Here is a 72089-nt window from a genome sequence, read left to right on the forward strand (position 1 = left end):
AGTACTTTTTCTTTAATAAATTCAGTAACTTTTGCTGTTACTTTTGTACCTTTAGGCGAAGTGAAATCTTGAATGTATTGTATTTTTGCACAGCTGTAATGCTACTTTTATATTAATAAAAGACATTTCCTCCACCGCTGTGTTATTTAAACTGATCATGTGTTTTGTATGTAAAATCCTATAATGCAAAGTAACAAATAACTGTATATGCGGATAAATGTAGTGGAGTAAAAATACAATATTTGCCTTTTAAATGTATGAAAACTGGTAATATTGAACAATCTATCTGTTAAACATGAAGACATTTGCCTCAGTGTACAAATAAAGGGTTTAGGCTATTCAGGCAGAATGCATCTGGCAGTCACAAAATACATCTTGCAAATTGAAATTAGGTCATATGTTGTTTGTTTTATGACTGCCAATTCTGTGAATGGAGATATTCATTCACCTGAATTTGCTCTGAGAGAGAGAGAGAGAGAGAGAGAGAGAGAGAGGGAGAGAGAGGGGAGAGAGAGAGAGAGAGAGAGAGAGAGAGAGAGAGAGAGAGAGAGAGAGAGAGAGAGAGCAGCTCTTTACTCCTGCAAGTTTGCTACTGGCAGAGAGAATATGGTGATTCATCTATTTTAAGGTTGACAGAGTAGCCTACATTGTCATACCGAGGCTATAACAAAGAAGTCAGTCTTTAGGAGGCACCAGAGGAACAAGTCACCCGGATTTACGCTCATATCATCATCATCATCATCATCATCATCATCATCATCCGATGAGGGATATGAAGAAGACAGATAATAAAATGGAAGTGTATTTTAAGGCGCTGCCGGGACGACAGGAGACCTTCATGCTCCTCATCTTTTATCTCCATCTGTGGTACAGGCCTATAGTGAGTGTTAATTCTTTTATCATTTATACATTTTTCCTATCTGGGACACAATCTCATTCAAGAAGTAATGAAAAGTGCAGCAGAAGTTGTCACTTTCTTCTGCATTTTAACCTACTAATTAGGAAAGCTACTTAATTAGAGCCTAATGACATTTATTGCAACACTATTCCTTTATTATCCTCGGTCCTTTTCCGGCTCTTTGGAGCACACTGACACTAAATGTCCTCATTAAGCCTCTGGCGCTAATTAGTGGTTATCGAGGCTCGCGACCTGCATCCATCATCACCTGTCTGGTATCAATCAGCGACAAAAAAAAATCAACAGGGAAAACACGGATAAGGCATCAAAGAGATGGCGTGCAGAAGCTGTCTTTTGTAAGCTTTAAACAACAAACTGCATGTTGATAACAAATTGCTTTGATTATTATCAATTATGTCATGTTTTGGGGGCAAATTTACAACTTTAAGAGCTTTAATTAGCAGGGAAATTAATAAAATGTTTATATTTATTTTTGACTTTGACAAATTTGGGCATCTTCTTAGAGGGTTTATGACAAAAGGTGGAATATAAAACTTGTTTATCGAAACCTGCGTCAGTAACAAAAAATACGTTTTAAAGAGATATGTCTGTTGATAATGTTTGTTTAATCGCTGAACCCACTCACTCGCAGCTAGCAAAGAGCATCGACTTGAGGTGCACGTGTTTGCTTTAAGCCACTCTAGATAACTTAAGTTGTGTCGTATTTTCAGGCTGAAGCAATTCATCCGGACTGCGCCATTATCTCTCAGCACCTGAGGGCTCGGGAGGTTTGCCGCCAGACGAGGAGGAGCGAAGCGCAAAACCAGACCGACCACAGCGGTGAGTTAATGTGTGATGCTGCCGCCGCCGCCGCCGCTGCTGCTGCTTTGTGTGTGTTTTTTGTGAGATAACTGGGAAGACCTTGGTGCACTGCATGCGGGAGCTTTTCACATTATAAACATACAGGAAGGGGATTTATGTGGGTTAAACTTTCTGTAGGATGTTTTATTGTCTGCCAGTTTGTTGCTGTTGAATTAGCATTGAGAGAAACGTTTACAGCTGAATTAATGTGATGCAGTAACAATGTAGTGAGTCTTTAACAAAAAGCCCATGTTGTCTTTGACTTTCTATAGATAGCACTTATATTACAACGTTGTTTATGTGTCTTTGTCTGCAATTTACCTGGATTTTTGTTAAAAGGCAGTAGGGCTGCAGCTAATGATGTAATGTCAAGTTTAGAAAAAAAGTGAAAAATGTCCATCAAAATCTCTCAGAGCCCAGTAATGTCTTCAAACTGTTCCAAACCCTCAAATATGAAGATTACCATCATTTATGTCAATCAAAGAAAATAATAATATAATTACATTTGGCCAGCTGAGACCAGTGAATTTTAAACATTTGTGCTTAAAAAATGTCTAAAAAGATCAATTGATGCTGATCAAAACCGATTTAACAACAATTTGCTTCAGGACTTATGGCCACAATCAGTTTATAAATGACAATTACCAAAACAGTCTAACTCTATTGTTTGTCTATTGCCTACATATACTGTAGATGTTGATGTATTTGCATGGCAGGAGCAAAGTTTTACATGCAGCGCTGGTGTATGTGAGGTGGATCGGTGGGCGGTGAAAGGTTAACTGCCTTTAACTGCAATAGAAATAGCAGAAAAGACACAGCAAGACTGCGATTTTTTTATAAAACAGGTACAACACAACACAACACAACACACATTTGTTAATATATGGCCATATATTGTGTGTTTTAAAGGCACGGCGAATGCAGAAACTGACTGTAGTCTGAGATGTGCATGGACACGTGTTATTAAACCATGTACTCTTCATCCTACTGATCTAATAACCACACTGACACCTGTTGTTCCTCCTGGTGAGGCCTCACCCGTTTGTCCTCCCAATCTGACTCGTTGACTTCATTGTATACTAATGAACCTGGAGTCTCCCAGAGGGCTGCACTGCGTGTGTCCGTGTTAAACTGTGTCACTGAAAGCCACGCTCTTCTCCACTTCGTCAGAAACGGCCCCAGACCATCAACACCCTGGCAACTCCCCTCTGCGAGAGTAATGAACTTTAACATTTCCGTGCTACTTTGATCTTAATTACTACTGATGACTGTGAACCCTTTGGTGCAAAGTTGTCCTCGGCTGCTCATTATGCAGATAAATGTCTGCTGATGAATTTCACTGTCGAAGTGTGTGTGTGTGTGTGTGTGTGTGTTTGTGCGTCCATCAGTGTGATGCCGGCCACGCAGGTGACATGTAGTCATGCAGAGCTGGAGAGTCATGCAGAGTTTAAATTTCACCTTTGTGAAATAATGACAGACATTACTGACTGACTAATGGTAATGGACCCAATTAGACGTCATATGCTGCATGCTGCTGTGAAACGTGTTGCTATTGACCAAAACTCACTTACTGTCATCTTCCTTGGACACATTTGGTTTGATGTAGGTCTCCACCACTTTGGTCCAGACTGACATAACTTGACTGCTGGATAGAGTGTCATGAAATTTGCTGCCAAGTGGATGAATTCTTGTTTACTTTAGTGATACCCTGACGTCCTCTAGCACCACCATGAGGTTCACATTTGGGGTTTTAAGTGAAGTATAACATGATTTGAGCAAATTTGATGTTAATTCATTCAATAGCTGTCTCAGCATTTGACCGGCCGACTTGTCTGATCAACAGACCCACAGGCCCACATTGCTAAAAAGCAGAATCATCACTATCTTCTTCATTTCTGGCAGAGTAGATGGTAAATCAGCATTTTTACTCCCATCCAACACCAAATTACAATAAAACCTTCCTCATAACAATATTGCTCATAACAATATTGCTCATGTCAAGTGACAAATTGGGAGCAAAACACCCAAAACTAACCGGCATAGGCTGCACCCACATGCATTATTTATTTTCTATGTGAACCCACACACTGTCATTGTGTCAGGATAAGCTGTCCTATTTGTCATCCTGGCCACTTCACCTTCTACTACGGATGCTGTCTGTGTGCTCTGTGTGTGATTCAGGCATCAATTGATGGCAAATAATGGTTGCCCTTTGTCCACCTTCTTCCACCACCTTAACATCAGATCTTCTCGATGAAGCTTCAACTTTCTTGAATGAATAAATCTGCTGCTTTGTTGCAGTCTACTGCCAGATATGTTTTGTAAAGCAACAACTGAAATTCAGTACGTAAATCAGGTCTACCTTCACCTCGTAAGTGTCTTTACCTCTGCAGCTGGGTCTGTACTGCTGCTGGGTTTTGTGTGTTCCACACGACATGCCGTAAATGTGCCGTCTCTGCCGTGAAATCTGTAATACTATTTGGAAGCAGTTTCCTCTCTTCAATAGATGTTTGTGTTTTTCTATCAGGATTACACACAAACCTGAAGACAATCTGCCCACCTACGATATGCTTGAGAATCTTCCCTTCTCACCAATTCTAAAATTCAGAGGCAAACATCCAATTCTGGCATTAGGAAACTACAATATTTTGAAAATGAAATCTCTTAATCCTTGATTCCAATTACTTTAGCACAGTTATGTAGTCACTGTATGAAGACGATGTACCACATCTAAACTCCAACAGATTGTGAACTGCGAGCTTGTAACCACATCCTTTATTTACAAGCCTGTACTTCACTGCCAATCTTAATCGTTTTACCCACAATGGATTTCAACAAGATGCACTTGACAGGGGGGCTGTTTGAAAAGCTGCTTTTTATGTGATTAATTATGGCTTAGTGTGGATGAGAAAAAAAAATGCATCTTTATATTTAGCAAGGCTTAGTGTGGTCACACCACCGTTTCAAGTTAGCCCACTCAATATGACAAGCAACCTTTTCCAGCAGATATTTTGCCTTTAATATTTGACCAGATGATAACTCTATACTTAAGACCCAGAATAAACTGGAGCAAGAGACTGCTATAGATTGTATTGACAATGCACAAAAGAAGGCCAAAACAAACAATGTGGGGCTATAATGCACTATCAGGGAGATTAATGTAGAGTTATGTATAGAAACAGAAAATTATCACAAAATATTTAGGAAAATTATGAATTAACCACTGGACACGAATGAATTTAAACCAAATGAAAACTATTCTACAACACTCACACTTACCTGCTCACAGCAAGTTAAGGTGACTCATAATAAAGTACACATGCAAGATGGCTACTCTACCACCCATTCAATGGATTTGTTAAATGCACAATAAAATTGAATAAACAACGGACAAAACCTTATTGGCTCCATAGTATCATTAACAACTAAAAGAAACAGGAGCACAAAGAAACTTCAGAAGAAACATATTACGAAACATATGCAACGTAAAAGTAATTAATTGACTGAAAAACGGTCTCCTTCCCCAGTTGAGACAGGCAGGTGACTGGAATCTGTATTTGTTAAGAACTACATTTATGTTAATATTGCATTAAAGGAACTAGAAACTATTTAAAACATCTCTGTTCTGCTTGTGTATACCTTGTTTCTTGGCTGATGTGCCTAAGCGATCACTCCAAGTGTTAGTCCCTCACCAAACATAAGAAATAACACAATTATTTAACAACTGTTTAATTTAATACTATGAGCTCTAAGAAATATCTCATAGTTTCATTGTTAAAACAAAGGCTGGCCTCTCTCTCAGGTGTGTCTCAGTGCAGGAAGAAGGGCCCAGGTGAGCTTCCCGTCCCTTTTTGTAGAATCTGCCCCTTGCCTGGGTCCTAGTGCTAGACTGCTTGTTACCTAGCAGGTGTATTTCAGTTCAAGTTTCCCAGTAAGTCGGTGAAAATGGTCCAGGGACTGATAGATTATGCATGTGCTTTTTCTGTCATAACCCTTCTGAATGGCTTCTGTAAATATTGTCTTTGAGGTCACAAGCTCCCCAGAGCCTCAGGTGGTCCCCGAATATACAGTTGTAAATATTTTATACTTTCATTTCACGCCGCTCTGGCTCCATCAGACAAATAATACATTTTCTAATATGACATTGCATATATCTGTGATGTTTTCTGAGACAAAGTGGAACAAGAAGAAATAAAAAAAAAAAAAAGTCTCTTGTGCATACTGAAGCTGTTCAGTTGTTAGAAGTTGTGAATGACTTTTCTCATCATATAAACACTAAAACACCTGAATATGTTGACTGAGTTTTGGATGCAGTGGGAATGATTGGGGCTTTAAGTACAGTTAATCAAAATATGATACAGAGTATTTTGAAATATCATTTGAGTTTTTACTGTATACAGGTGCTCAGTTATAAATACAATGCATCTCCATAGATTCTAATGTGATATAAAACTAACAATATCTCTTAAACTGTAAATGTCATCATAATGAGCTTAAGTTCACTTTATCAGCACCATACTGGAGTTACAGCTGCTTTGGTATTAATACAATGAGACTGAATGGGCCTCCATTGATACATATTACTTATGTTAATTAATTAATTGTATAATGAGAATATTGCAGCATGAACCGATGCAACCCTCCTCCAGTCTCCATCATATCCAGTGCCCAGTCCTGCCACTCATCCCGTCACTGGATCTTCAGCAACTCCCTTCACCACCACCACCACCACCAGTGTCTAGACTCCAGGGGGAATATTCTCGATCTAATCACAGCATCACTACACTCTTTTAATATGCTATGTCACGATGGAGTCCAATCACCAAAGACTCTTCACTATTCATTTTACCATGCATGTGTAATTCATTATTGTTTCACTCTAATGAAGTCTCATAATATCAATAAGAAAATCAAATGCACTCATCTAGAGTGCATAGAAACATTTAACATATAGTACAGAGGATGATATGCGTATACAAAAAATCAGCTTTTGCAGGAATAACATACATTTTATAAAAACAAATGCAGATAAATGTATAACCACTACTTCACCCGGTTATATCTTAAATAAGGTGATGGAGGTATTAAAAAAAGCTCAAACTGGTAGAATAGATAGCCGCACACTTAAATCTATGCAGAAAACACTTTCGGTCTAAAGGACCTTCATCAGAGCATACACGGTTCATAAAAACTAATGCAAAAAATTCTTAATTTATTACAGGTAAGCAAAAGGCAAAGCACACAGAATAACGGTATCAAGTAAATTAATAAATAACACAAAATCCTGAAAAGAAAGCAGTGTAAAGTAAAATACAAGGTTGTGGCGTGTTTGGTGGTGTGCTAGAGCCACCTGCTGTGTTAAAGCCCCACATTTTATAGCACCACTCCAGAAGCTTACAATGAATGAAAAGACAGATCTGAGATCTGAAAGTGGATTTTGACACAGTCCCTCTGCCCCTCCTGGGTCCTCGGCTTCAGGAATATCAGTCTGACTCAGCCTGACAACACAGGTCCTCCGTGAATAACTGCATCCTATCGCTTCCCTGAGTGACGTTGGCGATGACATTGTTTTCATGAGACTACCTGATTGGATGCAGGTTGTTTTTGTGAGATAAGGACACACAGCAGATAGAGTGACTAATGGATTAGATATGCTGGCTTTGTACAAATGAAATAAGGTACAGAGAGAAAATGTATATTTCAGCCAGACATATTGCTGCCAGTAGTTCACTACTTCGTCTCAGATTAATGTCAACACCCACAGTGGATTGCTGAAATTACCTGGACTCTTAAAAGTTTTTTAATTTTGATTTGTTTTTGATAACATAATTAAAAAACAAGAGGCTCAAGGTCTTATGATCCAAATCGTGTTGTTACATCTTCTCAGTTTAGCTCTGTGAATGCAATCTCTTTAGTTCATGACCGGCTAGCGTCGCTGCAAATTTTTGTCTTGTTAAAATAAAAATCTTGAAGGTTAAATTACCTTCCAGTAGATGAGTGACGGAATTTCAATTAAATTTACATCAAAAGGGGTTTAATTATTGGAGTACGTGACATTTTTATTAACTGTGCTTTGATTCCATTAAACCTTTCTTTTGCCATTAATCAAAATGTATGGATAAATGCACATGGTGAAATAAATGACAGCACAAAGAGGTGGTTCACCGACGTCTTGCTGTGAGAAGAATAAGAATCAAAGTTTTACATGCAGTAGACTTTAAGTTTCAGTCAGAAATCTGAAACACACTTTAAAACTTATAGTGCTGGAGAAGTTCAATTTAATTTAAAATTTTATAAATTATTTTAATGCCAAAAGCAGTAAATTGTTACTTATTTTGGTTACATTTCAGCCTTGGGGATTAATGAAAAAAAAAAAACTCCTTGTATTGTTGCCTTAGAAAAAAAAAGGATGTCATCACAGCCTTTGACATTTACCCATGCGGATGGAGATGGCTGCAGATATTTGAAGCGCCATGTTTATCACAATGACTAATATGTATCAGTGTTTACTCCTTCTCAATCATTTGTTCACTCCTGTCAAACCTGTCATCTCACCTGATGAGACCATCTCCTCATGTGAATTAGTCCATTATATACCGGTGAGTAATCCCAAGTTTACTGAGAATCTGGGAAATGTAGGATAGTAGATGGAAAAACCGGGGTGCGAGTAACATTGAGCAAATGCTTTTACCGCATGTCCATTACATTACATTACAGTCATTTAGCAGACGCTTTTATTCAAAGCGACTTACAATAAGTGTATTCAACATAGGTATTCAAGAGAACTACTAGTCACCAGAAGTCATAAGTACATCTCTTTCCAAACAAGCATCTAAGAGCATAACTCCATAAAGCCAAAGTACAGTGCAGAAACAAACAAAACAGTAAGTGCAAAAAAAAGTAATAAGAATACAATATGTCCATTTACAGAAACAAAGCAAGGCAAGGACTGTGGATAAAACTTGTCAGCTGTATAGATTTATTAATTCATTAGTAGAAATATCCTCCTTTGGTTGCATGAGAAGAAATATGTGACTTGGTGATCAGATCCCCTGTACTGTAATCACGGTAGTTGGTTTGGGTGGATTAGCGCCAATAAGGGGGTCTGTGATGCTGTGAGAAACTCATCATGCATAGAGCATGTAAGGCAGGAACGATGTAAGAAGCTGGAGAATTTGACTAATGCACAAATAGCACTGAATCTTCTTATGTCCAAGTGATATTTGGTTACTTTTACATGCACGCAATATTGTTTGTAAAAAAAGTAATTGTCGTTTTAAGCGGCTTATGTGAATGCATAAACTGGCTCCTCATTATGAGCAGAAACTATTCTTTTGATCATCCAGGGGTTGTCCTAGTGTGCAAAACACAAAATTTAAAAGAACATTTCAAACAGTGCAGCCATGCCACAGCAACTTTGTGAGGCTGTACTTGCTAAATGGTAACATCAGCATGCTAACATGCAACATGTTGATGTTTAGCAGTAGGCCTATATTGTTTACCATGTTAACCTTCTTAGTTTAGCTTGTTAGCCTGATAGAATTTTTTAAGTAGCACTTCGTCTCACATAGCCAGACCTATTTCCTCAGCACTGTGTCAGGAAAGGTCTGACTCCACACATCATTCTGGTATCAAAGAAATAAACGCTGCTGACTTATACTGCCAGACTACATCCTGTGAGTCAGACTAAATAGCACAAAACACAAAGTACAGCTGAGGCTGATGGGAATCTCCTGAGGGAGATGTGAATGTCTGACTCTGAAACAAATTTCATGGCAATCCATCAAATAGTTCTCAAGAGATTTCACTCAAATCCACAACCACAAAAATGTCAACTGTACCAAAGTCTTTCGGATTCATCCTCTGGGAACCTTGACTGTACAAAATTTCATGGCAATCCATAAAATTGTTGTCGAAATATTTATGTCAGAAACCAAAGTGGTGGAACAAATGACAGACCAACATTGCAATCCACAGACAACACAACATTTCAGAAAACAGAAAAGTGTTTCAGGGCTCACAACAGAATAAACTTCCCAGAGGCTTCACAGCCTGGGCCCTGAAGAACTGAGATAATTATGTAGATTTTTGTGTTGCCATGTTCACTTCTGAAGAAAGGTGAGTGATAATTTTAGTTCAGCAGACAGAACCACTCAATTGAAATTAATGTGATGACATAGGACTGACAGGAAGCATGCACTCTGCAGGAATTAGATATGAAAGAAGGAAAACTAAAAATTATGCAAATGCAAAAAAGGCCGCACATACATATGACAATTATCATTGTTAATTGATATTTTTTTTCACCACCACTGGCTGCTATGAACAAGCAGAGCTGCTGGGAGGAAAACACACAAATAGAAAGTTCCTCGGAATAACAATTGATATATAATCATTCTTTGTATACAGTGAAATTGAGTTTCTTGACAGGTATCTATGCAGCCCGGGCAAGTAATGTTACCCTAAACAAAGCCTGAAGGCATGAGGCTTTGCTGTGTAAATGCAGTTTATCACTATTATTATTATTATTATGAATCATTTTGACTGACTGACCCTGCTCCTCCCTCTGTCTGTGTTCGTAGGATGTAACACAGAGTGGGATGAGATCGGCTGCTGGCTGACAGCTGAAGTCGGGCAGGTAGTCAACAAATCCTGTTCTGAGATCTTCCAGCATTTCTCCAGCAATCAAGGTCGGTTTCTATGTTAATCACAATCTCAACAAACAGAAAAGAATAACTCAATTTCAGTCATGTAATCAGTAGGGTAGTTGAAATAAAAAAGTTAACGTAGAAGTCCCATTGCTCCACAGCTAAGTATAATTATCCGTTCTGTATAATCTGCTGCACAAATGCAGGCTGGAGTCGCACTGATGAAGGAGCACAATGAATTATTCATGTATGTTTGTTGGCAAGAATATACAGTATATGCTCTGGGATGTTTCTGGAAGGAGAAATGACTTGGAATCTTGTCTGCAGGGTTCACATTTCACAGTCAGACTTCCTCTTGGGCTGTTGAAGGATTTGTGTTTCCAGAAAGTTGGTGCCAATGACACCAAGAGAGACATAATCTGAATAATATAGTCATGAGAATAAAAGTGTTGTCGAGTTTAAGAGGTTTTATATTTAGAGTGATTATCCTTTTTGAAATAGTAATAAGTACAATCACTTATTAACTATTTGGATCTGTAAATTAGTGTGTATAGGACAGCTAGTCAATTTGTTTTAAATATGGGAAATTTTGTCTTAAAGACAAAGATGTCGGAAACAACTGACATTAAGATACATCATTAAAGGAGGAAAGGTCGGGAACATTAAGGAATAATGTTATTTCCCTTCTTACCTTGATGGAAATCATGGCTCATGATGATCTGAATTGCAGATCACTCAGACAGACCAGAGTCTTGGCTTTCAGCAGTGTAGTTGCCAGCTTTATTTCCTGTTTGCTGAGGGAATAGAGAAAAAAAAAAACTACTGCCATGCATGTTTGTGTACCTTTGTCCAAACAGTCCAGCTAAAGCCTGCATGTCTGGCACACACATACAATCCTACAACACAGCAGTGCAGGGAGCGATCCAGCTCACAATCTTCTCCCGACACCTGCTGTTTCCAAATGGACGTTTCTGACTGAAAGCACGAATGGAGCAAAATGGTGCAAGAGAGGAAAGTGTAGCAGTCTAAATGTGCACAGGAATTACAACTTGTAACAATGTAGCTTACAATAGATCATTTAGAATATAAGATACTATTTCACAATATGATTTCTTATTCTCAAGAATGTACACTGGAAAATAAATTTAAAGCAGTTTGAAGCAGTAAAATCTTTGTTTTGGTTTGTGTTTAAAATGATGTTTCCCAGTGATTTTGCACAATGTCAGTTGCTTCAGGATTTCAGGACATATACAGTTTTGATTGGTGTTCAAATTACTTGCGGAAATGTATTTTGTTACTTTTGGCCACTGGTCACTTGCATTTGAAACCATTTTCAGCAGAATTTCACAGCACAATTAACTTAAAGTACATTCCAAGAAGTTCAGACAAAATTAAGCCATAGAGAAGATTAAGAAGTTTGAATCCCTTCATGCCCCCTTCTGTCTGCTCCCACATCAGGGTATGTTTACAGGAACTGTACGGTCCATGGCTGGTCAGAAATGTATCCACCCTACGACGAGGCCTGTGCTTTCAGCGATGACAGCGAGCCTGAATCTGAGGTAACACACGATGCTGTAATCATGCCAATCAGTTAATTATTCATTTTGTTTCTGCTTCCTCTTTGCTCTTCCTCCCTCGCGTTTTCCTTTTCAGTTCAGATCTCTTTCTAGGTTGAGTGCAAAGACAACACGCACTTGTGATACTTTTGTTCCAAGAATACATGTAAACAGCTAAGACAACAGTCAAATGTGTTTATTATAATTCTCTAAGACAAACGACAGCAAAGTTAGAGGTTTAAAACTTTGATTTCTCTTTATATCTGCAGTAGAGGAAGCAGTACTCAGATGTTTTATTTAAGTAAAAGCAGCAATACAACAGTGTAGAAATACTGTGTTACAAGTAAACGTACAAAAGTATGAGCATCCGATTATACTTAAAGTATCAAAAATAATAATATTAACATTATGCAGAATTACCCATTTCAGAATAATGTTTACAAAATTATTGGTTTATATTTACTGTCATTTTAATGCTGCAGCTGTTAAACGTGGGGCTAATTTGTATCTAGTTTATTCACTGTTATCTTGTAAATCCCCCCTTTATTTTCCTTTATGATAATATATGTTATTTTATTTGTTGATTATATTTTGTATTATAAAACTGCAAAGTAACAAAATGTATCAAATAAATGTACTGTACCACTGCACTTCTGTCAGATCCACTGTTTCAGACATTTTGTGTGACATTTCACTGAAGTTATTTCCCATTCGTACATTTGACAGCATCACAATTTTGTCTCTCTGCAGACGAGTTACCTCTACACGTTCAGACAGGTTTACACTGTGGGCTATGCAACCTCGCTCATCTCCCTCATCACAGCCATAGTGGTGTTCACTGCCTTCAGGTAAGACCAGAGCAGCACACAATGTCCCTGAACACATGCAATAAAAGGGACAACAGCTAGGATGCTCACTCACCAGCCATTTATGTAGTTCAGATTCTTAACTGGAGTGTTAAGAAGGGCGGAAGAATCAAATAGCTATTTTACTGACGAGTATATAGCTGTAACATGCTCCAACAGACACAAATATCCAGATATTCACATGATCGACTGTCAGATCAATAAAGGCCCCAGTAAAGCCTTTGTTAGAGGATTGGGAATCCATTAGTAGGACTGTTGGTGTACATGTGTATTTGTGCCTCTTTCAGGAAGTTCCGCTGCACTAGAAACTACATCCACATCAACCTGTTCTCCTCCTTCGTCCTGAGAGCCAGCGCTGTTTTCATTAAGGACACCGTGCTGTTTGCTGACGAGACTCTGGACCACTGCTCTGTGTCCACAGTGAGCGTGCTTATTAGCCTATAATTATCCCATCATGAAGCAGATTCCCACATCTGCTGTCTATTTGAATTAACAATGAAAAGAGAACTGACAGAGGGGAAGACGTGATGAATGGTAGCTGTCGTTTTGCGGCACAATTCCTTCATTAGTCGGCAAGATTAGTGAATTTTATTAGCAAAACAGTTTATATAGCAGGTATGTTTAATTTGTTTGATGCCCTGGATGAAATATTAACAAAGTGAAATGAGGAAATTGTACACAACTAAAATTGTTGTATTATTATTATTATTATTATTATTATTATTATTATTATTATTATTATTACTACAGCATGTAGTGGTTTATTGTTGTGGTAGAAGAAGGGCCAACCATGAAGCCTGTAGCCTAGTTGTGGTGAAAGGCCCTCATTTTCAACTTTTACATGACCCTGTCTACTGTACCTTATCCTGAGTGGCTGTTAACGGACCTGTTGGCAATGACATAAAAACACAAGTATTTGGAATCCATAATGTAAACAAATAATTTTGCATTGTAGTGAAAATTGATGTTCACACAGAAAAACCTATTATATAATCAAACTATAACCAACAGAACAATTCCATCAGGACATTATGTTATTAATGCCTTTGCTGCTGTACACACAGCATTTAAACTACTTGAATATTTTATATTTTACTGCCTCATGCTAGATAATGACCCATCCGGTTGTAGTAACTTTGTTTCACCATGTCCTCTCTAGACAGCCTGCAAGTCAGCCGTTGCTTTCTTCCAGTTCAGCATCCTGGCCAATTACTTCTGGTTGCTGGTGGAGGGAATGTATCTGCAGACCCTGCTGGCCCTGACCTTCGTCTCTCAGAGGAAGTACTTCTGGTGGTACATCCTAATTGGATGGGGTGAGTAGAGATGACCGACGACGAGATCGTCTGAGGACGTTCAAGCCCATAACAGACGAACAAGTGATGATTGAATGCACACACATAATCTTCACATAACTTGATGAAGTCGTCCCACAATTCATTTTCAATCGCTCAATTTAAGGGGAAGTTGTTAAACACCCAGTAGCAAGATATTTTTTGGAGGCCAAGCACTCAGTGAGGGATTTCTTTTGTACTGCTATTGATAATCTTATGAAGATGCGTAGGGGAAAACCTTCTTAAAGTGTGTTTGGACAGAAGACATATTTTTTCCTTCCGTCATCACCATCACGGTGATGCAGCGACTTTTGACTTTATGATGGTATTTTGATATTGAATGTGTCCTCTCTTTGGGTGACTGACAAAGATAATGTTGTCTTGCAGAATAAATATGGCAGTGTTTTGAAATACACTGGCTTTCGAGGTGTTCCATGGTCAGATCAGTACTCTAGTTTTGCTAGAGTACTTTGTCATAAAAGAAACATGAACAGCTCCAGGAAAGAGAAAGAGAGATAAACAGAAAGAGACTGTAGCCTTCACTTCCTTTAATAAAATCACAAAGATAATAAATCAAACTCAACCACTTGATGAGAAATGTGAGCCTGTTTTTATAATTTGTCTTGCTTTTGTGGCTTCCTGACACTAATATATAGGCTGCGTTATACACACAATGATGAAAGCTTTTTTTTTCCAAACACATTGGTGGAATAAAGAAGATTGTTCCAGATAGTCAGCTGGCATAGGAGAGATGTTTTTATGCCTCCCATGCCAGTTGCAGATGTGGCCAGAGGCTTTATGGTTCTGTGTTGTCTGTGCGTCTCTTGCACTGATTAGATGTTGATGGTCATATGTCACTGTCAACAGCCTTGTTGAACTATTAAATAACAAAAACACACTACAGTCTTTGTGAAACTTATAGACACTTGAGTCTGTGTAAGAGAGGTAGTGATTCAGCTGGTTATTCCTGAGCCTGTTTTTGTGGTGTTGTTGTATTGCATTGAATGATACTAGAAGGTTGTTGGTCTGTCTTGTGATTTCACTATTCAGTCACATTTGAGTGGTTGGAAATCTATTTCCAGACAATATTTATTTACACAATAGCTGTTCCTGAGCAGCGATTGCGGCTGCTCTTGTTTCCTCAACGCTCCCTTTGTTTCCCCTCCTTTATCTTTTCCTTCACTGAGCTGGATATTTTGAGTGCTTTCCCTTTGTGTTATCCTGTTTTCCTCAGTCAACTGATTTCTATGGTCTCACCATCCCTATCTGTTAGCTGTATATTTTCCCTGTTCAAGCCTGTACTCTCAGGTGCTTCTAGTGATATTCCACAGACTGTATCACTTCAGTCCTGTTACCAAAATGTAACAGTACAATACTACAGCCTGACCAGTTGTGTTTAGTGCAACAGTGAAGGTGAGAAACAGCAGCAAACCTGTTTGATGTTGTGAGGACAGAAGCTGAATCTCTTAGTGAGGAGCAAGAGTGCCCGACATTTTTAGCCAACAGAAGCAACAATTGGCAAAACAAAATTTTTAAAGGTCATGCTGGGCTTTTTGTACTAAAGTCTGCTTATTGTAAGAGGAAGTGGTTATAGTTATAATAATGCATGGCATATGAACCTACAAAACACATTAAACCTGATTCAAACATAAAACTATGCACTCGTTGCTAAGGAAAATCTGGACCTAAATATCTCTGTCCTGAGTGTCTGTGTTTTTACAACCTGACAAGCAAACCGGGGCGTGTTTTCGATTTGGCGCTCACTCAGTGGCTCTAATGTGTCTTATCAGCATCTTTCCGGTTTGCACTCTCTTCTGCTTTTATCCTGTGTGTTTTTTCTTCTGGCATGGAGATGTAATTGGGAGACAGATACATTTAATACATAATGTGTTATATGCCTAACAACATTTTCATTAAAAATGCAGTACAAATGAGGGTTGGGGATTGAGCATTTGATTAATTTTACTTGACACATATCCAGCGTATCAATAATTAATTTCTGCTCTTATGTTGCAGGGCTCCCATCAACAGTTCTTATACTTTGGGTGTTGACCAGATTCTTCTATGATGACAAAGGGTACGATTTATCACACAATATGCACCAAAGCAACCTATATATTCTCATAATTTCACTGCTATGGTAACATTGTACCACGTCAGTAGCTTCAATGTACTTATGATTTTGATTGAAATTGGCTTTAATTGCAGTTGCTGGGACGACACAGACAATGTTGCTATTTGGTGGATTATTAAAGGACCAATAACAACCTCGCTGCTGGTGAGTAGTAAATTGAAATTCAGAGGATTTTTTGTAAAGACAAAGAGCCCTTAATTTCACACCATCTTTTTAATGTTTCTCACTGATCTGTGGCTACATACTTGATATCATACTAAAAAAAGAGCCTATTTTGATGCAAGTCTAATCATACATTTTTCCTTATGTCACTCTAACATAGCTTACATAATTGGACAAGCAGAAGTTAGGGTACGTTAAACTTTTAGAATCCAATAAAGAGCAGGACGGTAGCATCCAAGACCAGCTTCCACTCAGTGAAGAAATACTGAACCATGCAGGTGATGTGCTACAGTTTCTAATGAATTGGAAACGCTACAAAATGCAATATTGATTAGCTAGCAAGCTAATGAAATGCTCCTTGGCCAATTTTTATCCCTTGGATGACAAAGTCATGATTCATTCTCCTCTGCCTGTGACTGACTTGTATTTTTCGTCTTTGTTGGTCGGGTTGACTACCTTTATGTATGAGGAGTGAGATTGGTTTTAGGTTATATGAATATCAGGCTAAGCCAAACAGAGGCAGAGCAGGGTGGATCATGCATTCACTATCCTAGGAAAAAGAAATATTGTGTTACGGCCGGTTATCCTGGACCCAGAAGCAGACATGGAGACAGCAATATAGATGAAGAAAAAGAGTTTTAATGAGAACTCGTAGGACAGGTGGGGATTGCTGGTAGGGAGATGAGGCGGTGTGAGTGGTGGCTGGGCTGCGACGTAGTCACCGGAATCTTGAGGCACAAGGAAAACACAAGTTAGTCATAAACTTCCGTATAAATAAGGGTAAATAATCTCTAGTTGAGAAAAAGACTCAGAGGGGCCAAGATTCAAGCTACCACTGAGCTGACGAAACAATCTGGCGATGAGATGGAAGGAAGCCGGGGTATTTGAGCTGCATGTGCTTGATGGTCTGATTGGAGGCAGGTGCGGAGATGAGCCCAGGTGCCGGAAGCCACGCCCATGCCACACACAGTCACAGCTGGTAGTAAACCAGTTAGCCAGGCATGCTAAAGGTAGTTTATGCTAGACCAGACTTAATTCATTTCTTGCTTTTTTTGTTTTGAAAAGGCTGAATGAAAAGACTAGCTAGCCTCCAAACACTGATTTCTCTTCCTACATCCACACACTGCGTAAACACTATACACAATTACTGTTGCGAAGCTATAATTGAACAATATCTGTTTGGATGTACGAACGATCAATTGCTAATATCTCAGCAATTTTATATGCAATTTAAAAAAGGTTTGTTTTTTCTCTCAGTCTGTGCATGTTTGGATTCTGTAATTGTGCATGTATCACTTCCAGATCAACATTGTCATCTTCATCAACGTGATCCGTATCCTGGTTCAAAAGCTTAAATCTTCAACCATGGCCGGGAACAATGACACCGGACACTTTATGTGAGTCACGACTTACTGACACAACTGCACCATAAGCTTAACGTGTACCCCTCCAGTAAAGGCTGCCTTTGATAATGACATTGGCTCTGCTGGGAGGTAACTTCTTGGACCACTGATTGTGAGAGAAGAGAGAAGCAGCTGATGCCAAGCAGTTAACGCAGGGCAACGTCAGAGCTGTCTGAACTTAACTTAACACCTGACCTGTTAAGAAATAAATAATCAATAAGAGAATGATAGATAACAATCTCTATATTTAAATTATTACATGGGGAGTTTACAGTAGTAGTGATTTGTATTGCATGATGCTACTTAGTAATGTATCACACATGACAGTAGGTTATCTTGTTTTTCATATATTTTTTATGTGATAAATATTAATTATGGCAGTAGCAGATTCAAAAGTCAGTAATGCTCCTTTAAAAGAACAAACATTTTTAATAATCTGTTGAATTTATGTTTTTTTAAGTGTGAAAAAAACAAAAAGTGAAAATTGACATATAGTTCAATTGTATAGTTAAAATATGTTCTGGTAAAACAAAGATTAAAAAAAAATAAGATTAAAGCAGCACATTCATTACTGCAGTGCAATCTTTTATTTTGGGTCTTTTCTTGGACGTCTGCCTGTGAGCCAGTACCTCGAACAAATAGGTGTAAAGATTGAAACCAAGTTCACACACACAAAATATTCAGAAATTCTGTTTGTGTTTAGGAATTAATTTGAACCTCTGAGGACACCACCTGACTACGGATGCAGATATTGTAGCATTGTACAACAATGGAGACCTACAACAATAGAAACTCTTCAACATCAAATCTACTGTGTCTATTAATGGTCCACCACTTTGGTCCTGACTGAAATATCTCAACTGTTAGATTGTCATAACATTTTGTACAGACATTTATAGTCATCATAGGATGATTCCAAATTAATTTAGTAAGCCACTGAATTTTCCTCTAGTGCTACCATGAAGTTGATATTTGTGAATTTAAATGTCTTGACAATGATTAGGCTTTTTTTGATGGAAGACATTTTAACAAGTCACAAGCTGTATTTCCATTCATGTAGTTCATGCACATTTTAGAGTATCTCATTAGAAAGTGATAACACTTCCTGAATTGAGCAAAAAGGTTTTTCTGCTCACCTGAGGTTGTTTTTGCCTTTGATCAAAAAAAGATGATGGGCTAATTACGGTATATGGTCTTTGCCAAATAAATTTGGAGGTAGTGAACATTTAACTTACATGACTGATCAGCTGCTGGCCTGTACTCGAATAGTCCCATAAAGCAAAATATTGTCTGCGGACAACATGAAACATGGCCACTACTAGTTTACATGAAAGAACAATTAAAATTTGCCAAATTGGAACTAATTCCTGAAGAATTTTTTTTATACTTTAGATTAGATGCCAAGGCGACTCATTTTGTTTCAGGTTCGCAACCCTTACTTCTTCTACTCTGTTTAATGGTGGATTACAGCCATGTAGCGCCAACTTCTGACAAAACTATGCTGTAACCAAGTTTATTCACTCCAAATTAGTTGATGGAAATGTGCCTAATTCACATTTCTTTGGCGAAATTTCAAAAGTTCGCCTAAAATTCACTTAACAATTAAATGGAAAACAGGGCTTCAGTTGGAAAAGCACAGGTGTAAATATCACAATCAATTTAAAAACATAAATCAAAATTGATACGAAACGATGGCGGAATTCCATTTGGCTGTTTCAGTTTCTGGGTCATGTTTTTTTAACAGCTGGCTCACTGTCACGGCTTACAACGCTATCCCTGATGACAAAATGTGTGCAGGTAATATGTCTATGCGGTGGATATTCATAACATTTGGTAGACAACCACAGTTTCAGTTTGTTGCAAATCTGTTGAAGTACAAGCCTGTGAAAATACGTAATTAGAAAGACTACACTCCCAAAAGTCGCGTTAGTGACGCATCTCTCACTGAAGCTATACGATGCCTGTGAGTTTCATAACGGGATGCAACCTACACTCACAAGAACACCGGAGCTTCCTCGTTGTTTTGCTTCCAGCCTTGATAAAGAGTCGCTGGATAAAACACATTGGGTAAAACATCAGGTACATAGCTAGTGTTGGTGACATACATTGTGCAAGACGAGAGATTTAGTTCACCGAGCAGTTTTACACAAAATAAACAAACCTACGGCAAACTGCGACTTTGTTGACTTGCAAGATTATCTTTTAAATTGAAAAAGCAATATGTGTCATGTCAAACAGGAGCATAAGATTATTTGTCTCTCGCCGTGAATATTTTTTCTGAAACAGGGTCCCATGGGGGACACCGGAAGGGGAGGGATTTCACTTCTCTATTTGCTTGCAGACCGTCCTTTTCTTTATACAATACTTTGAGACAAATTTTAGTTGTGTTAGTGCTTCTTGAACTATGGAACAATTGTTCAGTGTTGAGGTAAAACTGCTTAGTAAGAAACTGATATGTCAGAAACGGTTGACAGTTTCTATGAAGCGTGTACTATGAAGAGGGAAAGAAGAGGGGATTGATGAAATCCCTTAATAAAGTACTGAAGTCTTCCTCATAGTTGAAGAGTAAAAATGCTTCACCTGTGAATCTACTCTTGGAGCCCAGAAATCATTCTTTACCTGAGTGAATCCTTCCTTCCTTTTGACATTTGGTCGGTTCAGATTCCAGCTCAGCTGAATTAGCAATGAACGCAGCACATAAAAATAGCCCCGGATGCCAGAAATAGATGTCTCCTCTATCGCCGTGCGACAGGATTGTTCCACCAGTTCAATCAATGTTTCACGCTTTCAAAAGCTTCATCTCTGTCTTACAAACTTCAATCTGATTCAGACACATGAACACAAAGGCATAAGTCTCCGGTGTGACAAAAGACATACACAATCCTATTATAGGCCTGAAAAAAAAAAAAACTTTAATCTTCCAGCAGCCAAAAAGTTACATCTGATAAGAGTGACTATTTTTGTTATTAAGAATATCCAGACGACTATTGTCACGCCCTTGTTCAAGCTTTGAATTGGATGTGCACAATGTGTAGACACCTCTATTGGGGTTAGATTGACAAATAATTGATCTGCGATAGATTATGTTTTTGAATCGGCTGAGAGTTTAGATCACTAGACAATGTTAATTCACCATATTGGTAACATGAAAGAATAAACTTAATAAAATTTAAGAGAATAAGACGGGGGTACTTATTAGTTGTCATTTTTTGAGAGGTGGAGTTTTTATTTCAACCCACATGACTTGTAGCAAATTGGTGCAATAATGTAATGTCACCACAATTAAATAACATTCGCACATTATCATTAATCTGATTTTAACTCAACTTTGATGCACAATGCATCAGGGTTTTGTATTGTGACATTTAAATCTATTCCACTGATGACGTGTTGTTTTAAAGGTCAGTTTGATTTTATATCTGCCACATCTGCTCTACCTTTGATGCAACTTGGTGGAATAATGCATTCTGGCATTTAAAACTAACACTGATAATGGTGATTATTTATGTGAAAAGCTATTATTACTACATGTTCAGATTTTTGTTGTTGAGATGATGCATCTTAATTTAAAGCTCCTGGAAACTTTCTAATCTTCATGATTTGTCTTTGACATGAAACATTTATAAGTAACCATCAAAGTCAAAGTGTAAAACTCTAGCTAATTTGCTTCTTTGGGACATCATATTTGATTAACATTGGCCAGGCCACATAAGCAAACAAATCTACAACTGTCGTTACATTTTGATTCAAAGTTGCTAAATCCTGATTGGTGCAGGAGAGTATTTGACGTCCCCCATTTCAAAAATGAGCCCCACCAACCCAAAACGTAAAGATAAATAAACTAAAAAAGAGCAAAGATACTGAAAAGAGCAAAAATAAACAAAAAAAATACAGAAATCTCTTATGTGAAACAGCCAGAAGATTATGTTTCATGAAAGTCTTATCTCCGATTGAGAAAATGTGTTTCCATGGTGGATTAGCCTGAGGTTGTGCCTTAAAATTACCTGGACTGCTGTCAAGGCTTTCTTCTTTCTTTCATTCCTTTGTTATTTGTTTCCTTCAGGAGGCTGGCTAAATCCACCCTGTTCCTCATCCCTTTGTTTGGGATGCACTACACAGTATTCGCCTTCCTGCCCGAGAACACTGGAGTGGCAGCCAGACTCTACATCGAGCTGGGCCTGGGATCCTTTCAGGTATAAAGCAATAGATAGGGATCAGAATAGAAAGTCCAGACTAAAAAACTATAGAAAGACAAATCACAAAACAAGTTACCCAAGGTGCATTGCTCACAGAAGGATGCTCCCAAGATACAAATTTTTCACTGCAGACAGTTTGACTTATAGGATAGCGCAGGTGTTACTAATAACACTAACAATGGTTCTGCTTTTTTCTAGTCATGAAATAAGCATGAGTCATTTCCTAATGTGACATGTCAAAATGTATTCCATAAAAAGGCCTATTGAAATTCAAATAATTTTGTAAAAATAGTCTGAACACCTTACCTTTAATTTGGGGCGGGGGGTTATGTCTTAACTAGGAAGATGACTACAGGTCTGATTTACAGCAGCCATTTTGGCATGTCATTGCAGGGTAAACACAGGTGTAATTAATAACGCTAATTATGGCCCTGTGCCAGGTGGGCCAGGGTCCTGGTATTGCGCATGCTGATTTGAATAGCTGTGACACTAAATAAAATGGGACAATGATTAACTTCAATCAATTACACCTGTGTTTACCCTGCTGTGACATGTCAAAATGGCTGCTGTGAAAAGGGCCAATAGAGAGAGAGAGTGATGGAGAATGATCAAACTTTAACTGGGGATGTTGGTCTACACCGTTAAACTAAAGTCTACTTTAAAAATAATTTGGAGCAACTTTTCAAGCTGGCAATATTGAAGTATTTATGAATTTGTTTAACAAATTTGTCTAAGAAAAAAGGCCATCTGTTTGTCACTGCATATTGACTAGTGAAAATATGAATGCTTTCAAATGTCTTCTTATTTGTCGCTTGAGGTGTGTAAAATTGGGGAACATCTTAGGATCTGAACGATTGAGTTCAAGCTTATAATCAGACCAAAAATGAGTTTTTCCATAATCGCAATGTCTGAGAAATTTACATCCAAGAGATACCGCGAACCGTTTATCTTTAAGGCTGACTAGACATACATCATATGTGTACGTGTCACGTCTCTTGTGTTGCAGGGTTTTGTGGTGGCACTGCTTTACTGTTTCATGAATGGAGAGGTAAGTGACTATAGGGGACAGTTAAATGATACAAATATTCAAGTATGTATCATACACAGACAGACAGAGAGAAAACAAACTACATAAAGCTGAAACGTCTTTGCTGTACATTTCCACTAGTTTGTATTGCTATATTATCTGCCACAGTGTATTTTCTGGTACTGTCACTTGGGGAACATTGTTCACATAGTGGCTTTAACAGAATCAGTTCCTGTCTCTGGTACTAGGCTGCATACATGTGTTTGTCTGCAGGTCCAAACAGAGCTGCGGAGATGGCTGTGGAAGTGTCACAATCAAAATCATCTCACGCCGGCCAAGCGAAGCATCACTCAGATAACAGTTCAAGCCCGCGGGGGGCTCAGGCAACCTCCTTCTAGTGGAAACGTCTCTTCGGTTTGATTTTTAAGATCCCAGCCATGATAGACGAGTTGTCGTGAGAATGTCAAACAAACTACTCAAGGCAGTCCTCAACTTGCTAATGACAATAACTCAACAACCCCTCTGTGGGAGGAGCGTAATGAACACTGGTGAGTGATTGAGGAAATGTTGCATTATTAAATGCATCATATCAGTGTCAGCAGCAGCTGCAGCCATGACATCACACATTTCTGAGTATAATCACAGTTTCTTCTAAAATGGTTTCAACCAAAAGTTACAAAAAAGTAAAGGAACACTGGTGCTTTCATTTGTAATGACGTCGTGGTGACACGTTGTCCAGTCCACAGTAGAGACAGAGCTGGCCCGAGAACTTGCTGTAAGATGATTTAACATGGTTTTGTTTACAGCAGTCCTGTCTCCTAAAAGTTACGTTCCAATACAATGAAACAGCATTACGAAGTACGTTTCGAGTTGGGCGTGGATTACGTTTGCTTTTGACATATCACAAATCACTTTCAAACAAGCCCATGGTGAACCATGTATTTTTGTTCACAAATACTAACGCTTTGTCAGGGGCCCTAAGCTTCAAACTATGAAGCTTAGGGCCCCTCTTGTTACCCCTTGTTACCGTCACTGACGCTGTGTCAGTTTACACTCATTACATGCAGTAAGTCTGTGTAGTAAGTGAGTCTTTTTAAAACAAACTTCTGGCTTCACAGGAAATTAGGTTTAGGCAACAGAACCCTTTACTTAGGTTTAGGAAGAGTGTGATTGACGTTGACTTGCATGACAGACGAGGCATGTGACAAAATGTTAATGTTTAATTTTATTTTCTCAAGGGACATGAAAAGAAGTCTCCTGTTCAAAAGTCCTGTGTTTGTTTGACCCTTCCACCCATTTATCCTGCCCTGTGTGGACTATCTCGCTTTATACTACGTCAGTTGTTCTGAGCGTCTATTAATGACGCGGCTGGGTTTAGGTTGGTGCAGCGGTATGAGACGCTGAGGGCATTTACCAACTGTCTGTATTTGACGAGTTTACAGTGAGATTGATTTTTTTTCTACTAAACTTATTTTTTTTTTCAATTTACAACGCTAACCACGTGGTTTCGAACTGTTTCAAACTGTGACCGTAATCTCTCAAAATGTAATTGAGAGTGCAGTTCGTATGGGAATGTAATTTTGTAGGAGACAGGGTTGGTTTACAAAAATCAACAAATGTTGAGGAATTATAAGGACACCGCTGTGGAAACAATGGATGTTTGAACTTGGCTAAATTATAGGATTGAGCTTGACTCGTTTAATTGTTTTGTGCTGCACGTAATAGAGGCAGTTACTCTATTTCGGTGCAGGTTGAACATATGTGCAGGACTGATATGGACTGAGTGTTAACTGATGCTAATTGATTTTTGTGCAGAAATTCACCTGGTGGTTTAGAGAGAAGTTTTAAGATCTTGGACCTGAGTAAAGTGTAAAGTGTATTCAAAGGTGTGTGTGTGTGTGTGTGTGTGTGTGTGTGTGTGTGTGTGTGTGTGTGTGTGTGTGTGTGTGTGTGTGTGTGTGTGTGTGTGTGTGTGTGTGTGTGTGTGTGTGTGTGTGTGTGTGAAGCTGACATATATTGGGTATGTCATGTCTTACAAGACTTCTTATTTTGAGGAGTTGTCTGCTTTGATGAACCATCTGAAACCATTTGAAACACAGTATTTGTGAATATTCATAAGCTTGATTTTTTTTTTTTTCTTCATCGCATCGTCATTTTTTATGCCGTTGCCAGATGTGATAATCCTAATTCTTGCACTACAGGAGATACCAAATTTATACAAAACATTGTGCCAAGCATTTACATGGTAATGTGGCTTTAAAAAGGTACTGTAACAAGATGAAGCATTTTAACTGACATAGTGAGCGTGTCTTAAGATACATATCTGTGTTGGAACTTTCCAGTTCTGTTGAGTTTATGGTGAAGGACTGTAAAATGTTCAAACCAACCATTTACAGTAGATTGTCAAGAACTGGGAAATGTGATGCGGCCTTGAAAATGTCTGTTAAACCTGCACTCATTAATGAAAAAAAAAAATACCTCTGTGTTGGGTTTTGGGTTCAATATTGGTTGAATCGATGCATCTCTAGTTCACAAACCATGAATAATGCACTGGACTGTTCCATTAAGCACTTTGATGGTCATTGTCAGTACACAATATGATTTAATGTTGCACTTCATTTTACACTGAATATACAGTACTACTTGTTCTTGTGGATTTAATGAGGGTCAGCCTTTCTAGGGCACAGTAATAAATTAAACACGTGGTTTGAGAAGTAGCCTATTAACTGCATTACAATTATTATTAGAGTAACAGTATATTAATTATTGATGAATTTCATCTACACATTGTAGACTTGGATTTTGAGGTATTAAATGCTTGGGGAAAGATGTTCATAAATGTTGATGTGACCCTTGATTTGGATAACATTGGGAAAGAGAATCAGCAAGTTGCTCTGTCGTACGGTTCATAATCCTTACATTAAAAATAATTGTTTTTACAGATCTAATTCACCCATAAATGTTTGTACAAGATAATTTCCTCTTATTATAACAAAGTAATGGTGAACCCATAAACTGCCAAATCTGTACACTGTCCATTCTAACGGATGGGACAGCTGAGTGAAACAAAGAACAATCTCGAAATGCAACAATGTACCACAGATAGATTTATTTTGCAGTCAAATTTACACAACCTGGGACATAAATGTTTGACACCAGAACACATGTAACACATGACACACTGTCACAGGTAGAACATCATATGGATGAGGCTTTATAGATATTCTTTTGACATTTAAGTTACATATATCCTCATTAATAATGCTTGTCATTACGTACACATGTGTACAGAATACACTTGCTCCAACTTCCACGCACACTCACACACACACGCACACGCACACACACACACGCACACACACACACACACACACACACACACACACACACACACACACACACACACACACACACACACACTCTGAAAACAGTTACTTAAACATACAAAAACACGGTCACAAACATTACAGGTTTTCGTCAAGAGGTCCACCTGTGTGCTGAAAATATACATATACAGTGCATTGTATATGATCAAGAAAAGACATCATTTGTACACCATGGCAAATTGATAGCAGGCGACATTTAAGAGCAGCTGAGTAACATCGGTACATTCAAAAATTCATTGGCAATCAATTGAACTCACACACTTCATAAAACTGGCTCAACACGCACAACCGCCAAGGGAAAGGCATCTAAACACAGAGATATGCCACACTGAGAAGAGTTACATTTAAAGGAATAGCCTGACATTTTTGGGAAATACACCAAATATTTGCTAGCTGTTTTGTAATTATCTAGTCAAGGTAAGGTAGCTATTAGTTAGCCAATAACTTCTAGCTGGGAGCTTATCTATGTCCCCAGGGTACGATGTTCCCCAGCTCAATATCACCTTATTACAACAAAGGAGACCTTTCAAAGTCCCATCAGTAATGCTTTTTTTTCTAGCTGATGTTATACTCTAATTAACTAACTCATTTTGTTGTGTTTATATTTGGTTCAATTTACAATGTTAACCATGTAAATTGAACCAATCTACAGTAACCTGGGAGAAAATACAGGGTAATAAAATGAAGAGCCTGGGAACATTGGGGTGCTAGCTGCTTCCTCCTGCTTCCAGTCTTCGTGCTAAGCTAAGCTAACCGGCTGTAGCTTCATTATTAGTGTACCAACATTAAAGTAGTATTAATCTTCTCAGCAAACCCTCAGCTAGAAAGTGAATGAACACATTTACGAAAATGTCAGACTATTGCTTTCAGAAAATGTGTCAAGAGCTTTTCTTTCACACAAAAAGATTAGTGTGCTTCCGTAATACTAAACTAACTGTAAGAAGTGGTTTGTGGAGAGAGGAACGGTCACTAAAAGGTGCCCCCAATTCTCAATATTTCCTCATATCTCAGTAACTTTTGAAATTCAAATAGTTCAGTTTGTTTTGAAACTAGAGTGAAATTTTGGGATTGAGAGGGGGCACATTTTACCTCATTAAGAAAAATATAACTTGTAGGCTTGTTGATTTAGTTCTGTATAAAAAAAATTGACGCTGTGAAAAGTGAACAATGTTAAGCACTACCTATTTCATCAAAAATTCAAAGTACAAGGCTCAAAAAGCAAATCAATGCCAGTCTAACTTCCCCCCAACTAAAATGATTTGCTGCCACCTTGTGGTAAACAAATATACAGCACAGACATGGTCATGAAAGGAGTTTTCTACTCTTTTCACAGACAGTAACAGCTTTGAGACATGGTCGTTTCCATCTGAGCTGATTCAGACTCAGAATGACGGCTGGTGATAGAACACGTAAGCAGCAGCAGAGTGTTTTCTTTTATCACACCCTCATACAAACTTTGTGTTTTATCTGTCGCAGTTGTTCCACCTTCTAATACCTTCCTAATTAAAAAAAACCCAAACATTTCTACCTCTGGCTCTAGTTCCCTTGATAGTATCTTGTCACACACTGTTTCATCAAAAAGCAGCCAAGCAGATGCAGAAATCTGATGCATCTCTTCTTCAGTAGTGTTTATTTTGTATCTCGCTTTTTAGAGTTTATATCTTTGCTCTCTCACAATATCCTCTGTAGCTTTGGGCAGCAATTTCCTATGAGTGTTTTTTTGTTTTCTTTAAAATTAGAAATGAGACATTGTGCCACACATCTCACCAGTTATAGCAACACGAGAGTCGATATCAATAATGAAATAATACATCAGGCATACAACTAAATTACACATAAGAAAGCACGTATACTGTACATTGAGTCATTTCACATGGCACTGGTTCATGGAAAATAAATTTACATCCTTTTCTGTTCGATAATTGTCAATTCATCTTTTTAAGATACTACAATCGTATAATCCATTCAGATGAAAGTACAAAAAAATAAATATCTTGAGTAAATGTTGTGGATAAATCCTCCTGTACACATCGTTTCACATTTCATCTTAAATCATTTCTACGTCTGGACAGTTATTGTTTGTTAGCTTACAAACAAAAGAGAGAGAAAGAAAAAAAATGGGCAACACACTGCGATTGTCAAGAGCTGTCACATTAAAGCATTTTTGTGTTGACTGTTAGAACATGTATTGTTTTGAAGCTGTTTATGTGTCTGACGTTGGTGCTGAATTGTAACGGACTTATAGATGATAGTTGTAACCAGCAGGTCAAATAAAACAGAAGTTATGTAGAGCTAATACTTAAGTCTTGTCAAACTCATGATTAAAAAGAAGAAGAAAAAAACAGCAGGACTCTTTTCTCTTAAATAATTTCACCAATAAATAAGCAAAAAAAAAATTTCGTAGCATACAATAAAAAAAACAGCATAACTTTGCTTCACAATAAAAACACAACACTCTGTACATTCTTTGCAGAAAATGACTCTTACAACACATTTAAGATATCTGTTCATTGTACTGGAAATAAAAGTGAGAGCTATGTGTGACTGACTAGGCACTTTGGAATATGAGTGTAGGAGGTGATTCATTAAAAAAAATTATAATGAAGAGCAATTTGATATGGCACGATGGGCTGACGCTCAGAGAAAAGAGGACAAAGACAAAGAGTCCTGTTATCTTTAAGAGCATGTTAAGGGTTTGATTCTCGCCGCCTATGATAAAAGGCTGTACATATGAATTAATGGCACTACGAGAAGCTTTGGATGAAATCATCCACTAAATGGCACATTTAAGTTCACAGTCTGCAAGAATGGTAATGACAAGTCGGTGAAAGGAAAATCAACTGGAGGAAACTACTGACACTAGCTGTGAGGATAAATCAGTTCAGAGAGGGCATTTTAAGTATTCTTTTTTAAATAAAATGTTGCATTCCCTCATATACTGTGACGGTTCCCAACCTTTTTGGCTTTAAAACAATACAAAGTCAATTAATGATCGCTCATAAAAAGTTACACATTTCTTCGAGCTGTGAGCACATTTTACCTTCACATATGGGTTAATTTGAACACCTCCAAGCCTGAAAGACGTGAATCTATCTGGTGTTATACACAAAAAAAAAAAGTTAAATCAATTTCCCAATAATACACATAATTTAACGGAGCAGCATTGTTGTTTCTGACATTTCACAACCCCTCATATTCACCTTCAGGTTGGGAACCCCGGCTCCACAGTGCTCATTCAGTTTGGCACTTTGTTCTTCTGTATATACTGTGTTTTTATTAAATACAAACAAATAGCTCAGACTATAGTGGGCAGGATCTTCTGGGTCCTTAGGATATGTGATGAAGTCTACAGATTTGGGCTCCAGTTCCTTTTGTTTGAAAAGGTCATTACAATACTGCGTTATGTAAAAGAAAGAAATTCTGATCTCGAAAAACAAAAGTAACTATTTACAAAGTTCATGAGTTTGTTTTTTTCTCGATATATCTTTTGACATACTCTGTACTTACGGCAGATTGTAGAAAAATGTTTAAATTTAAGATGAAACAATGAGCATTTGTACAAGCAAGGCGGACGTTTGGTTGTTACTTCACTTTGGACTGATATGAGATCAGATCCAGTCAGGCAACCTGTATGGCACTTTGAAGCACATTTACTTGACACCCCAACAGCCAAATATGACCCCTACATTTGATGTTTAACTACTGTTTTCTTTTTTACAACAAGTACTGTTTTTTGGCACCAAACTCTACATTGATATGAATTATACATTAAACAATAATAGGGGCTAAATTTAAGATAAAACATTGGTAGGAAGGGAATTTCTAATATCTCTCTGTTTAAATCTATGGAATGAAATTGGTCTGTTAGAAAATCAGTCATTAATCACAAAAGTTCACAATCTATAGAGTCAACTAAAATACTCAAATAAATTCAATTGTATCGTATAGTCAAATAAAATTATCATGTATGAACGTCAGCTATGTACCTCTAATGAATCTCCAGTAAATGCTTTCAGAAATACCTCATTTTCGAAAGGCCAAACTACAGAATGTGATGAGGTATGGGGGCCACTTTGGTCTGCTCTGGTTGGTCTGGATGTACATAAGTGGAATGGCACCTTAAAGTTGACTCTTGCCAATCAGACGCTCAGGTTGGGAGGCTGATGTTGGCGTTCTCCGCTAGCGGACTGGACATTCGTATCTGGGAGCTGCTCTTGCTGAGGATCGACAGCTGAGTCCCGCCGTTCACTCCGCTGCTGGCCAACGAAGGGTGCCTTTGCTGCTTCAGGTCCACAGCAAAGTACCGGTTCACGGTCCAGCTGCGCCATTTCCTCTTGATCTCCGACTGCACCTTCAGGGAGAAACTTCACAAGGTCATTTTTTAATGTACTTTAAGCTGTACCAGCTCCACGATAAGGTACAGTACACTTAAGTTGTGTAAGTGACACTTTAATATATTATTAATGTATTTGTCAACAGTTATAATTCCCTTGAAGCATTCGTAATTTGAGAACAAATGTAATTTTTCTTTATTGATGAGAGAGGCCTTACAGAATTACAGCACTTTTTGAATACTCATTTGTCAAAAATGAGTGATTGTTGTTCTCTGTCATCAGCACACTGTTTCTGGTGTTTGGTGGAGACTCAAAAGTGTCATGGTGAAAGAGACTTAAGTCATGGAATTTAAACTGTGTTTGAAATCAAGACTCATTTAAAACAAAAGTGGATATTTCAAGATTTACATTATATTTTTTAATCTACAGTAGATTTTTAAACTCATAAAACGTGAACGTTTCATCAGGGGTAGCTATAATGCTTTGGGGCAGATGTGGTACCTACTACAGATTGACATACAAAATGTAATGTTCCTTATAAACATTATATTAATGTACTGCATTGGTGTTTATCTGAATTATCTTAATGAAGCACTTAATATAATTCAATTTATGAATTAGAGTTAGATAAATCACAATTTAATTTGATGTGAGACTGAAAACATATACACATAAATACTTTATAAATGAGACAAAATGAATACATTTAGTTAACAGGCTCTTGTTTTTTTCCCTCTCATCAATTGAATGTACGCTAGCCTTTTATAAAAGATGTGACGTTATAAGTAGGCTACAATGTTCCTTTTTTGGCTCAAAGTTATACTGCAGACATACATGTTAAATAAAAGACCTGTGGGTCCCGACCTGGTCTTTGGGAATGACTGTTGTAAGTCATTTAATGTTTGTATATATTATACATGCTAAATAGAGAGCTTAAAATAAAGTGTTACTGTTTGCAGTATTTAGAGACATCTATCCTAAAATATGTTCAAGTGCTATGTTCATCAAAAATAGCATTAAGAGCATTTCTGTTATTAAAAAGTGTCAGAAAAAACCCCAGAAGCCGAGTAAAATATCATAAAGGGAAACTGTTTATCAATGGGAATAAAAGCTTACCTCTCCATTGAGGAAACAGTAAAGGACAGCTACAACAAAGCCCTGAAGAGGAGAAAAGAGAACACAAATTAGAGAAAAACAGCTTTTAAAAAGAACTGCATCCTTGCATCCATCAGCAAAGGCTAGTAAAGACATATCAAAAAGAGTGACTGTGGGGATGGATATACTTTTAAAATGTTCAACCATCTCTATTATAAGCTATACTCCAAAGTAGTGTGTGCTGACAGCTCTGAATGGCAGAAGGAAGTAAGCGTTTGAAAAAAATGTAGTATCCTTCAGTATAACTTCAGTATCCAGGAATTGTATTGTGCCATCAGTAAAGACCACGTCATGACTATCCTTCTGTAGAATGTTGTATGACCGACTATAGAGCTGCTGGTTAAGAAAAAGTTTATAGTTCCCTGTAAAGATTTGTTTATTATTGTAATTGTTGCAGAGGTATTGATACCCAATATTAAATTCATACAAATTGGTAAAAATGAAGGGTCTTGAGTGAATGATTTCACGGCTTATGGTACATGCTTACAAAATAGGAAAATTGTTTTAAATTCTTCAAAAGTGATTCAAACTGTTCATATTGTTTGACCATCAGTCCAAATCCCCCACATCCCAAATAAAAAAAAAAATCAATTCACTATCAAATAAGACAAAGAAAAAGCAGCAAATCCTCAGCTGGAATGTTTGGCGAATGTTTGGCTTCTTTTCATTTGTAATCAATATTGTTAAACTTGTTGTCCAATATTGTGTCTGCTATTGCTTGGAAAAGCTTCAAAGCCCAACTGCTCTCCTTCAACCATTATTGGAAGTGTGTAAAGCTCGCTGCATAGCTGTGGAAATCAGAGGAGGTTTGATTATCGCTATCACTCTCCTAGAGAGCCTCTTTTTATTTTGTTTACTTTGAATATTTATCGTCCCATTATGTTCTCTCATTCATCATCTCGTATTTCTCTTAAATTGAACCCAGACGTTCCAGCATACCTGGAAGGATCCCAGTCCCAGTTCAAAGACCAGTCTCTCTCTCTTGCTGACATCTTCAGGTGAGAAGGCGAACACAGTGTAGTGAATACCAAACAGAGGGATGAGCAGGAGGGTGGAGCGCGCCAGACGCCTACAAACACACACACACACAGTTTAATAAGTCATGTGTTACTGATGCTGGACAGCTGGACGTGATGCAAGAACAGAGCTAATGATGCAATGTTATGACACATAACTAACTAGTGTTAATATTCAAGTTCAGTCAAGGCGATTGTTGTTAAAATGCAGGCTCAGTCACAATTTTATGATTATTTTAGTGTTCACTTTTAAGGATAAGGCGGGAGATATTTTTTTTATACTTGTTATTGTCAACAAATCGCATAAAAACCAAAATCAATAATTAATTGATTCCACTATCAGGTATTGTCTGTGTAGCCAAAGTCTAATATCTTATTCATATTTGCAATAGAGCTCCATTGTTGTCCAAAAAGGATGTAAGGAAATCAGAAAGTAAATAGTGTTTGTTTGTTCTGGTCTTTTATGTGATTTTTTGACAATAAGAACATAGAATAAGACAAGTCTTATCCTTTAAATCTGAGTTTAGATTCAGTGTACTAATCCGTTTTTAGGTGAAAATTATCACAAGATTGAGACTGAGAAGAGAAACACATAACTGTTGATATGTACAATCTATCCCTGTGGTCATAGTATAGAGTATTAATTGTGTCCTTATCTTAGCTGTGTCTGTATCATGCAGTAAAACATAGTGTCTGACATACAGATAACAAATGGAAATACACAAAAACAAACAACAAATGACACCTTAAAATAATGCGAGGCACAAATGTGCAACACGGTGGTTTTTACAGTGCAGTCCAGTAACCCCCAGGGGTCCTTGATGAGCAGAACAAAGCCATCATACTCTGAACACTTTCATTGGGAGATGTAAGAAAATGTATTCTTATCACCTAAAAGTGTAACATTTTGTTTTGCTGTCTTTCCATGAGCACTAGACCAGATTAACTTAATGCTGTGTATATGTACATTCTTGTGTGTTTATCATTGTGAGGACCCGTTAAGTTTCAGTGAGGGCAATTCAGCCGTGCTCACTTTGGGCGGAACCTTCAAAGGCCTGCTTGAGAGCGAAGACTTGGTATAAAGGTTCACGTTTAGGTTCAGTGATGGTTATGGTTAGGGACTAGAGGATGTAGTACGTCAATAAGGGTCCCCACAAGTATAAAAGTACAAACGTGTGTGTGTGAGAGAATGCATTTAAGAGTCCAGACCATTAAAAAAAAAAGAACCCCTGGTGTAAAACACACACCATATACACACATGCAGTCGACACTCGACAAACACGCACAAACGTGTGTCGGCGGGCAAACACACACACACGCACACACACACACACACACACACACACACACACTTACAGTGTGATGGTGGATAACTCTGACATCCTGCACGAATGCTGAACAGCCTGTGTGGGCTCACTGAAGCATTTCTGAGCACAGCTGCTACACAGCACAAAGACAACACAACAATACAACAAAGACAGAGACAGTGTCTTTAGGGACACAGACACACAGTCTCACACAACACACACACACACATACACGTTTTCACACTTGGTCACGCACGCACAGGTCTAAGCAACAGATGAGAATGACATTATCTGCAGAGCCTCAAAAGACGCCGTCCAGTGGGAGCAGAACAGGAGTGATGTCTGGCTACAGTACAACTCCATAATGAGGTTCACGCTTCCTGCCAACAGGTACGACAAATTAATATATTCTGAAAAGTGTCTAAGATGACACATTGGAGGTTTAATGATAGGAATGTGAAAATAAAACTGTTATGGATAAAAACAACCCATTAAATAACACATGGTTCCTGTTTAAAAAATGTTAATTTAGTATTAGATAGTGTAAATAAAGGGAAAATAGTACTGATCCAAAGAAGAAGAAAACATATTCTGTACTTTTTTTATCATCAACAAATCCCATGAAAAGACCAAAATCAACAATGTTTTAGACCGTCTCTCAATACTTCTAACTTCTCCACCCTGTCAGTGGGGCTCAGTCCCAAGTCCATTTGTTCCTTCTGCAAATCTGTATATGTAGTTACATTTATTTTAAGGACTACTTGGGGGACTACTTTTAGCTGCGGATTAAGACACATTGGAGGCTCTGGTGAGTATTTACAGTAGGATGATGTATGTAAGATTGACCCAAAATAAACTACAGGGCTCATGTCTACTGTAATAAAGGAATTTTTCATCCGGTGGAACTGTCTGTCTCATTAATGTGTTTTTGATTGTTGTGTTTTTAGACAACAATGGAGCTCCTCTGCACCGAAAGTACGATACATCAGGCTGTAGATACACAGGCGATCCTTGTTAGAGGGATCCGTTAATTTTGGTTTCAATATTCTCATGGGATAAACTGACAATAAACATTTTTATATTATATTGACAGCCTTCTTTAAGGAAAGGTGAATCACATTTATTTAAGCTGCAGGGTTGTTTATGTGCTCAGCAAAACTAGAGATCTTAAAATCCACTTGATTTGTCATGTGCCATATTTTTCTGAAGACATACAGTTGTGGTCAAAAGTTTACATACACTTGTAAAGAACATAATGTCATGGCTCTCTTGAGTTTCCAGTTATTTCTACAACTCTGATTTTTCTCTGATAGAGTGATTGGAACAGATACTTCTTTGTCACAAAAAACATTCATGAAGTTTGGTTCTTTCATGACTTTATTATGGGTTAACAGAAAAAGTGACAAAATCTGCTGGGTCAAAAATATACATACAGCAACATGAATTAGCAATTTTGGTGACTTAGAAAGTTGTGTCAATGAAATGAGCTTCATAGCATGGCCTCTTAACTTCTTGTGAGTGATTATGAGTGACTACAGCTGGTGACTTCTCTGAGGCCATTTAAATAGGGCTCATTGGATACAAACGCCCACAAACGCTACAATGGGAAAGTCAAAGGAGCTCAGCATGGATCTGAAAAAGCGAATCATTGACTTGAACAAGTCAGGAAAGTCACTTGTAGTCATTTCAAAGCAGCTGCAGGTCCCAAGAGCAACAGTGCAAACAATTGTTTGTAAGTATAAAGTGCATGGCATTGTTTTGTCACTGCCACGATCAGGAAGAAAACGCAAGCTATCACCTGCTGCTGAGAGAAAATTGGTCAGGAGGGTGAAGAGTCAACCGAGAACCACCAAAAAGCAGATCTGCCAAGAATTAGAAGCTGCTGGAACACAGGTGTCAGTGTCCACAGTCAAGCGTGTTTTGCATCTCCATGGACTGAGAGGCTGCCGTGCAAGAAGGAAGCCCTTGCTCCAAAAGCGGCACCTTAAGGCTCGACTGAAGTTTGCTGCTGATCACATGGACAAAGATAAGACCTTCTGGAGGAAAGTTCTGTGGTCAGACGAAACAAAAATCGAGCTGTTTGGCCACAATGCCCGGCAATATGTTTGGAGGAGAAAAGGTGAGGCCTTTAACCCCAAGAACACCATGTCTACCGTCAAGCACGGTGGTGGTAGTATTATGCTGTGGGGCTGTTTTGCTGCCAATGGAACTGGTGCTTTACAGAGAGTAAATGGGATAATGAAGAAGGATTACCTTCAAATTCTTCAAGATAACCTAAAATCATCAGCCCGAAGGTTGGGTCTTGGGCGCAGTTGGGTGTTCCAACAGGACAATGACCCCAAACACACATCAAAAGTGGTAATGGAATGGCTAAATCAGGCTAGAATTAGGGTTTTAGAATGGCCTTCCCAAAGTCCTGACTTAAAATCCCATTGAGAACATGTGGACAATGCTGAAGAAACAAGTCCATGTCAGAAAGCCATCAAATTTAACTGAACTGCACCAATTCTGTCAAGAGGAGTGGTCAAAGATTCAACGAGAAGCTTGCCAGAAGCTTGTGGATGGCTACCAAAAGCGCCTAATTGAAGTGAAAATGGCCAAGGGACATGTAACCAAATATTAGCACTGCTGTATGCATATTTTTGACCCAGCAGATTTGATCACTTTTTCTGTTAACCCATGATAAAGTCATGAAAGAACCAAACTTCATGAATGTTTTTTGTGACAAAGAAGTATCTGTTCCAATCACTCTATCAGAGAAAAATCAGAGTTGTAGAAATAACGGGGAAACTCAAGAGAGCCATGACATTATGTTCTTTACAAGTGTATGTAAACTTTTGACCACAACTGTACAACATTGGAGATGAATTTGCTAATTAGAACTTACAGGTAAATGCTTGATTCGTTCCCGCCGATGTCAGGGGACTGCAGCTTCTGCACCAGGATGATGATTATTCCGACGAAGAGGACAAAGTTGATCTGAGAAAACAAATAACGTAAATCTTGTTGTCATAAATTACACTACAGTCGGTTAAGGTATAGCAGAGCATGCGTACAAATTAATACACAAGAAAAACTAGCATCCGTCTTACCATAATGGAGGCCACGACTGGTCCTTTGATCACCCACCAGAGGGCAGTGTTCTCATTTGTATCCCAGCATCTGGAGGAGGAGGAGGAGAACAGTGCATTTCAATTATCATTCAACTCTCTATATCAGCACTTGGAAAAAAAATAGCATCATACAATACGTCAAGCAAGTGGCCATTTGCAGAATAAGGACGGTGGAGGAAAGGGTTGGAAAGGAGAGGAGGATTTAAAATGGAAGCTGGGCTAAAATCATGATTTAACCTTTTTTTTTGAAAAATCTGTCAAATAATTCTAAATGATGTTTGTTTGCTTACACTCACATAGATTATCATGTATTATGCACAGCAAATGATAAAAGATAAAGACGAGATGACACTTAATCCCATGCAACACATGATCAGTTCTTAAGGAATTTATCAGATTTCTTCAATGATTTGAAAATGAAAAAACATTTTCAGCGTAAATAAATTATCTGTGGTGTAACAATGAGGGAAGTTAATTCCCTGATCTATTCCCCTAAATGCCTGAAATTGTAAAACCCCTCCTCATCTGAAATTGTATTACCAGGATCAAAACAAGATACATTTAAGTTATCTTATTTCAATATTTGGACATGAAGGTCTCTGCCTTTCTGCTCTCAAACAGTGTGTTCTCAAGTGCTTTACACGCTATGAACAACATGGCCAACAGTCAAGTTTCTTCCTTTTCTGAGAGAGAGAATGTAAAGCAAGAGGATTTATACCCAGTATCATGAAAGTGGAGCCTCAGAACTGCCCAGACAGTGACGCAGATGGTGGGAGTTCCTGTAATAACAGTAATCATTAGAAAATGGAAAAATATTATGAGAAAATTGTCATAATGATACTCTATCATAGATTTGTATTCATAGAATGCTGAAATGTTTGTCTCATGACTGTAATACTACTTTTACTGTTAATATTAATTGTATTTATTATATTTACTGGCAAGTTTGGCAGAAATCTCAAAGGTCTTGGCAAATGAATGAATAAATAGAAAGCTGTTTTAATGAGACCTTCAGGATGAAGATGTACGGTATAAGTGATGAGAATCCAGAATACATGTTTTATTCTAAATACAAAAGTATGTCTCATTGTGCTATCTCTTTTCCTCTAAGCATTACAAAATTGATAATACAAATATAATTTTTCCAAAAAAGTTGTAAGTTTAAATTGTGGCATAAATAACTGAATTTACAGTATGATTAGACAGAGAATTTGCAACTTTTGACCATTAATGACAACTACTCAGGAAAGGTTACTCACCCCATCCTACAATGGTGTACCAGTAGAAGTAACGTCTCTCAGGAAAGAAAGTCTCCACCAGCAGAGTGAAGAGATAAAGACCTTCAATGAACAGCCAGAAATAGTTGGACATGACACAGTAATGGAAGAAAATCATCACTGCTTTACACGCCACCTGCACAGGGGGAAACACAAGAGGGAAATGTATTTTATCAGTGATATTAACATCTGAATTCTCAATTAGAATGAAGTGCAACAATATGATAGGATGATATCTATTTTTGTGAAGAGATATTTTGAATAACTTCTTAGTTGTTTTTTTTTAAATAATTTCTTTTCACATTTTAATTAATGGTTTTATATTAACCATATATATATATATATATATATATATACATACATACATACATACATACATACATACATACATACATACATACATACATATGTGTATATATATATGTATATATATGTATATATATATATATATATATATATATGTGTGTATATATATATATATATATATATATATATATATATATATATATATATATATATATATATATATATATATATATATATATAGTTTACTATTCCTTCAGTTAGCTAGGAGCGACATAACATGATTTATGCTTCCCGGTAATTTTAGTAATAAAATATTTTATCCCAGCCAACAGTAGCGACCCACCTACGACAGGCTACATGTCAGGTGGGTCACTGTAATCTAATGACATCATGTTAATGAAAGAGTCCATAGTCTGAGTGTGGCGTCAACCCATTACAGCATTGTACAACAATAGGCACAATAGTGACCTGTAATTGCCATAGCGACAACGGTAAAGCAGCAGGTTTGAAAAAAGGGGCAGAGTAACCATTGATATGTTAATGAGCCTTGAGTAGAAGATTTCCACTGGCCGTGCTGAAGCCATTAGCGTACCAAATTAGGTTTATTTATCAAGCCTGCTTAACAACACTGAGTTGTGTGTTCTTACCAGACAAAGGCTAAGAGCTTGTTCTGCATTTGTAATCAGGGAATATTAGTCATCTAATAGCGTGTTTGCTTTTTGTAAAAAATTTGCATGTGATTGAAGCTCCTTCAAAGGTGCGCATCAAACAGTGAAGACTGGAGGAGAAGTGTTTCAATCCCTCTGTCTATGAACTTCTCGTTGTATCTCAAACAGACCACGCTTGATCACATTTTTACACGCATGTTTTCCTTTATAAAATGAGATGCAGCACTTTGATGAAATCCTTTAATTATGTTCTCTGGAACCTATTAACAATATTCTTGACAACATTTTGCCACTGCCAACACTGTTATACTGACTCCAAACCCTTCCAGCAATCAGAGAAGCAATCATTTAGAAAAAGAAAGGCTTCATTTTTGCAATTATCTGCTTCAATTTTACAGTATTGAAACATTTAGCCTTGTGTACTGAAAATTAATTGCTTGCATATTTACCAAACAGGTCATAGTTGTTTTCTTTGATAAGCAATTTATCGGCAAGACATGTATGTATGTGAAGTGTGTATTACGGCTTCTAAGTGACCACACAGTATAAATGAAGTAGATGTCTTCACTGACTGTGTGTACGAAGCAGTGGTCGCTGTCTTCCTGAGCGTACAGTACACCGTCCTTGATAAAGACCGAGATGGCTCTCAGGATGAAGGACACAAACAGGTTCATATGGATGAAGTTCCTGGTGCAGTGGAGCTTCCTGCAGAGAAGTGAGAGAGCATGAGTATACACAACGAGGCTGTGAAGTTGGACTAGGTGGCGTAATGACATTTAGGATTGAAATGGTTTAAGAAAAGCATGAATAAAACCTATTTTCATATCATGTACCAATTTTGAGAAACCTGAGTTTGTGACGCTCACCTGAACCTGCAGAGAATGACCATGGCTGTAGTCAGAGACACCAGGGATGTGCTGTAGCCAACTGTGTACAGGGCCTTGACTGAGGCAAAGTACGTGTCCTAATGTTGGAGACAGAGGGTTAGTCATGTATGTCTGTGACAAATGCAGTGTGAAATTCGGATGAGGTTAAAGAGGTTGTACAGGTTTAGTGTTGTTGTCAAAGAAGAAGCAGACATCCACGTAGTGAGGGAAAGGTTCAGACCAGCCTTCCTCTGTGCAGTTACGACTGATCCTCCCCATCTCTGAAATAAAAAATAAGCCTCGGGCTAAACTGAACTGAAATACAATTAATTTTTTAAAATACAAATGAGATAAAATCAAATGAGAGACACATCTGATCGTCTCACCATCCTCAGGGTCCATGAAGTCGTGGAAGAGCTCCGGACAGTTGACCACCACAACTTCGCCAACATTGGCCGCCTGCCAGCAGGTCAGGTTGTCCCACATCCACGGACACACTGAGGAGACAAGAGAAACACAAACACACTGAGGTCAGTGTAAAGCTCTTGGTAGCATTTCTGTTGTAATGAAAGTGATGAAATGATACTGACACCAATTCAATTGAATAATTTGTATTCAAGGCGATAAGGATTTAGAATTTAATTTCCAAAGATATTGAGCATTTTCCTGACATCCAAATCAGGCTTGTATGGAGGCAGCTTTCAAATTGTATTATCTCTCTTGAGCAATAGGATAAAGCAGCCCGTGGTGTAGCCTGTCAAAAAAAACAGGGCAAAAAAAGGTAATTTAGCCCATAGTTATGAGCGCACAGTAATATTTGAAGTTGACTCAGATGAGTTTAGCAACTTTCTTTTATCAACTCAGATCCTTTCGCATTTGAATTTGGCCGCTGGACAGTAAGGGGACAACGTTACGAGACAATTTACAATTAAAATCAACCCTGACACTATAAAAATGAGGGGGACAAGGATAGGATTTTGAAAAGGGAGGGAGAAACGTCCACCAGAGGGGAAATTTCCCCCTTGGCTGGGAACGTAACATACGGAAAACAGCTGCCTTATGCAGCTGAAGACGGCTCTATGAGAGCAGTGAGGGTGAACCAAAGTTGCAGTCCACAAAGCTGACGAGCTGAAGCTCACTATAAAGCTCCATAAAGCTGAGCACTTATGAGCACTTTGATTCTTCTTGCAGCGCCACCATCACATATAAAGGGAAGAACGTTCACTTCATTACTCTATCCTCACGCTCAAAGCGTTCTTGAGACGTTAAAAAGATTGTGAGCGTAAGGGATTTTGTGTAATTGATTGAACATGAAACTTACATATTAACTGAAACATCAGACTAAAATTCATGTTATCACACACACACACACACACACACACACACACACACACACACACACACACACACACACACACACACACACACACACACACACACATATACTCACAAAACTATACTGTTGTTTTCATGTAAAGAAGAAGGAACGAGTTCAAGGCAAATGTCCTTCTTCTATTAAGCCACTAGCAACGATCAGCTTCTTGTCTTCATATTACTGAGCATGATGTTGTTGTTACTAATTAAATTTCACCACTTACACAGCCTCCAACAGAATATCACCTCCAGAACTCGAAAGGCGGCACAACATTTAGTACAAGATGTCACGGTGAAGTTAAATGGCAGCGCAATGTAAGAGATGTAATACAGAGGGGTGAGTGTTTGTGCAAGCGTTGGAGCGAGAAGTCATCATGCATTAGCTGTGAATGGTTAAGTAGTAGCAAAGATTTTTGTTTACTTAAGCTGAACTACATTTTTACACAATTTACAAGTTACACCTAAACCTTTTTTAATGTCAATTTCATCTGATTCTATCCAAATTGAACGTTTTCTCCCAAACAAGCTTAAACTAAATCTTACTCAACCCATTTCCATCTATTGTTTTTGCTCTGTTTCGATCTCCCTCTGTTCATCTTCCTCAGTCATTTCCTGACTCAGTTCTTACATTCAGTGCTGCCTCTCACAGCTTTGATTTCTCCGTCTCTCTTTCTTTCTTTTCATGCTTCAATGATGTCCTTTATCTTCAGCCACTCCCCATCCCTCCACTCTCTGTTTCTCAATCTCTCCAGGTTTTACCACATTGTTTATGCTCGGGTGGTTTTATGGTGCTGCAGAGGCGGGTACAAGTCCAATCGTATGTGTGTTTACACGCATGCATTTTGAGGGGTGTTTTTGAGTATGGCTGCATCTGTGTGTTTGTGTTCCTGGACATGCATTTGTGTGTGTGTGTGTGTGTGTGTGTGTGTGTGTGTGTGTGTGTGTGTGTGTGTGTTTGTGTGTGTGTTTGCAGACCTTTCTCTACATTCTGCTTGGCTCTCTAATCTGTTTTGGTTCTGTCTGGTGAGCTGGACACGAAGCCAATTACCTTTTAAAGGGCAAATCTGAGCCAAATGAGCTGCACTGAGCTACAGCGGTAACCGGTTTAATAAAGCACTCTGTCTGCATCACTGGCTATCTCACACAAGATCCTACGCTGAATGGTCACCGGGCTGCAAAGATACAGCATGGCATCCACACACATACTGCACATGCATGTGCAGAATACGTGTACACAAACACATATAAGCATTTATTTTTTTCTCATTAAAGCTGATCTTATCGGACGACTGAATGAGATTTGTTTTTCTATTCTGAGTCGTGAGGCGCAACGGTGGCAGAATACCAATCAGAGCTAATTTCTCTTCATTCAGTTTTACTTTAAACACTAGTCTGAAAGGAAAGACGTGTCATGAAGATCCTGGAAAGATATGCATGTGGATGTGATCCATTTGCTTTTGTGAGAATCCTACAAATGATTCAAAAAAGAGCTGCCAAATTTAAATAGAGCTGTAACTATTTATATTAAGCTTTCTGTCAGTTATTTTCTTAAGTAATTCATTGTTTTGCCAGTAAAAAGTCGTAAAATAGTGAAAAACACCCATCACTACTTCCTGAAGGCCAAGGGGATATCGTCAAATGTCTTGCTTTATCTGACCAACAGTCCAACACAACATTTTTTACAAATTTTACATAGTGGCAAAACCTAAGAATTACTACTTCCAGATGCATCACGTATATAATCGATTATTATTTTTTTTTAGGTAAATAAACTTCCCAGTAGAAAACACTTAAATAACTCTTAATTGATAATTTTTCCGAATAAAAAAAAGAATTCACTAATAGCCAATTCCAGAGTTATTCTCCTTCCTCTGTTCATGTGAATGAGACTGACCTACTGTGAGGCAAGGTTAGAGGAAACGCTATAGTGTGCTTGCTAAAATTTTTAGTTCTACGCTCTATTTCACAACCGGCAGTCGAGCCATTTTGGCTACTGCGCAACTTTCATAAGAATGAACTTTTCCCCGTCTCCAATGTGGCGTCCACTTCTCTTTATACATCCATGATTTGTGCATGTGAAGCAGAAATGCTCTTTCGCAAGGATTGCTTTCTTCTCTTGGATACTGTTCTGCATGCTCGTATTACATGCATATGCTTGGTTTTAATGTGTGCTAGAGTAGTTGTATATGTACTTTTATTACATATACATTTTTAAATTATGTGCAGTTGTTACATTCTGAGTTGCTACAGACAGTCATTCATTCATTCATTCTCATTTAGCTTTAGAGAAACTGTTCACTGAGGATCATTTAGTTCTGAAATAATAAACACTGTGTAGAGGCCATTTTATATCAGCCATTCATTTAGCAGTGTGCTAAATTCAGCTACACAGTGATTACAGCACCAGACAGCAAATCATTATGTAGCAATTTTACATGGCCGGCAGACTAATCTGAGGCCAGAGCACCTCGATTAAAAATATAATAACAAATAAATCACGAAATATGCTTTTACGAGTGGGTCTTGATAAATCATCTGACCAGGCTAAAAGCAGACGACCACCACCTATCTCTTTCTCTTTTCTCCTATTTATTGTCCCCCCCCCCTCCTTTTTTTACTCTCTCAACTCCCATGATTTCTACTAACCAGGCTTTTTTATTTCCTTACCAACGATTTGCTATCAGCAGAAACACAGAATGGTTCATTTTAAAGGGACAGGAGGAAACAGGCATCGGTGAAAGGTTTGATGCAGGCCAACATGTGTGATTATACAGTCTGAAAATGGCACATAAACAAACTGTAGAAGTTGCAGAGGAATACAGAAAAAAAATATTGTGAACTGACTTATACGTAAAAATGATTTAAAAACAACAACAAAACCTTGATAAAGCACTGAGAAAAGCATATGCAGTTTGCTGTGTAGCACACAGGAAGACTGAAGACCAGACCTTTAAGATCTGCAGATGAAAAACGAGTTGAACTTACAGCTCTTCTCCTCTTCTAACTTGTTATCTTACATCTTTAAATCTTTAATGCTTCATGTTTTTTTCAAAGAGCTCCGTGTCTGTCAGTGAAGCCATGAGTCACAGTGTACTCTGGGAGTTGAAGTCTGTTGGGCTACTTTGGAGCAGCGGGAGGCCTGAAGTAGTTGCTAATGAAAACCGCAATCCATAGCCAAGAAAATAATTGCTTCCAGGAATCACACACCAAGTTTCCTGTGTTTTTGGAAAAAGTAAGTGAGAAATGTGAAAGCAGCTCAGCGTGACATTACAGGCAAACATTTGGTTTGTGAACTGTATATCACCAGATGGTCTGTCCTTTATAGCGCCCTGTCAAGGTGATGTATTGTAATATGAACATGATAGAAAACTGCACTCTTTCATCCTTACAGTCCCTCAATGACCTTTTCAAAAACTGATTGGATGAACAGAAAAATGCCATCCTTCTTTGCCAAATTATAAACAAAGAAGGATGCGAGGAGAGGAACACACATGCATACTCGCGGCCACATCCTCACTTACCTAATTCAAGTTCGTCGCTGGGGTTGTGCAGCATGATGCTCTCCATGCATTTCTCATGTTCACGCTTGATAATACAGTGCTCAGACTCTGAGGCCACCTGGAGAAAATAAACAAAAAAACACACAGTGTCATAAATATAGACTCCATTGAAAACAGTGTTCTGAAAACCAGCTTCTTGCTCTTTCCAACAGGCACGACATGAACACAACAATATCTGCCAATGATAAAATTATACTTTTTATGTGATATTAAAGGTTTCTGTATTTGTGTATTTGTTTGAGATCTTCTCATTTACTTGAGGAAGGCAGAGCTTCTTCAGAAAACAAGGTGATGTCAGTTACTTTCAAGGACCAATTCAAGCTTAGCAAATAAAAAATTAGAATGCTTTGGTTGCCAAGAAGACATCACTGTCAATCAAACATGAGCACTCACACACTGTTGAGCTGCGTACTTACATTATCCAAATTTTTTTCCAAAAATGGTCAAACCTACATAATTCGTAATTTTAGTCATGGTAACAGTTTTTATTTGGGTGCCTGTCAATGGTGTCATTTCGCCTTTGCATGTGCATCAATGTGATTGTTATATTTAAGAATAACACTTAATGATATTGAGAAATACTAAGGATTTAAAAGGGGCTTTAAAGCTGCGCTAATCAATACCTTTATTCTAACAATGGATACAATGACCACATGTAATGTGAAAAGATCTGCTGGATGTGTAAATCAGTAACTGTTTGCTAACATGTTCAATGTAACAACATAGGCCATAATATGACAGTAAAAGACCAACTTACCCTGTACCCCTGTATTAATTGTTTCCTGTGGGTATATGTTAAATATTTGACAAAGTCTTTATGAGTAGCTGGTTTACCCACCAAAATCACTCTCTTCCTGTAAAATGTGAAAATATTTTGTATGACTCATCCTGCACACTAGTAGCTACAGAGTGATATTTTGGGTATGTGTTCTTAAAAAAAAACATTTTGTTCTATATTTCTCCTTCTTTGTTTCCTGAGTTTACAAGCTGGTGGTGGATCTGGGATTTTGTTAGAGGATTTTGTTCCAAACTGTGGTTCTCCAGAGATTTGCAAATTTACATACACTTTAGAGCGATCACATCAAACCCCTCTTAAACTTGTATACCACCCCCATATTCTGCCTCTCTTTGAAATACAGTGGAGTAGGTGCAGTGAGGGAAAGAATTTACCTGGAGGTAGTAGAGTTACTGCATGTCTATGAACTTCTCCATAACTCTTCCTCTCGCTCTCTTAAAGCCAATCTCTGTTTTTGCACCCTTAGCTTTGATGCAACCTCCCTCCTTCCCTCTCACAGTGAACTGATAGGTGCAATATGTCCCAGCCCGCTGAGCCATGGCTGACTCATCACTCTGTCTCTCAGTTCTCTAATATGAATTCACTCCAGGCCTCGCTGCCTCGATAAGATAGAGCATCAACCGACAGAGAAGATGTCCTAGGACTCACTTCCTTTCTCTATCGCGCTGCACATGGGCAGAATTGTAAATCACAGCATGAATGATTCCATTTCCAGACAACATTTGTCAAATACTGGACGCTGGTCAGAAACCATGCTGGCTAAACAAAAACAAACACGAAAAAGGAGATTAAAGAAGTCACTTTTTCATGTTGTCAATAGGGTTTGATATATTATTTAATGAAACCCACACTGGCATTGCTTGAAATAAAAAACCTCTTTGTACCCGTAGCAAGCATTCATGTTGCTAAGCCGCAGGTTACCAGCTAGGAGCCAATTCATATTGTAGGCAAGGCTTTCCAGAAACAACAAATAGTTGGATGCAGATGACTAATATCTGTTTGGCATGAGTGCAGACAGGCCAGTAAGGTGACAGTATTAAATGTGTTCTACAATAATGTATTGATGTAGAACCCTGGATTTCAGGTTATTTTTGTTATACTATACTACTATACTATAATAACAATCAATATTTACAGCTGTTTTTATTGGCAAATCCTATGGCATAGACACGCCTGCTTTTACTCACCTCCATCTACCACACACACACACACACACTCACACACACAGACACACACAGACATTCCTGAAGAGTGAGCGGCTGTAGCTCCTGCTGACGTTTGTAGTTTTATGAAGAGGTTATGTGCTGTGACTATTTTTAAGACTCCAGGAAGTTAGTGCTCCCAACCAAGAAATAATCCTGCACACAACCCCTCGTAAAACAGCCAATTGTTATTTTTACACTTCTTGTACAAAGGCATACCTTTTTAATTAGTGAGCCTTACAGGTGCTAGTTGGCAGATTTTGTTTTCTTTGGTCTCAACCAGACGAGCTGTTCTGTTTCCAGTATTATGCTTAGCTAGTATAAGCGTCTCCTGAGTGTAGCTTCATATTTAACATACAGATATGAGAGTGGTATCAATCTTCTAATCGAACCCTTTGCCAGAAAGCATATAAGCATATTTATCAAAATGTCAAACTATTCCTTTAAAGGGGAGAGAAGGATGTCTGAAATACCCTGCTGCCCCTAAGACCAGGCCCCGCACAATTCAAAAAAGATCATGGATTTTGGATATTCCTCGAATTTGAATGGTGCAACCTTTAGTAACCTTTAGCTGGGGCCATCTAATCCAGGTAAACTGAGGACTTCTAAAACAGGAGAATGACTGCATTGCATAGGGGACAGATCAATTGGTTTTATTTTTAAGTGTGCTTCTCATTTTGCTTTCCCAGTCACTCCTCTCCTCTCCATTGAACAGATGTCTGTCCTGATAAAACGTCCATTTGGAGGATGCAGAGCCTCCGAACGGACCCTCCCCAAGGCTATTTTCGAGGACCAGATAAGTGAGTAGCTCCCACAGCACCGTGCAGCACAGATAATAAAACTAAAATTCGGCATTGCAGACCACTGGCCCAGCGTACAGACCGCTTTGACGCACAATAAGTACATCAGAACAGACGTGTCTTCCATATCAGCCGCTGACGGTCAACTTGAGACTGCAATGTGCGACGATGTCAGCTAGAGGAACCCATCACCCATGTTTGGGGGCAGTGTTAACTTAAAGGTTAGAGAGCTGTTTGTGACTACAAGTTCCCATTGTGAATCAATTATAGTCTCCCTAGTGACCATCATTAGACTGGTACCAGTACAGTCATCATCAAATGCATAGATAGAGGATGATGCCTAGGATGTCAGAGTCAAATAAAGTTACGTGTCTTTTCACATAAACCAAAAACACTGTGTCTATCTGTGAAGCTTCACCAGGGAAACTGCTGCTGTGCTGCATCAGTGTGCTGTATACAATTCATCCCACGCATCTTGCACAACTCTTCCATTTTTCATTTTATTTCAATGAGATAGCTAATAAAAGTGAGTCACAGCAGATGGATGCAGTAGGCAGCTCTCGGGTCAGCGGGGCCATCTGATATTGCTCTAACAGGCGGCCAGTTGTCTTTGCGCAGAGCTGATCCGGAACATGTAACTTATGCTGATGTGCTGATGCAGCATATGGTGATTTCCACGCTTCCAGTGCCTATCACAAGCACACACCCACAAGAGTACATGTATGAAAATAAACCAAATCTGAAAAGGAAAAAGAATAGGCTGGCGATGGAGAAACACTCCCTTATACATGGATATGGCTACACACTCTTGTATGCTCCTAAACATCCCCCCCCACACAAACACACACACCTACACACACACACACACACACACACACACACACACACACACACACACACACACACACACACACACAAACACCTATGGATGTGAACAGTAAAGACACTAGGGGGAACTGTAACATTTCTTTTACATTTTCCTTCATAACTCCCAGACTACTTGAATTGCACTAGTCATCTTTTGATATAAGAAACATATATATATATATATATATATATATATATATATATATATATATATATATGTGCATTAATCAATAATACAATTGAATTGATGTATCATCACTAATAAGGACAAGATATAATATCAAATTTAATGCAAAAAGTGTCAGAATTGCCCACTTGGTAAGAAGTTCCACATCTGCTCACAACAAGGTCTGTGGATTGTCTTGAGTAACCGGGTCATTATTTCTGGGAAGAGACATTGCTGTTTTCCAAAAGTATTTTTTTGGCGATTTGAGCACGACAAGCCAAGTGTCATATAATCCCCATTATATTGGAGAGAAGGCAGACATCTCTACGGGCAATATCTCCAAAAAACTGGGCAACTCACACTAAAACAATCTAGCTTGGTAAATAGCAGGTAAGAAGAAAAAAATATTTTTTTCTCTCTCTAAATTTTGGGGTGAACTGTTTCTGTGTGAATCTGTTCTTTAACACATTGTATCTCAAATAAAAGCACCTCATATGTATAATATATATATATATATATATATATATATATATATATATATATATGATATTAACACTTCACTAATATATATTTTTTGAATATATACAAAACACATATTTATTTGTCTGTGTTTATTGATGAGCTGCTATACCAGAACAAACAAATTCATTTTAAAACACCCTTTTTAAATGTAATTTAACATTTCAATTTAGTGAAATATGTTATTTTCCAGGTCCTTACATTGAGCCATGTGGCTCGGAGGCAGTTGGAACACAGTGTTACAATTGCCACCGATATTGCAGCATAAAACCTTGTATGCTAGCTAGCAACACACATTTTACCATCAGTTGTTCATTGTTCATTTGTAACCAATAAGCAAGAGATAATATTGATGTAAGCTTAAATTCACAGACTTCTAAACTAGGCAGCAGAGAAAAATACTGTCAGTACAAAAAAGTAACTTTCAAAATCAGTTTTTAGTTAAAAGCTTCTGCGGGATGAAATAATCCTGCTCAGAGATTCCCACTGAGCATGTAGAGAGCAAGTGTCATCACTTTAGCTTGTTTCTGACTGGTAGAATGGATTGTGTTGCATTTGCCCCCAGTCTCCCCGTACTGTAGATACATGCACACAAACTACTCACCAAGGGCAGCAGAAAGATTGCAGTCAGCAGGTAGCCTTTCATTGTCTCCTGTGAAGAGCTGGTATCCAAAAGGCTCCACAATATGTGTGTGCGTGTGCGTGTGTGTGTGTGTGTGTGTGTGTGTGTGTGTGTTCACTGGGATGCACTGAAATTGCTCCCTTCAGCGTCACCACAGCTCGGCATCAAGGGCTCTGAAATACATCAGAAGAAAAAAGGTTCTGAAAGAGAACAAACAACCACGTTTAGGCATCAGTATTATTGTGCTCAATTAGTAAGAGCCTACTAGAAAACTAATACGCAGATATATGATAGAATAATATGTTGGTATATAACATTTTGAGAGTCTTTACTATTATTTGATATTTTTATGTGTTTTGGAAACTTGAGTATTAACAATCTTTTGAATTTCTAAGATTTAGCAGTAAAAATCTTTCAGTTTTTAAAAAGTGTTTTTCTTAAAACGATATCCTCAGTATTATTTAACATAGAGACGCAGAACTCTCCCATAAAGTCACATGTAATAACCACAATTTTTAATACTTTCAAATTTGTTTCTGAGAAATTGTGTTTTGTCCGTAGTTATTTCAAGGAGTTGGCTCAAAATACTTCCATACCCATGAGCCTCGGCTCCTGTTGCTATGGAGAAGAAGCCAGTCACAGACATGAATCAGAGCAGTAGCAAATTCAAAGCGCTTCATAGTTTCAAAATTGACCCAGATCTTGAAACTGAATTCATTTAAACTGCAGGTTGTAAAATCAGCTTTCTTTAGCTTCCACTCGTCGTCAGCAGCACCGCACATCACTGATTGGCACAAGGTATATTAATCTTTCGTACTGTTTAGTTTTATGTCTACAAGAAAAATGAATGAGATGTTTACATCTGGAAACCACAGACGCCCAAATCATCTAGTTTGTTGAACAAGACAATTTGTCGACTTAGTTTATATTTCATTATAGGGAACATTTGAAATTCCAAAGAGTATTCAACTGCTAAAACTGGAGAAATAGAGGCCACAGTCAAGTGAAAACCAGGGCTGAAAAAAGAAGGCGGTCGATTGATTAGTCGACTAACAGATTAACTGTTTGATGTTTGAGTTATAATGGTTTACTGCTTTTCTTCGTCTTATCTGATAGTAAAATGAGTATCTTGAGGTTTGGGGATGTAAGTTGGACAACATAAGCAATTTAATGATTAACTTGGGATATTGGAAATAGTGATGAGCATTTTTCACTATTTTTTTATGTTTTGTAGACAAACAATTAATCAAGAAGATAAGATTAAAAGATGACAAAATACAACAAATACTTTTACTGCATTGTCTTCAACGCACACACAAGCAAACACACTTCTTTCGCAACACTTCATATCTTATCACAACAAAATGCTACACTCATATAAACCCCCTCGATCAAATCACAGAGGAAGCAGTTTATGTTTTTTCACTGAGGTTATATACAACCACAAAAGATGTGTCATCACCTGCACTCTAAATTAGAGCAGAATCCTGAAGCAAACGCATGGATTTATGAAGGACAAGTTTATTACCAAAGGTAAGACATTTGGAAGGATCAAATAAATTTCCTTCAATCAAATTTATAAGCATCGGGTCAGACCTTAAAACCTCCGCCTCCCAACCCCCTCCTTTTATGTCTTACTCATCCACACAGCTTCCTGAAAACACAATGATTCACTGCAAACACAAAGCACACTGGCCAGCACCAGCAGAGACACAGCTCTCACACACACACACACACACACACACACACACACACACACACACACACACACAGACACAAACAGTGAAACAGCAGAGCACACACACACATACGCTAGCTAAGCTAATTCATACACACACGGACACATTCCTCTCTGTGTCTCTTCCCTCTAGTACCGAATCCAATTACCTCCAAAGCATCTCTCGGATGCTTTATCAAGTAATAGGACAGACCGTGCTCAGAGGAAAGACCCTGAGATTTAGAGGAGGGATAACTGAAATCAAACTGTCGTGATGCACGTTTAAACAGAAACACACACAGACAGACAGAAGGACGGAGAGAGGAACTTGTCAGACATGGTGTCAATTAGCTCCATTTATTTCCATCTAACCCAAAATGTCACAGCAGCCATGTGTCTGGAGGCTCCAAATTAAGTAAAAATGCGTTGGTATTGAGGAAGCAGTGGTGCAGGAAACAACAGAAGGGGCCCGCCATCAAAACTATCCTAAGAGCAAGGAAGCAAAAGAGTCTTTGCTTTGCTCAGCACGGGATGGAAGTCTGTGGAGCTTTAAAGTGATGCAAATTTAAGGGAAAAAAATCAAATGATGTCCAGTACCAGCAGTACCTATGAAAATGGAGGAAGTGGAGATGTGTGGGGAACAATATTGTTTATTTTACCCAGTAGTTCTTATTACAAGACACAGCATCCATGAGGATTTCTAATCATAAATAATGACTGAACCAACTGTAAGGCACTGAACGTGACCAAACACTATACAAGGAACACCCCAAAACAGAGTCCAACCCTTGATGGGAAGATTGGGAACCACATCCACTAACACTGGCAAAGCAATCACTAGGTTGTGTAAGTGTGTGTTTGTGTGTGTTTGTGTTTGTGTGTGTGTGTGTGTGTGTGTGTGTGTGTGTGTGTGCACAAGCTGTGTTTGTCTACAGATGCAGATACACAGGAAAAACAAAAGAAGAAAAGGCTCTCCTTATTTATTCATCTATATTGTAAAGGGATTTTTAAAGATATGTCTGCACACATCAGCCTCCTCCTCATGTGAGTTGAATTCCTTTGAACATGGTGGAGCATTAATAATTAATTTTCACTTTAAAACGATTCCTGTTAGACAGGAGGATGCTTGCAATTAACCCAGATGCAAGTGTGTTAATGCCTGTAAAAAAGGGATTGCATGTCTGTCAGTGTGCCAATCAAAATCATATAGTTATTGGCAGTTTTGTTAATCTGTTCAATTCATTTTCCTGTTCCGTAATCACACAGGCCATAAAGGCTGCATTACAAGAACCGTTCATATTTAGAGTTAGGCTATTTTTGTTATAATTTAGATTACAGCTTGCAAAATGACAAACAGTCTGCGGGAGAACCGTCTTAATTAAAATCAATCAGTGACAAATGTTTCCCCCTTGGTGGTGCAGAATCAATAGGCTTATTTTGCCCCGGCTTTCCCCCTTTATCCCCCGCATTCGTAAACGTTTAATTCATCAATGCATGTGGGTGACCTTCGCTTTGCACATGGAAAAAAACATCAGCAAGAAAAGCGTCTGACTGAACACTCTCTCACACGAAATGTATCTACAGCGTGCCTACTGGCATTTAAGAAGAAATATATGTTTACTTTATCATATAGCATCGGGCTCGGTGACAGCTCGCTTAAATGATCAGCCGCAGCGAAAGTCAAAGATATGAGTGAAAGCGCGCAGCACCAGGCGTGCAAAACAAGTCAGAGGAACTTACCGATGCGTAATTTTCAGAGGCGCAAATATCTACACAGCCATCGGTATTTACGGATCCCCGCCGAGAATTATTTCGGAGAATACCTTGATTTACTCCTGAAATGGTTATCAGCTCGTCCAGAAAAAACGACAGACAGGTGCCATTTCTGCTGCTGTTGCTGTTGTTGTTGCTGCTGCTGCAGGACGCAGACACCACGTTGACTGCTGCGGCACCACGACGATGTGGAGGAGGAGGAGGAGGCGGAGGAGGAGGAGGAGGTTCCTTTGGGATTCGCACCTCGTCAGACACAGATACAACAAAGTGAGACAACAGTTTAGTCTACAAACGCGGCTGGAGGAGGAGCGATGTTTTTAAAACAAGTCTCAACACTGGGATGTTGAGCGGAAAGGGGAAATCATCATCTGCATGTCTTCGAATTAAATGCGTGGGACTTTGTTCTAGAAAACAAACTATTCATAAAACTCGGACATTTGCGCCTGAGCCTCTCAGACCCTCCAGAAGGCATTAGGTCCGGTTCCCTGCTGGATGCAATTTGTGAGGCACTGAGGCGGCTCCATGATGTGTGTGACTCACATCTCCACTAAAGTTTAACATCTGAATTACCGTATGTGTTCCCCAATCATCCCAAAATGCTGGTTAGTCAAGCTGTACTGTGGCATTTTAGACCAAAATGCAGTGATGTTCCCATGGAAGGGATCTGTAGGGGCCTGTGTGGCCGCTGGCAATCCTGTTTACTTTCAGCACCATGGGCAACAACCAAAGAATTGGCTCAGGGCATTGATGAGCTCAAAACAAGAATCCATTACATTTTATCTAAAAATAAACAACAGTCTGAATATTAAGAGCTGCTTTAATTAAATCTCAATAGGATTGATCCATGCCAGGGCCCCTTGCCCATAGTCTCTCTATGAAGAAACTGTTACTGTTCTTATTGGAAAGTCATTCAAACGACTTCAAAGAGACCCTAAACGACAACAAAAGAGACCCATAATAAGCACAAACAGATGCAAAACAACCACAATGATATGCAAAACATCCCAACAACAATGGGCATAATGACCATGACTTGTGAGTACCACAAAGATACAAAATATCCACACAGAGATATACAAAACAACCACAAAGATCAGCAAAACGGCAACAAACAGATGCAAAACAACCTTAATAGATACAAAACAAACAGAGAGAAGTAAAACAGCCACAAAAAGAAGCAAGACGACAACAAACAGACGCCAAATAACCTCAAACAGAGAGAAAACAACCACAAAAAGACATAAAATGACCTCAAACAGGCAAAAAACAACTAGAAACAAACCCACAGCAACTACAAACAGACTCAAAGCTAGGTGACAGGCCTTTATCATGTATACAGGGGCCCTTTGTCTCATAGTCCATGACTGTACGCTATTTGGAGTTACAAATAGTACTCATTTATATTATTTCATATTCAAATATTAATAGTTATTTATTACTTTATTGAACAGTTTGTAAAACTCATAATTACCAAAAACCAGGGCTTTAAAATGTGAGTGTTTTTATTCATCTTCCAAACACACCCTTCTTTTAAATGCCCCCCCCCCCCCCTTATTCAGTTTCTTAAACTGGATCCAGGCTAGACAATTTCCAGCTATATGCAGGATAGTGTTTTGAGTGCAGGCTGTGATCGATCACCCAGCTAGGCCTTTTGATGGGTTGGCCATACATCAACGAGTCATAAAAAGTACTTAGCCCTGCCATGTTGTGGATATTCTCAGAGAACAAAACAGAAGACAGGAAACACAATAACTGACTTGAAGACATTCGCTCTTTATCAAGATGTATAAAAAGAAAAGAATCCATGAAAACGCCTGATTGGATGAAGGGTAGTGACGCATGTCTTGTGCTGTTCCTGGAACATTTTAACACTGTTTCTGGCTACAAGGACATCAATGAAAATGCTCCCATTGAGAGAAATTTGAAAATTCTAAGCTATTGCAGTCAGCAATCTGTGGGCTATTTTTGCAGCATGATAACAAGTAAGACAATGATGTGAGCCTTGTTTCCATGGAAAAACACTCAGCTGCATCTTTCAGAGTGTTTTGGCTTTCCAATTGTGTATGAACTTTAGACAAGGCAGCGAAACAAATGCAGTCTAACACAGCTGTGATAATTACAACTGTGTGAGAGCAGAATTGAAAATCAGAGAAAGATTTTTCTAGATTTAGTTTTTTTTCTGAAATATCTCCACAGACATTGTCTCCATTGTGGTCACAGCATAAAATAATCAATTTGGGGTTGCAAGGACACAGTGACATTGATGGTGAGTACCATAATTTAAATGTCTGTCAGTGTCAAGGGCCAAGCCAGCAACCTTCTGGCTATTAAATGGCCTTGTGATCCAGAGAACAGAATATGATTAATGGTTATGTCACATATTCACATGAAAGCAAGCTAGGTATAGTGGACTGGGGTTGGGTAGAGGAGGGTTGTTTGAATTATATATTGTTTTATTTAATATGGACTAATTAACTGGATAGTAGTTTATTTTTCAGTTCACACTGTAACCATGGCAATACAAGCTATTTATCCTTCGTGGACTCTTTCACTTTAACCAAGATAAGCCTTTAGTTTAGATTCTGCTATAGTTGCTGTAATCAAAGCGTCTGTAAAGCTCCAGACCAGAAAGCTTGAACGCGTCATGATAAAAGGATGCAAGAATAACATGGTTTTGTCTGAGATTTCAATTTGTCTGTGTCCTTAGAAAGCATTTGTTGATCATGTTTTTCTTGCTGAGATAATATGGAAGCCCTTCAGATTTGAAACTCATGAGCAAATTAAAACCAAACAGTGAAATTGAATCACTTGAAAAAAACATTCATCTGAATTTACGTTGACAGGATTCATCTGTTTGAAATTACCAGGAGGTAATTTCAAGTTGTGCAAGTGCTCACAAATTCAGATGATGAATTAAAAAACTAAATTGCTCTGAAGACTCTCATGCAATCGTTTCAGATTTTCATTTATTTTCGTTTTCATTTTACAGGCTGTTTTTTGTATTTGGAGCTAGTCATGGTTAAACATTGTGTAATGGTGATACTCGTTACCTGGAGAGGGTGGAAGAAAATATACGTTTCTAAAACCTTGCGTTTCCACGTAAAAACCTGTGGAGTTAACATTAGCAGAAAATGTTAGCACATCATTAATTAGCATTAACAAATGCTACACAAGATACTGAAGGTTTACTGAATGTACATGCTGCTTTTGATTTAGTAAACAATTGTAACAGAGAATCAAAGTTCCCACCCTTAAGTTCCCTTCCAGGTAAAAACTGTTTTTGCCAGTGTTTGCACTGTTTATGCTGTTAGCTACGCTAGCTGCTAGCTCGGCCGTCGCCATGATAAGAGTCATGTGAAGGAATCATAGATATGCTCTGAATTTGGAATTTAGTACTTTTTATAAAGACTCATTACGTTCCTTCTGTGTTTTCCCCAATTTTGAGCGCTATGTTGTCACGAGCTAATGCGCGTTCATCCCACCTATTTCATTTCATTATTGCTGATCAACAGTTGTCGGCAGTAACACTCAAAGAAATGTAACAATGCACAGACAAAGACAGTGAAGAAGAAAACTGCTAGCTAGTATAGACCTTAAGATAAATGTAAACAATGCAAGATGAAAATTATTCAGAACTAATCAGCTCAAATGTTTAATGCTTAATAAAAACGAGGCCTATTTGCAGGCCTCAGCTCGAACAAAGATAAGAAATACCTAATTAATTGTATTAAAAAAAAAAAAAAAAAAAAAAAAAAAAAAAAAAAAAAAAACTTTTTTTATATATTTTTGAGATGAGAAAAATCATGGAACTATCAGAATACATGTTACTGGTTCACATAAGATAAGGATGGAACACAGCAGAACTTGGAAAACTCAAAAGCTCGATCTTGAAAAACAGCACTTTTAGGGTATTGTTTTTTGGAAAGTATGGGTATCCAAGACTTTTAATATGCTGGGCTCTTAGAACAACTGATATAGGCTCTATATACACAGCTATACATAGATACAGTGAAACATTTATGAAATATAGAGCATTTCAAATTAGAAAACTGATCAAATACTCCAATATTTGAATAAAAAAGTATTTTTAAAATTCAAAAACACTCTATATCACTTCTATGTATCACTCATGATGTTCATTGAATCAATAGACCGAAGATTGGACCTTTTTTGAGTGTTTTAAGCTCTTTCTATGCCCTTTTTAGTTATTTAGTTTAAGGTCAAATCCTGCTTCAGACTCTCTGTTCAGGGCTGTATCTCAGCCCCCCCTTCTCCGATTTTCACCATTGAGACATCCTTCGAACCGTAGGAGCCAATAGAATTGCCTGGAATTGAAAGCTAGATGATTGACAGCACTATTAGCCAATAAAGCTCAAAAAGGTCCAGCTCTGAAATCTGATTTGCTGAGCTTCCAACCCTCCCAAGAATCCGAGGAGTGTCGGAGAGACACGAATCGAACGGATTCACACGGAGCACCAGCAGCTGGACAGACATGCGTTGGAAGTACGGAGATATTCCATTTTTTCGCTGAGATTCGACCAAAAGTAAGTACAATATTCGATGAAAGCTGTGTGACTTTTTGTGTTCGAAGCTGAATATCTCTGCGATGGTTTACCGGGGAGAGAAATGGAAACTATGTCCGTAATCTCCGTCAGGCGCTCGTGCTTTTTCATGCTGCATGTTCGTAGGTAGCACGTTGCTAACGGAGTGTAGCAGCCTTTTTCTCCGGTCTGTCCCAGTCATATCGAGTATGATTTATGATATTTTGTTATTTGTTTGCTTGGCTGATGGGAGATGTGTTTGTCTCATGTAGAAGTGACCTAGTTCATGTTGTTCCCAGGACGCTGAGGTTTCTGCAGAACTATAACATCACTATATTCGTTCTTCGTGGGTTCTCTGCCAGTTACTTTTAACACAAAACTCTCTAAGTTTTGATGTACTCTGCGTCCAAATGGGGGACCCTCGGGTGTATCTGGTTTTAAGGGAAGTATTAAACATTCAACCTTTGGTGAGTTATACTGAATGTAAACATAGACTTGTTTAAACCCCACCGGACACATTTGAGTTACAATTTACTCTTGCTCCTATTTGTGAATTTAGATTTTTTCTTTGAAAAGAAGGGAACATTGGATTTCTCGCAGCTGTGGGGGGGAGATACCTATGTTTGCCTGCAGAGGTTCATCCGTCCATCAATTTTGTTTGAGTTTGTCCTCACTGCAGGACATCACTGCCTTCATTTGGTGCTGACCTGTGTTACGTTCTGCAGTCAGCGTCATTAGGTGTTTAAATATTTTAAGTCCTGTGTGTGTAGCATTTTAACATTGACAATTCACTACCATCGTTGATTTTGATAAATTAACATAATTACCACAAACAAAGAGATCACTGCCAAGACGATTGGCAGCTTCAACCGGCCTTTCAGCTACATTTTGTGTGCTACCGAGTTAACATTTCACAGGGGGGCCGCCGGATTGCTTTATGGCACAAAAAAATGACGGAGGAGGAGAAGGGCTGCTGATCCTCCAGCACAGAAGGAACTAATGTTTTCTCGCAATGGCAGATTGTGAGATGAACAAAAAGAAAATTCTCATTTCTCAGCTATGAGCATTCGCCCTCTTTTTTGCTCTTAAAAACAAATGCATGTGGAGATATGCCAGTCAGTTGGAGGGATGTGGCATGGTTTGTGGGGAATGTGTCATTAATTCAATGAGGCATGAGCACCAACCAACTAAATATCACTACCATGTGAGCTGCCTTGAATATGATCTCATTTGGTCATTGAAAAAGCAAATACACTAGATACTGGTCATGCTAACCTGATTCTCCCAGGACTCATTTGAGAATGATAAAATGAGGTTAATATGTAACACATAGACTTGCATGATGTTTTTCTGAGGCTTTTTTTAGTTAGCCGTCCATATCACTGCCCAAACCTCCAATTTTTTTCTGACAAGTCTGTTCAAAAGCTTTTGATTGCTTTTAATGTGTGGCTGGCAGTGCGGATCGACTTCTCGAGCAGAGCATGCTAATATAATTGCAGGTTGCCATAGAAAAGAGAAAAGCAGCTCAACAAAATGTTCTGTAATGGATGACACATGTCGTCACAAGGTCCTTTCACTCGCGTGGGAGAGGAGAATGACAAATCAGGGAGACTCAGCAGGGGATATTTTAATGCGTATGAGTGTGAGAGAGAGTGCGTATTTATTGCTAGTTACCCTGTGCAGGCATCTCCACTGTTGCCAGCCTAAGCAACAGTAGAATAATGGCTGACAAAGAGAACCACAGTGTACTTGTCAGTTATAATTTGTCTAATATTAAAAATATATACTAAATAGTATATATAATAGTCACATCAGCTGAGACATTGTCGACTGCAGAGGATTACATATCTTCTCTTTTTAAAACAATTTAGATTTAGTCCCTTTGATTCATATGTGCACATTAATACGATTCCTCTTGTGGACCCATAAAACAAAGCAATGTCTACTTTTGAGACCCCCTTCACTGGTTGCATGTTTGAATAGTTTTTAAGAGTCATGAGATACTTTAAATAATCCAGTAAATAACAAGAAAAAGCAGGAAATGACTGGAGGAAAGGTTTTTCAGAAATGTTTTTCCCTATTCTGTAAATAATCTCATGGCCCCCCAGATATAACTTGTGACAGTTTGTGAGGGTCCAGCTACACTATATACTGGTAAAACTTAAAAATCTGCCTATTTGGGCAGTTAAAGCACAAGGAAGATGGTCAGTCCCTCACATGCCTCTCTAACTTTCATTTTGGAAACATTCCTAATCAGCTTTTGAATTGCACCATATTAATTCTTTGTTATAAAAGCTTTGATCCATCTACTCTTTGTTTTCTCAAGCTGATTAAAAACATGGATCTGTGGCGCTTTTGAGCCAAAATACATAAACTACAACATGAGGAACTATTTGGCTCAAGATTCTGCTTCTCTACACTGTTGCTATTGTAAACATTACATGGACCATCAAAGAGATGAATGGGGCTATGGTTTATTGTGTCTCTGATACTCCATGAAATACACACACATTTGCTTTACATGCATCATTGCTTTCTCTGTTGTGGTTTATGTGCAGATTTTAGGTTGAAAACACTTGAGGGTGTTAAAGAGAGAAAAGACCATACATCCTGTTTTAAGCAAATATAGAGACAAACACAATAGCAGGACATTTATATGTAAATGGTTGTAACACAGAGGATCAGAGCAACATTCAGCAGACCTGAAAACCGGAAATGAAACACTTTAGATAGCTCTAACTTGATATTCAGCGTGGCTCGGTTTATTCTAAAACAGTGAGGCAGTGATGTCTTTGTTTTCACCACTATGACTTTCATTTCTTGCCTCGGCATGCGACAGCATTGTAAACTCTTTCAAATGGTGTATCACAGGTTGCGTCTAACGTAATGGTTTGTTTGGAACTTTGTGCGTCTCCTGCACACATTAAAGTTGAAGGAGAGACAATTATGGTAATTCCCACCTCCAGTCAGTGAATTATCTCACTAAATGTACATCTATTTTGATGAGTTCCACTGTGAGTAAATCTGAAAGATTTTTCTGCAGCAATGTGTGAATTTTCTCTCTCTCTTTTTCAGTAGGCATAACGGGTGCTTTTTTCCAATTTCATTTTGTTTAAATTTTTGATAAGATTTACTTCTACACTGCTGGTCATTCTAAACATTTACTCACAACATCCTCAGACTTCAGTCAAACAGGTCTAAGTATGAACAAAAATCACTATGCAGTTGCTCAGTTAATTAATGGTTGCAATGTGAAACATAGTAATCCATGTCATTCTGCTTTGGACAACTAATTATAAGGCGAGTGGAAGCCAGCTGCATGACCTCCAGGCTTTGTTCGAGCAGCTGGAGCTTTCAATACGCTACAATGACCATTTGGCCTTTTTCTGATTACTGAGATCTCATGAATCTCCTGAGGCTTCATCACAGAATTATTACTGAATGCTACTTGTTGGAGATCCCTGAGAGGATGCATCCTAATGACTTCGGTGATCCCCTGACTTTTTTCTTTTCACTGCCACCATGAGGTTCATATTTGTTTCAAGTAAAATACCTTTTCATTACTATTGAACGGACTGCCGTGAAATTTAGAAAATGATGTCTGAATTGCTTTTATCTCTTCTGTTGTTTTCACCGTTCATTCTTGTTCTGTCTCCTTTCATCAGTTCATCATTAATCGCCTGAGCTTTTGTCGTATTCCATTTTTTTCCATGATTTTAAAATGTATGTCCATTGATGTTATCATCACCAAATTTGTAGATTTAAACACCCAACAGAGTCTTTTAACATGAGGTATTTAAACGGGAACACAGACGCCAAATGTGGACGACGACGTCACGTCAAAAAAATAATAATTCATGATGCTATAATCGTCTAATCTGACACAGTGACCATATCATACAAGCTATTGTGTTTTCTGAACCTGCCTGTCATAACTAATGATTAAGTAAGTCAGTAATGATTCATTGATTATCAGGTCATTCCTCAGTAACTCCAAACATGTTAAAAATTGAGAATATAATTGTATCTATTCAGAGTCACCTGCATGTCTGTCTTCAATAGAAATCCATGTCTTTGATTATAAAAGCTGTTTTACATATAGCACATGTTCTTTCAGTCACACACAGTATGGATGTGGCTCCCACAGCATCAGAGACATCAAGGAACAAAACGTCTGTGTTGTCATGGAGACCAAAAGAGTGGGCCTATGGAGTGTTATATACAGTATTTGTTGGTTGTGTGCAGAACTGAGCCGTCAGTCTTTTCTATTTATGTCCGACAGGTAAAGAGGAATGCATAAATACTCTGTAAGCACAAACAGAAATCAAAGCAGGAGTTTTTGTCCTGCGCTGACTCTTGCACCATCCAGTCGACGTCAGGTTTTAGGAAGAGAAGTACACATCAACACATTGGTAACTGAACCTGAGACATTTCAACCGCTGCAAATGTGCAGGAAAAGAAAAAAAGGCAGTGTGATGCATATTCAAACACGACACATAATTTCAGTTTTAATTGAATCATTGACCATTAATCTCTGCTGCTTTGTGAGTTTTCAGTGGTAAAAAAGAAGCCATGCAAGAGGAAGGGAATCCAGCTTGAGAGAAACTGTATACGATGGTATCAAAGGACTATTAAGGTGGAAGGAAAATAAATTACCTTATGGTTGCCCAGAATCTCACAGCCTATTACTGCAAGTGTGTTTTCTGTAACGAGCACAGGAGGGAAGGTACTGAGGTCAAGTCAGCAGCTCGTGCAGCCATAAGACTGTGGCAAAAAAAATCCATTGATGACTTGGATGGTGACAGTTAAATGTAACCAACACAACCCTTGGATTCATGTGTTTTTACATTTCATTAACACACAAAACAACAACAAAATGCCTACTATATGTCTCTTAAGCCATTTTTCTTATTAATTTCACTTATTACATGTTTATTTACATTTACCATCAAATAAACTGCCTGTGGACCTTGTTAACACTTTAATTAAATTACTGCATTTATTTGTTTAGTTCACATTGACTGTGGGAGTTGCTTTAAAAAAGCTATAACTCAATCTTATAATTTACATTAATTGTGCTGAAAAAAGTAGGGAGCACAGGAGAAGCGGATATTATGTGCTGGAAAATGAACAATCTTATCAATCATTTCTGCATCAATCATAAGTATACACCTATTGCTTGTATAGGCCCTGTTGCATGCCTGCAAATAGATGAATACACACACATCCATGCATTTGTCGGATTTTTTAAATGTGAAGTTGCTGCTGGAAAAATGGTCCCTCGTGTTTTTTGGCTCAACAAACAAGACAACAGTTACATAATTTATCACAGTGTAGTATGTCAAAAGATCTAAACTCTACACATTTGATGTCAGCCTGCGTGTGAAGAGAAAATGGACAGGGAGAAAACACCGGTGTTACCAGCATTACTCTTTCTTATTTGAAAAGCGTTTTTGTTTACTTCAATACTGATTCATATTTATCAAAAAATAAAGTGGTACCCACCCCCAATTAGACTAAATCTGACCCGTGTTACTCAGGTTTTAGAGAACAGCTAATGATCACAGTGAAAGTTAACCTGCCCTGTAGGTGGAGAGGTGAGGGAGATGTCAATCAATGTTCATACCCACACAGTCCGTAGAAGAGGTCTTATCAGAACAGTATTTTAGGTTTCCAACATCATTATAGTAGAATATCTTACCATTTTAAATGGTGAATATGCCATTATGGCATTTCATTGTAATTGTATTGCACCTGTAATTTCTTTCAATGAAGCATCTTTTCATGAAATTTTACTACAGGCAGTTTGAGGATGTAGCGAAAGAAGAGTCAGGGCTGCTTTAACTTGACGAAACGGTGCTGAACTCCAAGTCACCAGCAGGTTGATTAATCGTTTAAGAGGCAGACTATCCCCTTCCAGAGAAATCTTTCTTTAGAAAAAAATCACTCTACCTGTGAGAAGCATTAGTTTATCATCCAATGCTCAAATACAAAGCTGTAGGTGCCTTTTCTGATCAGTAATATGACAACAGCAAATACAAAATGTCTTATTTTGATGCATTGAGGTTCAGTGTCTACTTCCTACGTGACTGAAAGGCGTTCTTGGACAGGGCAAAAAATCTTTTGCACACAACAATCTGAATACTATTTAATTTCATGCAAGCAGCAGCATTGACCTTCTTAATAAACACAAGGGAAACAGAATGCAAGCACAGTCTGTGTATATATATATATATAGACATGCCAGTAATTAGCCCAAATGCAAAACATCTGTGTATCCCAGACAGGTTCACACTCAAGGGTAGTTTAGTCTTATGATATGCATGGACAACAAAAATGAAGGATATGAAACAAACAAGGACAAACAAAGAGAAAACCAACATTTAAAATGCTTCCTCAGATTACTTTAATGCTGTCATACATTTGTTCAGAGAATCAGAGGCACAAATTATACAATGAAAACACAGATACGGTGCATGTCTTAAAATAACTTTACAACACACACACACACACACACACACACACACACACACACACTTTTGAATATCAATACAATGTCAAATCATAAATACATCTGAACCGTTTGAAGGAGTAGAACCATTAGCCTTATAGGCTGCTCTGTATTCTTTAACTAATGTTAAATTGTTTGCTAGCTAGCTAATGTTACTCATGATAGCTCGGCAGAGAAGCTCTAATTAAAGAAATTAATCGAGCAATATGGCCAAATAATAAAAGATAAAAAAATGGACAACAGCAAAATAATAAACTTTTCTTCCCATTGAGGAAAAAAGTGAATCTTCCAGAGCAGTTTGCTTGCTGAATTGGCAAAAAATTTGAGAAATTCAGCAGCATCATTAAACTCATTCAGGTTGAGTCTGTCTCTTAACTTTCTTTTTTCAAGGTACTTTTATTTTGCTCAATCCATCTCACCAGCCTGGTGAATTGAAACTTAAACCGTGATTTAATGAATCCTTGCAAACCAGCCTTAGTTTACACTAAGTCATATTAGAGATGAATACATCTCGAGGGACCTGCTGATTAAGTAAATTAATATTTTTGCAGCTCGCTGGATACAGTTATTGTCATGTTTCTCTTGTATCTGTGCATATATGTATGATCAGAGAAAATACTTACATGTAGCGCATTAACCATGCAGTGAGTCCGTTATCACTGTCAGTATTTTACAGATACTGCATTTTAGAAAGAGTTCAATTTGTGCATAGGTGTGTGTGTGTGTGTGTGTGTGTGTGTGTGTGTGTGTGTGTGTATGTGTGTGTGTGTGAGCTTATAAACCTCAGTGGTTCCCTGTATATTTCACATGTTTTGTCACAGCATATATGTAATTCATTAAATCTTAAACTTGGGCCTAATGATCCCATGTGGTGCTCACACCATGGTGCTTCTATTTCAGTAGCAGACAGGGCTTGGGAACAATGTTAGCAATGAGATCAGCTAAGTACACATAAAATATACAAAACATGCCTTTTTCTTGTGACATCAATTTCTCTATTTGCAGTAAAATTAAGTCTTTACTTGTTGATATAATTGAGTAAATACGAGAAGAAAAAAAAAAATCTCTCCTAAAGTATTCTACTTTTATATGATGGGGAAGGTTTTGTATGATTTGCTAAATGTAGTTTGGTTTTGTGAATAAATTGGTGAATCATCTCAGACAAAGGTTTTCTACATATTTACATATTTCTGTTCCATGCCTGGAAACAAATCACATGCCTACTCACTTTCCACCTCTGGTATTTCCACACAAGGACAAACATCAAAATGATTTTTGCCATTGCTGTTCTGTTACTTACCACAATGTAAATATTTAGTGTTGTGGCCTGATCTTTAGTAAATGTGCCAATATTTAGGAGTAAACACTGTGAATGTGGGCTTTGTGCAGCACTGCAGCTTCTCCATGTGTGTGTAAAAATACAGCACTTTGATGAAGACTTGTCAAATGAATGCTTGCATTGCTGACTGCAGTTAGTTAGACAGAGAGACTGACTATCACAAAAAATACAGATTAATTACAATTGTTTAAAGAGGTCGTGAAAACCATTCAAAAACTAGTTTTCTTTAACTTCTGGTCTGTTCACTTGGATTTTTCACTTTTCCATTTCGCTCCTTCCATGTTACTATTGAATATTATTTTGAATAAACCTTTTTACCCATTGACAATGTTGTTGTCTCTTGATTTTATACTGCATAGAAATAATAATAATGATTTGAAAAAAATCCAACAATGATGTCACCATTGCATTTTGCACAACATTGCATATCAGCTAATTATTTTGTATTTTGGCTGACAATCACACATACATTCGCCTTTTGTCACTTTGAATACGATCCTTGCAGCTTTTATGGTGAAAAACAAGTGTAAATGGTTTTCCTGTAATGGCTCTTGAACTGTTTAGCGCTGTTTAGAAGTTGAGAAGTTGATTTAATGATGTGCTTATTTTCCCCCAGGGTGACAAACACTGACCTATGACCTTCTATTAACACCCAGCATCTGAACCAGAAAATAAAGATGATCAACTTTAAGTTAAAACATGAAAGCAATTAAAAGCAAATGAAAACATTTCTAAGAGATAATGGCAAGACCAAGCTAGTTAACGTATAGCACTCTAATTGACTGCTGCTGAGGCAGATTGAGACGGACTGTTGCGGTAGTCACAACACGGCTACTGTATTCACATAATAACAAGCCATAGCTTCAACCACCACAACCAGGCATCGCAGCTGCATCTTAACAGACAGAGTGCATAAGTCATTGCAAGTAGGTTAGGAAAAGGAAAAAAAAAATCCCATTATGACTTTTCAGGGACCACTTCGTTGACAGTGACAGTTTTCAATTTTATTTTCACACTGTAGGATTTCTGGTACTGCACACAATGCACCTGTGCACATTATTCTTTTCCACAAACACTCACACTTACTATGACATTTACATTTTTTCAGGCTAAATTGTCTAAAATGACAGACATTGTTATCTTTCCAATGCAAAATGTTCATGAAAAAGGAACAAAAACACCATTGCCTCGTTTGTAGGTGTAGAAAGACAAAATATACACTCACAAAATCACTTACATCTCTCCCTGAATGACGCAACACACTTTGTTTAAATTTTATTGGCTGCAATTACTTTAGCTCAGCTCACCAGAAATGATGATAACTGCAGCAGGTCTGTGCCGTGAAATGAGAAATCAATGGCTATGCAGCACACTGTGGCAATCAAAACACATGTACACTTCTACCTCAGCCATTCAATCATAACTCACTATCATCAGATTGCCATGGCAACTTGGAGCTCTGTGTGTGTGTGTTGTGTGTGTGTGTGTGTGTGTGTGTGTGTGTGTGTGTGTGTGTGTGTGTGTGTGTGTGTGTGTGAGAGAGAGCATCAGAAAAGGGACAGAAATATCTGAGGTAACTGGCCTTCATCCTTTCAGTGACACAGGTGTTATATGACACAGAGTACAAAATGACACTTGCAAAGCTCTCACCTGTCTGGTTGGTTCAAGTTGGCTGTGAAGTTCAGGGAAGGAAGGACGGATGCAGGAGATTCTGGGAATGAAAGGAGGAGGAGAAGAGACACATACAAAGTAACGCAAGACAGAGAAGTACGAGTTGAGTGGACAGTCTGAGGCTGACAGGTGGTTTCAGCTTTGCCGGAAGTGTAAATGAGTGTGCCAGAGAAGTGGCGTGGGCGTCGTGTTCTCAGTCCACAACAGAGCTGCTTTTTTCAGCCCTCTATCGTTGTTTTGCATCATATTTATGGACTGAAACAGTGACAGATTGACACACATGTTTTGTAAATCACCACAAAAAAATCTTTTAGTGCAATCACTTCTTTGAGTTGAGTGAGTTTATAGCTGAGTTGCTGTCAATATGTGTTAATGTAACTAGATTACCAATAAAACCACCTAAAACGTTACCTTAAAAAAAATGTTTTAGATCTCTGCTCTATTTCTATAAAGAAAATGTGTTGCCAAGTAAAACACTTTAGAAAGAACTACAACCTCACTCCGATGACATGTCCAGGTATAATGAGATAGCTGGTGAGTTAAAATAGTGCATTTTACAACTTTTGGGACATAATGATCTAAAGAAGGGCTATTCAAGTGTTTGTACTTGTAAGTGGATTTACCACAAAAAAATTATTAGCTAAGTCTATGGGGGAAAAAAAAAATTTCTTTGGGGGCGCATACGTTGTAATTCCACCGTTTGGCCGCTATATAAAATCATCTTCAAAGCCGGGTGCTAATCCTGCACAGCCATGCTGGCAGCTCAACAAGGCTGTACTTTGAGACAGCGGTGCTTTGAGATAAAAGCTAAGATGAACATGCTAACATTTTTTCATGCCTAATAACTGTTGTGATTCTCTGACTTTTCCTCTATGGCCACCATGAGGGTCACGCTTGAAGAAAATTACATAACAATTGGATAAATTGCCATTCATTTGTTTTCCACATTCATTCCCCCTCAAAAGGACTTATAATAACTCTGATTATCCCTTCAGCATCCTCATCAGGTCAAAATTTTAGTTTGCTCAACTGTTATAATCAAATATCTGTAAAACTAATTACATCCAGCCTCAGCTGTAGTCTGTGTTCTAATGAGCATCTAATGTGTCCTGCATCGCATAGACAGTGTTCAAAATGGAGTCAAAAATAAAATAGGGCCAAGTTAACTGAAACCTTGAAGTTCATTTTATTCAAAGCTTGTTACATTTGAGAGGTGAGGATCTGATCTGGATCCACAGCCAGCCCTGTCTGAACCATCTGCTGTGCTCTGAGGGGCCGGGCTATTGTCAGCACATTGTGCCCCTGCTCTGCCCTCCTGTCCCACGCGCACACACACGCGCACACACACACGCACGCACACACACGCACTTCTTCTCCTCTTTCTTTCCTACCGCCTTCTCTTTTCTCCTCTCCTCTTGTTGTCACTCCAGCTGGTTTTCAGTGAACGCCGTCAGATGCTGAGCTCCCTAGTGCGGAGGCGAGGAGTGAAGAGGAGAGGATGAATGGATGAATAAAAGATCACAGGCTAGCTTCAGTATCACCCTATTCTGTTTTCCAATGAAAAATAAAAATATTCTGACACAGATGCACATGAAATGAACTGTTCTATGTACACACACAGACACACAAACATACTGTATATGTAAATTGTATATATATATATATATATATATATATATATATATATATATATATATATATACGGTTTAGTGGCCATTGTGTTGCTTCTGTGAAAGCGTTTCTCTTGGATTTTCTGTTGATGAATGAATACATATTGAAATTAATACAGAGCTCTTTCCTCTTTCGTTTCAAGCCCAAAGATTAAATACTGTTTGTGTCACACTAATCTACGTTTTATTCCTAACAAAACACTGTTGGTGGTAGCATAAACTCTCCCAGGAGATAAATGCTAATACAGTTTTATGAATTACTCATAATTTGAGAGGTTTGAAATTTGCTGGTAAATTATTTATTTTACTTGTGTACTTCATGTTTGTGCTAAAATAAGTTGGACTTAACGCTCTAGCTACGTATCAAGAAATCTTCTGTTAACACATATACAAAACCAAAGAAGAGCATCTGTTATTTTTTTGGCACACCTTCAAATACATGTAAACATGTTTGTATTTGCCAAATTTCCAACAAATGCAGTAAAATGTAATGTTTTTTTCCCCAAAGTAACTTGTTAATTTTAATGTTTAGCCAACTCTTTGTGCATCAACCATGTTTAAAAAAGACTAAAGAGTTTACAGCCACGCTAGCTGCTCTGTGATATGAATTTGAGTACTAAAATTGTGAGGAATTCATGTATATTGAGTGTCTGTGAGGGGGGTTTGAGGAATGTGCCAGGGGCGGGTGCTGGCTGGGTGAGGTGTTTGACCAGAACAATGGGTTATCAGCCAAGGGGGGGCTTATTGGATTTCAGCCAATCATTGAGCTGATCGATAGTTGTGAGGTGAGAACTTTACAGAGACTTTGGAGGGACAAGAGGACTGTGAATACTGGGGAAGAATCAGACCTTCTCCTGACCATAGGGCAGACATAGAGTCTGTCGCGTGACCCGGACGGGGCCTCACTTTCATGTTTTGTTATTAATAGTGTATTCGGTTTGCAACTGTTTTGTTTCTGTACTTATTAAATAGCTTATGATTTGATTTTAACTTGGACCAGCTGATTTTTTAGCACTGCTTTGCTGACGAAAGACGCAGCAGTGGGAGACATGTGGCCTTCCTTTGTCTAAGAGAGTTGAGACCCTAACAATGTGATGGCAATTCATCCAATACCCATTCATTTGAAGCTCATCATGATGCTCAGGCATCCCTATGTCATCAGGATACATCCTATGTGGACGATGAATGTCAATGGAAAATAGTTGTCAAGATATTTCAGTCTGGACCAAAGTGGTGACAAATCCTTTGATACGTGTGTTTAAATCTTCTGCTTAAACTCCACAATCGGTTCACATGCCTCCATCCTCAAATAATAAAAGTCATTGTCTCTGTCCATCACACAATTTGCGGACAAAATGTTGAATACGGTCCACTGGTCCGCGTCCTCTACACCTGTACTCCCCTCAGAATAAAAGTGAAAGTAATTGTGTGCTTTTCCGAGCCCTGAGGTCCACAACGTTTCATCCCTGTGGTTCAACGTGAAGCGCGCTGTTGTAATTAGCGGGGTTAATATCCCGGGCAGCATCTCTAAATTAAATCTCTAACTCCATGGCGATGCGGCTGAGTGATGCACCTGTTCACGGTAATTACAGATGCAGCCTGGGAGTGTGCTCATAATGAGTTGGGAGAGTCAAGGTTGAATCATTTTAAAGGCACATCCCACCACTTTGCCAGTAATGTTTTCAGTCTGTCTACATGGAAGTTGAAGTCACCCACTGGGAAAGGAAACCTGGACCCACTGGATGTTATGAAAACTATACCAATGACTACAATCGTCTTAAAGCTGCAGAATGACGTCCAGACTGGTGCCCTGGACCTCGGGGCAGCATCACTGGTTAGTCGGTCGGTCCACTTGGTCCAGTATGAAATATTTCGACGACTATAAGATGGATTACCATGATATTTGATACTTTGAGTGAAAACTTTCTTTCTTGCAATATTGAAAAGATTTATTAGAGCCATTTATGTGCAAAAAAAACAACAACAAACATGAAAGCAATTGTAAGTGGCTAAAATATGCGAATAGGTAAAGGAAACAGGAGATGGAGGAGTACATTTGGGTATATTGATGAGTATATTTGAGCCATAAGTAAAAAGGATAAACAAAACAAAATAACAAAATATGTCGGTGAAAAATAATGGATGAAGTTTGCCATTGAGTCCCTCTGAAGCCACAGTATATACATTTGGCTTATGGCCAGAGCAGAACTTAATCGTGGTCCCTTCTCTGGTTGGAGTTTAATTGTCTGTATTGCCAAGAGCTTCTAATTCTGTGACTGATGGATGTCCATCCTCTGAGATGTGTAGATGAATAGTCTCTAGTTTGCAATGATGCTATAAATGCAATAAACCCATTAGAACACATGCACTTAGAGATTAAAGTTGGATCATCTGTCTGTTAGTCAGATAGTTATTTAAAATGAAACATGCTTTTTTACATTCTTTATCATA

At 38.2% G+C, this 72089-nt stretch overlaps 2 protein-coding genes across 6 annotated transcripts; one reads left to right on the forward strand and one right to left on the reverse strand.

The window, feature by feature from the left end:
- Positions 1-643: 643 nt before the first annotated feature.
- On the forward strand, positions 644-25742 carry LOC137866252 (vasoactive intestinal polypeptide receptor 1-like). The gene is made up of 13 exons (XM_068702036.1): positions 644-880; positions 1630-1738; positions 10342-10449; positions 11866-11966; positions 12714-12811; positions 13117-13249; positions 13989-14142; positions 16177-16237; positions 16369-16438; positions 17759-17853; positions 21923-22052; positions 23062-23103; positions 23356-25742. The coding sequence occupies exons 1-13, from the start codon at positions 764-766 to the stop codon at positions 23500-23502; spliced, it is 1365 nt and encodes a 454-aa protein (XP_068558137.1). The 5' UTR covers positions 644-763; the 3' UTR covers positions 23503-25742.
- Positions 25743-28081: 2339 nt separating this feature from the next.
- LOC137866251 (pituitary adenylate cyclase-activating polypeptide type I receptor-like) lies at positions 28082-54323 on the reverse strand. Of its 5 annotated transcripts, none has more exons than XM_068702032.1 (15): positions 53957-54323; positions 50399-50589; positions 45406-45502; positions 40897-41007; positions 40691-40791; positions 40511-40608; positions 40217-40349; positions 38653-38806; positions 38112-38172; positions 37373-37442; positions 37168-37259; positions 34330-34413; positions 32897-33026; positions 31919-31960; positions 28082-30832 (listed from the first exon to the last, which is right to left on the reverse strand). In XM_068702032.1, exons 2-15 carry the CDS (start codon positions 50438-50440, stop codon positions 30608-30610), a joined length of 1440 nt encoding a protein of 479 aa, XP_068558133.1. In that variant the 5' UTR covers positions 50441-50589; positions 53957-54323; the 3' UTR covers positions 28082-30607. The 5 variants fall into 5 exon arrangements, with proteins under 5 accessions (XP_068558133.1, XP_068558131.1, XP_068558134.1 ...); XM_068702030.1 differs by having other exon boundaries at positions 53874-54323; XM_068702033.1 differs by having other exon boundaries at positions 28082-30819; positions 53874-54321.
- Between the last annotated feature and the right edge of the window lie 17766 nt (positions 54324-72089).

Source organism: Cebidichthys violaceus, unplaced genomic scaffold, assembly GCF_023349555.1.
Source record: "Cebidichthys violaceus isolate CVI_PGR_0920_01 unplaced genomic scaffold, fCebVio1.0.p SCAF_8, whole genome shotgun sequence".
Taxonomy (NCBI): domain Eukaryota; kingdom Metazoa; phylum Chordata; class Actinopteri; order Perciformes; family Stichaeidae; genus Cebidichthys; species Cebidichthys violaceus.

Coding starts and splice junctions, on each gene's coding strand:
- LOC137866252 (XM_068702036.1), top strand. CDS start 764: ATGAGGGATATGAAGAAGACAGATAATAAAATGGAAGTGTATTTTAAG. Junction 1,739..10,341: donor AAACCAGACCGACCACAGCG/GTGAGTTAATGT, acceptor CTGTGTTCGTAG/GATGTAACACAGAGTGGGAT. Junction 12,812..13,116: donor GTGGTGTTCACTGCCTTCAG/GTAAGACCAGAG, acceptor TGCCTCTTTCAG/GAAGTTCCGCTGCACTAGAA.
- LOC137866251 (XM_068702032.1), bottom strand. CDS start 50,440: ATGAAAGGCTACCTGCTGACTGCAATCTTTCTGCTGCCCTTG. Junction 40,350..40,510: donor GTCATTCTCTGCAGGTTCAG/GTGAGCGTCACA, acceptor ACTTCTCTGCAG/GAAGCTCCACTGCACCAGGA. Junction 38,173..38,652: donor GTACACCATTGTAGGATGGG/GTGAGTAACCTT, acceptor CTGTTATTACAG/GAACTCCCACCATCTGCGTC.